This window comes from Perca fluviatilis, chromosome 8 (assembly GCF_010015445.1).
Source record: "Perca fluviatilis chromosome 8, GENO_Pfluv_1.0, whole genome shotgun sequence".
Taxonomy (NCBI): Eukaryota; Metazoa; Chordata; class Actinopteri; order Perciformes; family Percidae; genus Perca; species Perca fluviatilis.
The window spans coordinates 8,301,864-8,373,952 of NC_053119.1; the positions used below are offsets into that span (position 1 = coordinate 8,301,864).

At 38.9% G+C, this 72,089-nt stretch overlaps 1 protein-coding gene across 1 annotated transcript; it reads left to right on the forward strand.

Moving 5' to 3' along the window:
- Window positions 1-22,734: 22,734 nt before the first annotated feature.
- On the forward strand, window positions 22,735-55,696 carry kitlga (kit ligand a). Its single transcript, XM_039808940.1, has 10 exons — window positions 22,735-23,074; window positions 44,282-44,392; window positions 44,916-44,972; window positions 45,416-45,568; window positions 46,312-46,492; window positions 48,415-48,465; window positions 50,335-50,432; window positions 50,681-50,790; window positions 51,957-52,021; window positions 52,173-55,696. Exons 1-9 carry the CDS (start codon window positions 23,060-23,062, stop codon window positions 51,985-51,987), a joined length of 807 nt encoding a protein of 268 aa, XP_039664874.1. The 5' UTR covers window positions 22,735-23,059; the 3' UTR covers window positions 51,988-52,021; window positions 52,173-55,696.
- Window positions 55,697-72,089: the final 16,393 nt, after the last annotated feature.

Below are 72,089 nucleotides of genomic sequence, written 5' to 3' on the forward strand. Positions count from 1 at the left end.
GTTTGTGTGTGTGTGTGTGTGTGTGTGTGTGTGTGTGCGGGTTTTTGTGAGATCAGTGACCACATTTTTCTTTTGGTTGCAATTATTTTTTGTCTTCCTGTTTTGATTGCCAGGTTGTGGTAACTTAGCCTGTACTTTGTTAGGATCTGTCTCTGCTTTCTATCTCTGACAGTAGAACTACTTATTAATTCAATTCGTCAGTGTGTCTGAGAGGGGGAAGTTAGCCTCTGTATCAGCTGACATTGGGGACTTTTTTCAGGGCTCAGCGCTTGAGATTGGAGGGCTTTGGAGTGGAGGGAGTCTCTGGAGCTGGATATCAGGTGGTTAAAAAAATTGAGCCTTCTCTTTTGAATGTCAATTATAGTATCTACCTAATTTTGCTCTACATGCATTTGTTTTAAAATGTATCTGCAGAATTCTGCATGAAAAGGATCTTTTAGATGTTTGTCTCAACGTGTATAGCTCTGATGACTTAGTGGATACTTCGCTACCATATAGCACAATGGGCTGCATGACGCTCATCAAATTTTTATATTTTGTGCTGTGCTTAGCTTCCTTCTGACCGGTTTACATCGCAACCACTGTTTACTTTGTTGGCTTTTCTAGACCTCAAACACTTTTTGGGTTTGAAAAAATATATAATACATCCAAAAAATATTATAAAAAAAAAAAATTCTTGAACCTGCACTTTCATGTCTCTTTCTAGCTTTGCTTATTTAAAGCTAATGTACTTGCACTTACTACTTGTTGTCTCGAGTTTGAACTTCACAGTTGAAAGCACTTAATTGTAAGTCTCTTTGGATAAAAGCGTCAGCTAAATGGCATGTAATGTAATGTAATGTAATAAAATAAAACATGTTTTGCATTCTACTCTGTAGCTTTAACAGCTAAAGAGTCCGATTGGTTTTCAGGACTTGGGGGAGACGAAAACAGAGCTACAGTATAAGGAGAGTCAATATATTGGCCTTCTGATTGGATAATTATACTTCCATTTTTGGTCAAAAGATCACTCTCAGATTTGATGCTAAAAGTGAGACTGGTCTTGATGTGACAGCTGTGAAAACTGGTTTCTGGCTACTGACAACAGATTCCATACAATTAAAAAGTCGGTGAATGTCGGGAAGAAAAGTGTGGATCTGAGATGCAGACAAAGTAATGTTCACAAGGAAGTGAAGGAACTCGGTCAGACCAGGTCAGTCAGACATCTTTCGAATATGTGTTCTCAGCTTTAATGCAATTGAACATTGTTAGATATGGAAGGCCACTTTAGGTATGGCTTTATGGTTTATGTTCTGTTTTAGGGTGCATGTGTAACACATTTCTGTGCCATAATAGCACACAGAAACTTTTCCTGCCTTCCAAAACAATAATTGTTTTGGAAATAGAATGGAAAATAGAAAATCGTGCATCACCGTTGCCCTTGAATTAAAGCAACAGTAATATAAATAAAGTCTGTGAACATCCAGTGTGGCCTCAGTTGGAACGATTTTTAGCCTGAATTATGATTCCAGACCGGCCCTGGCCTATGTTAAACACAGTGTAAATAAGAGTATGAAAAAGACCAGGCAGAAGCTTTTCAATTCCAGCCATTGAACTGTAGATAATAAGTGGCCATTTATTTCTCCGTTTTCATCATTTTCAGTATCAAAAACATCCTATTTTTACACTTGCAGCTAACGCCTTAATATTTTAGTGGTGTTCCCGGACATTTCTAAGTTTCTAAGTTCTAAGTACATCTGAAGTTAACGAGTTCCCTGGTTACCAAACAGTCACAAGGATACACAGTACTGTTAGGCAGTAATAAAAAGCACTCATGCCACATAAATCAGGTGGCTTGCTGTATAACTACTTCACAATCATTTGGCCCTAGAACCATTGCGTGATAGGCCTAATGGGAACATAGCTTGCAAGGCCCTGATTTTGGGGGTTTTATGGGGGAGTTTTTTCATATCCGAATTGAGCGTCTAAGCACAGTGTGTTCCATGTGATTGTAGAGCGCCATGAGGCAAATTTGTGATTTGTAATATTGGGCTATATAAAATAAATTGAATTGACTTGACCTGACCTGACTTTTTGACATGCATAGACACCAATCAAATTACAACACTCACACACGGGACCCAACACAAATTTCAAGGGAGCTGGCAGTTCTAAACTTGCTGCAGGTGGGTGCGGGCGGTGCAAAAATAGACATTGGGTCCCGAGATTTAGGAGCGCTGCTTCTGATTAGTGCTGTAACTCGCTGTTCAAAGGTTCGCCTAACTAGGTTTTATACAAAATAATAAATGCACACGGAGCATCCAGTTAAACACCAGCCAAACACTTTATTAAAATCCTCTACTGCCTCTTTCTCGCTTGTTTCTAAAGGCCCTCCCGGCCTTTTCTACGGCAACCTGACAGATCAACAGGGACTAACATAAAATCTGATACACTGTGTTATTACAGAGCCTGGTTGAATAGCCTACTTGATACGGAGCATCCACTTAAACAACAGCCAAATGCTTTATTAACACTGCTCTACTCCTTCTTTATGTCCTGCCTTTTCTCCTACAGGGCAACCTGACAGATATGATCATCAGGGACTAACATAAAATCTGTTAAAGTGCGTTAAAAGACAAAGGAAAACATAACAAAATAAAACAATCTGAGCAAAACGCACCACAGCCTGAAGTGAAAAAAATGAATTAACACAACGTCCATTTTAATAACTAATTCTATGTAATTAAACACTAAAATGTAATTTCGCTGCTTATTAATTAAGCATTGCGTTAGTTCATGCAGGACACGGAAGTCATAGGCCTAATTGAGACAACCAATCACAGCAATTTTCACATAAGTGGTCCATTTAAATGTCGCCCTATTCCTCACTGCTTCCTGCTACTCCAGTGCAGCCTCACACCGCTGCTGCTGGCAAAGCTTACCTCCACCACCCCAGCCTCCACCTTCCCGGTTTTGGGTATCATCATAACTATGTCTTGGATTGGGCCTACTCTTGTGTACAGGGGGGGTCGTCTCAGCATTGTGCTCCCTGTCATCTTAGCATGCGGCTTGGCTGATCCAGTGAGCATCATCAGAACAGAGCCTTCATCACCAAGTATAACTGTATTTCCATTTGTTGCAATAAATGGTTAAATCTATGACGAGAGTGTTCCTGACTGAACCAACAGTTATACATATCTATATTAATACTACACAGTAAAATAACCTGTTTTCCCTACAGGATGGGAGAAGAAGTCACAAAATATATATATATAATCTGGTCAATCTATAGACAGTGTTGGTCTGAGACACACTGACAGTACTGATGTACTGCCCAGGGCAGGTAGCATACAGTGGATTTATAAGAGCTTGTTTACTAAAAAACAGCTGCCTGCTGGAAACCAGATTGATAAGAGCGCTGAGACTGTACCATAGAAAATATGGAAATGGGCTTTAAAATTCAAACAACTAGCAAAAAGTTGCTTCAAAATGCTGAAGAGCTGCAGAGTTGGTGATAATTGGCTGTGGGTTCACCATTACAACCATGCCCTTTTAACTTTACAAGTCTTTTGATTAATTGTCACAAAGAGTAGGTGGTTATACTCTGTATAAATTGTTTTACCTGTTTTAAATGGGCTAAAATAGTTTGTTTCGTTTTGATAGACAATCTTTTAACAAGTCTTGTATATATATATATATATTGCATAATGTCACAAATATGCAAACTTTTAGAGCAGCCTTATCTACTTTCCAAAGATTATATTTGGCCTGCAAGCACCAAGATGCACAAAGGACACATATTTCTTGTAAAAGCTTTATAGCAGTTGAGATTTTCCAGCACAGAGTGAGCAGAATGACCAACAAGGGATTTAATGTAAAAACTAAAATATTTATGCAGACAGTTGAACAGATGTGCTATTCTTGTATTAATACAGAGAAGACTACAGAATTACTTTGGGCACACAGTGACTATAAATCAAATCAATCCTATGTGGACATTATTTTTAAATGTAATCAGTAAGAGACGACACTGATTAACAAGCTCCACCCTTTAAATCCAAGCCAAATGTTATTGTAAAGACGTTGTTATTCATATCTGATAAAACATCCTTGTGCATATGTTACGGGTTCAAAGGTTAATACCACCGTAGCCTTGCATTGCCAGACCTACAGTATTTCCACAGCGCTGTGTCAGTGTTGTGGATGTCTGGGTACATCCCTTATCTATTCAGTGATAGAGGAACAAAACTGTGGCTTCTTTGTATTTCTTTAAACCAATCACAAGTTTCCTTGATTAACTATATGATGCAGCGACAATTCCCTTGCAAAATAGATAACAGAGATAGTGGAAGGGGAGGGACATCCTGTCCAGACTAGTTCCACAATAGTCTCGCATTGCCAGACCTTCCTCCACAGCGCTGCGAAGGAGGGTCTGGCTAGTCTACACTGCATTCCAGGATGGGGAAAAAAAACGTGCTCTGGTTTATTGGCATGTCTTTAAACCAATCACAATCGTCATGGGTGGCGCTATGCACCGGATGGAGCAACGGTGCCTCTGTGAAATAGCCTCGGGAAAGAACTTGTTTTGGTGGAAAATGTGTACATTCAAAAGTTGTTTTAGTCGTGCAACAGAAAACTTAGAGTCTAGCTAGCTGTCTGGATTTACCCTGCAGAGATCTGAGGAGCACTAACCATAGTCCTCATAAATCAACAAAAGTGGGACATCCGGTGGAATTCTCGGCGGCAACGGAGCAATCCCGAGAGTGGAATATCGTGGATATAGACTAGTACCACAATAATAAAGGATTTGGGTTCAATTCACAGTTTCCACAGGTGAAATGTTCAGAGGAATAAAGACAACAGCCACACATTTCTCCTCACAGTTGTCCTGTGGGGAGCTGGGCCTCGGAGTGACATCACCTCATTGGTGTCTGCTCTTCTCTTTCCTAATAAATTAAGGCTTTTTTTCACATCTAATGTGGAATTAATTACTTTGGGTCTCAATACTGAAATGTTCTGCTTGTCACAACAATGTACAAGTATTCAAAATTATTATTTTTTGGTTCCTTTAGCTCAATAAGAGCATGTGCAGCTTAAAGAAAATATGCGTTGGCGCATATATAAGAAAATAAGGCTCCAAATAAATTTAATTTATAATTTTATAAAGAATACATTACACAATTTAATTTAATTAACACGTGCAGCATGCTTCAGACTTCGCAGTCCAAATAGTTAATTCAGGATTTTTTAAAGTTCTGACATTTTGATGAACAATGACAAAAATATAATTTTCATATGTTCAAAGGCTTTTATTTACTTATTAACTATTATTTACATTCTGAGTTGCATCAAATTATTAGAATATCAATAGATTTAGTAAATCTAATGGCAACGATGTTCGGTAGTTTGCCGGATGTCTGTCCACAAATTGCAAGTAAGTATTCACTAAATTTGTGTTTTGAGTCAAGTGTTTGCAAAATTATTGCTGGTAAATCAAATGATTTTCGTCAGGGCTTACTTCCTGTTGCCAGTAGGTGGCGCTATGACTATAACTAATTATTGACTTGCTCATGCTCTCTGACCTGGGGCCTGTTGCACAAAACCAGGATAAGGGATTAAGCCGGGATATTCAAGTTATCCTGGATGAATTTAGCTTTGATTTGGTTGCACAAAAGCAGGTTGAATTAAACCCAGCCAAGTAACCATGGAGATTTATTCTTTGCAGCTAGCCTGCTCCAGAGCAGGCTAATAGCCAGGCTAAGATTAATCCTGGAGTCTTATGTGTTAAATCAGCTGCCGCTCTGATCCGAAATAAACATTTTTAATTTATTTATTCCGTTGTCTTGTCGTTGAATGTGTTGTGCACATGTGCACGATGCATTAGCCTACTTGTCACTATTGCTGTCACAAGTTTGTTTTAAATCCTTGTATTGCAGTTGTTTAGATGGTAAGAAATGTTTGCACTGGCACCAGAGATAAAGTGGGACAATAGACTTTTCCTCCGCTGCTCTCCCCTTGAAATTTGCCCCGTGCAACCTGGAGAGGCGGGGGGAGGCAGGGGGATCCTCCCACACCGTGCAGCGGACTCTAAAGGAGACTTTTAGCGTCAATAACAACGACAATGGCACCTGACCAAACGTCTGTATTTTACGAGATGGGAGTGAGAATGTGTTGGAATGCCACAAAGCTTCTTAATCTTTTTATTTTGGTGCTGTCACTTGTCTTCTTCGAGCTTGGGAGTGAGAAAAAAAAACATGAATAATAATAGGCTACATTGTTTTACAGATATGCTTACAGTGTGTATTGATGTCACTTAGGCTACTTCTTTTTCTAGTTTTTGTCCAGTCATGTTTGTTCCGTATGAACATTAATTGTAGAAAGATATTTACAATTAGTCATAGCTTATTGAGATTGGTGCATATGGTTGTAAAACATATTCTCGCATTATGAATAAGGGTTTGAAATTAAGCCTTGTCCTTAGGGTAAATTTCCCAAGGAACATTAATTCACTCTGCTTACTTTTGAGGCATAGTAAACAATAATACATTTTATTTATATAGTGCTTTACAGGCTACTCAAAGACACTTTACAGTAAAACCAGCACATTTAGCACATAAAAACAGATACAGCAATACAACCAACACTTAAAACAAGCATATTAAAAGCAAATAAAACAGAGTGTACAACTTGTGGAGTGACTCTTTTTAAATCCTTACGCATTCAGTCAGTCCACTATTGTCTGTCGGGCTTTTTCTCTCTGTCTGATAACAACAGCCCTATTTCCCTTTTTGGATATTATATGCTTCACCTCCTCATAACTTTCCATTAGACGCTGCTGCTTAGCGGGTGAAACATATATTTGCATATTGATTTTGTATTGCTGACATCCAGTTGGATTTAGGGTATTGCTCCCAGAGGCTTTTTTGTAAGTTTGGACATGATACACATGCATACCAGATCTCATACGTCTAGGTGAAACGCACTGCAGGGGCTACTTCTTTGAAATTTTGTAGGGGGCGCTATTGAGCTAATTTACTATAATCAAGCTTGAGACCCACGTGGATTACTTTAGGCCTGGGCTAATATCATGCAGATTTGGGGAAGATCAGACAATGTATGTTCTAGTTACAACAACTTTTTGTTTCATGATGTAACATTGAAGTTCGCTGTTCCGCTTTGACAAAAAATCACAATCTTCAAATTAATGCATTATCAAGGTCTGAAGGCTTTCCTGAACACTTTTGAGGTGGATCTGGTAAACTCCTAAGGTAGAGGACATCAAAGTGTAACGACTGTAAGTTCCGGTTGCCAGTAGGGGGCGCTACCATTATAACTCAATATTGATATGTAAATGTCTTCATGCCAGGAACCTTATAACGCCTGAGCAGTTTGGAGCAGATTGGATAATGTACAGACTAGTTACAAACCAGTTCTTGTTTGGGGAGGGAACATCAAAATACACCCTGCTACGCCAACAACGTATGACCAAAAATAAAAAGCCCTCTACAGTCTCTCTCTGACAGTCAATCAAGTGAAGAAGGAGCTAAAAACAATCAAGGCAAGAAAGGCCCCAGGCCCAGATGGAATCAGCTCCAGACTGCTTAAGGCAGAGACACACCAACCCGATAATCGTCCGTCGGACAGTCTGGCGAGGTCAGTGACTCGAGTCTGTTCGGTGTTTTCCGTGCCGTCGTCCGTCCGCAACATGTCAGGCCGACCTGACATGTTGTGTCGGAGGGCGGGCAGTCAGACTCCATGACCAATCTGATTGGTGGAGTGCTAACCCGGAAATGCTGAAAATCTTTTAAACTGACCTTTGTCGATCTGAAATGAAGACAGATTCAGCAATGCATGGCCTATTTCTCGCTTAAAATGTTTTTAGAAACACGTTTCGATGAACTAACTTCGTAAAACATGAGATCGTATTCTGAACAGAGCCGCCATCATGCCCCGTTGAAAAATCCTGGAGCAGCCAGACCCACATGACGCGTTCGTCCAATCAGCTGCCGGTTTTAATTTTTTGGGCGACAATACAGATTAGTGCCGCTTGCTGTTATGGAGACATATTACACGATCAAGTCGGCGTCGCTTCGGTGTGTTCTGAGGTACTTTTTGGACCTTGGGGAGCCGACTGATCAGTCCGACTGCCTTTTCTACCAACGGTCGGCCGTCGGGTTAGTGTGTCAGGGGCTTTAAAGATTGTGAAGATCAGCTCAGTGAGGTCATCCTACACATCTTCAACCTGAGCCTGAGTCTGGAGCAAGTTCCAGTCCTGTGGAAGACTTCAAGTGTGTTCCCAGTACCTAAAATAGCGCATCCCAGGGAGCCCAACCACTAGCCTTGACTTCACACCTGATGAAGACCTTGGAGAGGATTGTATTGCAACACCTGAGAACCCTGGTGAGCTCAGAACTGGACCCCCTACAGTTTGCTTATCAACCAGTCATGGGGATGGAGGATGCCATTGTCTATCTATTACACAGTTCACTGTCACACCTGGAGAACACTGGGAGCACTGTGAGGGTCATGTTTTTTTATTTATCCAGTGCTTTCAATACAATTCAACCATCACTGCCCTGGGGGAAGCTATTGGGAGCTGGTGTTGACCCCCACCTGTCTACATGGGCCATAAATTACCTCACTGACAGACCACAGCATGTGAGGCTCCAGGACTGTGTGTCTTATGTGGTGATGAGCAGCACAGGAGCACCACAGGGTACACGGTTCGCTCCTTTTCTCTTCACCCTGTAAACAGCGGACATCAGGCACAACACAAGCAGCTGTCACATGCAGAAGTTCTCTGATGATACTGCCATTGTTGGGCGGGTATCAGAGGAGAATGATCAGGAATACCAGGAGGTCATCTGGGACTTTGTCAACTGATGTGAGTCAAACCACCTTCACATCAACGCCAGCAAGACAAAAGGAGATGGTGGTTGACTTTCGCAGGAGGCCGCCCGGTACTACTCTGGTGAAAGGGCCAAAGCCGTCTCCACCTGCTGAGGAGGATGAGGTCCTTTGGTGTGTGCAGGACTCGGTTTAAAAACCTTTTTTGACACTGTGGTGGCGTCTGCAATCTTTTATGCAGTAGCTTGCTGTGGAGCTGGGAGCACAGAGAGGGACAGGAAAAGGCTAAACAGACTGGTGAAGAGGGCTAGCTCTGTTCTGGTCTGCCCTCTGGACACCATAGAGGAGGTGGGGGGAGAGAAGGATGTTAGCCTCACCTCTCACCCCCTACACGAGACTGTTTGTATTATTACTATTGTTATTATAACTCATTCTATTTTTTTTCTATTTCTTATAATACTTTCTGTATATTTTTTCTCCTATGTCTATTTAATGTGTATTTGTGTTATTCTGATATGTTGAAATTCTGTTGTTTTGAGCTGCTATAGCACAGGAATTTCCCCATTGTGGGATTAATAAAGTCTATCTTATCTTATCTTATCTTAATAACTCAAAAAATAAACACAAAGGTGATCACTTATTTTGATTGAGAACAGAGGGATTTCAATACATACAGTACATATACTCAACGATGCTTTTTTGACAAGTGCAGAACAATTAATGCAGGGTCACATGTATGATAAAAATGTGTTTTATTTCACTGTGTGTTTAAAGGATATGTGTTGCAACGTGCTTTCAAGTTTAAAATGTTCAGTGATTTACTGGAAATCCCTACTGTACATATTTATATAAACTCCTCACCCTCATGTGGTTTGGCATTGAAATTCTGTTATGGTGCACAATGGGGAATGGAAACAAGTTAACTGGAAAGGAAATTAGGAACATACAAAAAGAAACAGGATAGGTAGCATTGTAAAGCATGTACTGAGATGAAATAACCTTGTTTTTTTCCCATAATATAATGAGTAACTGATATCAATCTCATTTCTCTGCATCTCTCATACCATCCGCCCAAGCGTACTACAAATGTAATGCTGTTGGTTACAGAGAAAGCTTCTGTTGCAGGTAAAACCAAGTAAAGTAAAACCTGATATGTTGAACATCTGGTTTAGATGTTCAACATATCAGGTTTAACTTCAGGGATATCCTTACCGTTGTCCTTAAAAGTTCCTCGTACATGGAAAAAAAATATACACACAGGGCAAACTGGAGTTTGGACTGATGCCCAGATTCAGTTTTCCTTATGATTTTTTAACCGTCATGAACATCAGACAATTCCAACTCTGGGGTCCTAAATACAATCAAGTTAAGTAGAGAGAGTGAAGAGATAATAAATTTAAAAAAAGAGAAGAAAGAAAAATATAAACGTTTGAATATACAACATAAAAATTGTCATACATTGTACATGCATAGACCTGTCAGTTAAGAATCCACTTTGTCATGAAACATATTCAAGTTAAGTCAATTTTATTTATATAACCCAAAATAAAAATAAATCACAAATTTGTGTCAAAAGGCTTTATAATCTGTAGAGGATATGGCATCCCAGTCCTTATTTTCTTAATCAGGTTCATGTGCAATCCTACGCATGAACACATTTTTGCCAAGTCAGTTAGTTTTGTTATATCCCAAGAGAGCCTTCTGTTTTTGTGGGTATCTTCTCACTGGTATCATACCTCATTCAGAATTTAGCAATATTTGATTGAAAATGTGATGACAGTTGTGGTATTGTTTGCTTATCAATAAAAAAATAGCTTATCTATTCAGTCAAATCTGATCAAACCACACCTACACATGCAGTCCTGGTGAAGCACTTCAGCTATGTGCTAAACTGCTTTAAATAATACAATAGGATTTCTTTTTCCACCTTTAACTGTTGTTGTAGCTCAATCTGTCATGATTATTAAGGTTATAAAGAGTTACTTAAAGGTACTATATGTAACTTTTTAATGTTTCTGAAACTGTGTAATTTTCATATAGTGATCATTAATGACCTGTAACAGCAAACGAGACTAACAGTGAAAAGAACGCAGTTTTTATATAGTTATTAGTGCCTTTGCCCGGGTCCGTTATTTTCCAGCAAAGTCACAGAATGACTTTGCAGGTAAACAATGCTACAAGAGCACACAATTGGGATTGGGGCCTAGACTACAAAACTTCCCCTGAACCATGAAGACCTGCAAAGAAGTAGCCCATACGTGGTGGCAGTAGCTCTGTCAGTAGGGAGTTGGGTTGGGAGCCAGAGGGTTGATGTTTCAAGTCCCCATATGGACCAAATTATGGTGGTGGACTGGTAGCTGGAGAGGTGCCAGTTCACCTTCTGGGCACTGCCAAGGTGCTCTTGAGCAAGGCACTGAACCCCCAACTGCTCAGGGTGCCTTTTCATCACTCTGACATCTCTCCATTAGTGCATGTGTAGGTACTGAGCATGTGTGTGTAATTCAGGCCTGTGTGTAATGTGTTTAATAATAACAGCAGAGTGAAAACATTGTAATTTCCCTTGCGGGATTAATAAAAAAGGATTAATAAAAAGTAGAAATTATTATTATTATTATTATTATTATTATTATTATTATTACACATTAGAGGAATACATTAGTGGCAAAACTCCAGGACCGTGTTTACAAAGAGGAAGGAGACAGAATGAGGCAGTTAATTGCAAACAACACATCATGTGAAAACAGCTATGAGCGAAAGTGAGATAATATTTATGGAATATTTAAGGCCCTGTGAAAGGGTTATGATAATGCATATTTCTCCTCAAGAATCATAGAAAAGGTTTTCATAACAGGTGCGAACATAAAAACCTGCAGCGCCCTCTTAAATCTGAACGTAAAAGTTGGTTTAGTATTCCCTACTCAAAAGGTACCATATTTCTTCCAGAACCCATTATGAATGTAATGTACCTTGATCACAGTTATTGCTCTTCCAATTCAAAAAACATGTATGTGACTTGTACATCTGTTGATCATCAATGATGGCATACAGTTTTATACCTTATACAATACCAGATGGATATATGTTTGGAGCAATTGGTGTCAAGTTTAATATTCCACCAGATCCTGTTATTATCAGTAACTGCTTTTTACAATTGAAGTAGTTTCACAATACCTTGATAATGCCTCCTTACCGGTTTACAAGCCAAATAAAAACACAGCAAAGCAGCAACAGTAATCCGTTTTAAAGTTAGATTATTGAGTAAAGTGATATGGGCCAATAAAAACTGTTCTGTTATTTTACTGGTTAGCCCACAAGCTGCTGTGGCGCCTGCATGTGGAGAAGAAAGGAGGGCAGACATGATATTTACAAATGTCAAAAAGATCCTGAAGGGACTGGTGTTGGAAATTAGCCTTACCTTCACGTGTACATTACACCGGACACTCTTTCTGCAACTGTCTGTGTTTCTTTGTACTTGTCCCTTACAAATAAACAAATATATACAATCTAATCTACAGTACAGTATTGTGCTATCAACGCAAAAATCAATGTTACTTGTTTGTAGCCTCCTCTCTGTTTTGGTTGTGTTCTTGGGATATTGGACATTCAGGCTGCTATAACTGATATCTTTGGAAACCTTGAAATGTGCATTCGAAATTTAAATTAAGTTTTGTGGTTTGGAACAAAGTTTCTCCACAAAATTGAAGCACAAAAGTTCATTCTTGATGCTGAGAGCAGCGGCGTGGTGTGTGGCTCAGGAGGTAGAGCCGGTTGTCCACTGATTGCAGGGATAGCGGTTTGATCCCCGGAGTGTCCTTGGGCTAGACATTGCATGCCATTAGTGTGGGTGAGTCAGAAGCAGAAATTGTAAAGCATTTTTGAAAGTGCTATATGAATAATAATATAGAATAATTATATAATATATAATACTATATGTATGTATTGCAGTCCATGTGACAGCATCTCAGAAAGTTAATTTAGTAAACTGAGCTGGCTCAGGTGACCAGCCATTGATACATGGTATTCACATTTGATTTGTAACTGGATACATAACAATAATAATAATAAGTTTATTTAGTATTGCAATTTTTACAGAAAAAAGTCACAAAGTGCTTCACAAAAGCAAAATTTAAAAAAAAATAAAATAAAGACTACAGGAAAAAGAAAGAAGCAATAAAAACAATAACAAAACTAAAAAAAGAAAAAGAAAAAAATGACAAACATGAGATTAAGGCCAGTGAGTCTTTTTAAAGGCGTCAACAGAGGCTGCAGATCAGAGGACTAGAGGAAGAAAGTTTCACAGTGTCGGTGCCACGACCTCAAACGCACGGTCACCTTTGGTTTTTAGTCGAGTGCGAGGGACAAGAAGCTTGGGGCCAGTAAACCCTTAGTCTCGCATTGCCAGACCTTCCTCCACAGCACTGCGGAGGAGGGTCTGGCTAGTCCACACAGCATTCTGGGATGGGAGAAAAACATGCTCTGGTTTATTGGCATTTCTTTAAACCAACCACAATCGTCTTGGGCGGTGCTAAGAGCTGCAGGGAGCCCCGGTGTCGCTGCAAAATAGCCTCGGAAAGGAACTTATTTTGGTGGAACGTGTACGACCCAAGTTTAAAATTACAACACAAAGAAAGTGGAACAGTTTACATGGAGTAGTTCAGAGATGTACACAGGTGTGAGAACAAGAACCTTAAAATGAACTTGATGGGAAGCCATTGAAAAGGACATAACGTCGGTGTAACCGTTGTTTTTCAGTAAATGAAAAAAGGCTCATTTGAAAACATTTCATTGAGCCATTTTTCTCATACAAAATCAGAAAAAAATCACCTTGTCACTGTTTAAATATTTGTAAAAACCCACAGACAGACGTGACCAAAGTGACCAATAGCATTGATTTTTATGGGGGAAAAAATAGAATAATGAAATATGGGGATACAAGGTTTCTGCAGTTACGATAAGATGAGTTGTAAACGGTTCACGGCTGACTTGCTGAGGCAGGTGTAAAGAGAATTGCAGTAGTAGCTGGGAAAATATATAAAAGCATAAATGATTATCTCTAGCTCAGGTTGTGATGTAAAAGACCTGAGTTTAGCAATGTTTCTTAATTGGAAGAAACATATGTTGATCAAAGTACAGCGCCTGATCAAACATAAACAGAGATTTGTGATACTAGACTGCACAGTTGAAGAAAAGGACCCAATACGCAGAGCAACCTTAGAATCTATGCTATCTGAAGCAATGATCAGGACCTTTCTTTCTCTGTGTTGAGCTGTAAAAAAAAAAAAATTGTTCTCCATGCAGTCCATAATGGCAGTCAGATAATTGCATTGCAATCAAGCCTTCTACTGCACTTCTGAAATAAAAGATGCCAAAGGTTGAACATATGTCTGGCTCCCTGAAAACTTCTCCTTGAGTTTTACTCATATGGAACCAGGAACACAAGGACATTATACTCAAGTACAGTGAGAATATAATGAGAAGACTGGCAACACAGGTCATCTCTGGAGGAAACTCAATGAAGGCAACTAGAGGGTAGATGAGGTACGACAAGCTCTCAAGCTTCAAAACACACACAAGATGGATTCATTTATTTATTTATATAGAACCGTAAAAACCGAGTTTGCAAAGTTCTTTGACAGACAAGCAGGGCAGAAGAGGTCAATAAAATAACAGACAGCTAAACTGTGGGGGCAAACCTTAGCAAGACAAAACCCTAACCCAATAAAAACAAGACGCCAAAGACGCAAAACATAGTAATGAGAAGACAAAATAAGATTATAAATATATGCAATAAAATAGAATGAAGATTACTAGCAATAAAAGATAAACAGATCAAAAGAAACAGTAAAAGAGTCAATAAAAAGAGATTAAAAAGAGAATATAAAGAGAATAAAAAGAGAAGACAAGTGGCTCCTTGTCTCCTATCTCCTCCTTTGTGACCCAGAAATCGATCCCAGCACGTTATCTTGAAGGAGGTCTCAAAAATTCCTCACATGGAAAGAGGAGGCTTGCTGGTGTATCCTTTGCGGAAAACCTTTCGTCACCTGTGACATACAAAAGAAGCATGACGGACAGCTGGTGTATATATAAACCTTTAGGTTTATCAAAAAGATGCTGCAAATATCAAAGTGACAAAGTATCACAAAAGACTATGGTGATTTGTGGCTAAATCCATTCACTACATGAGACTAATTTCTGTAAAAGGAAGAATGCGTCTAACTTGACAAAGCATTTCATGCAAGAATTCTGTAGTCATTATACCTCAGAATCAGATAAAGGTAAAATGAAGAAATAACAAACCGTGAACATTAAAATGCATGGTATGCCTTTTTTGTCTTTATTTCATTTATCACAAAATATATTTAAATTGATGAGTATGAAACTGTCTAAACCTGCAGAAAATAAAAGTGTTTTGCTGGTGCTGTTTTTTTCAATTATATAATATGATTATTTTTTTTTTATTTACATTTCATGTGATTTAGCTGACGCTTTTATCCAAAGCGACTTACAATTGCTATATATGTCAGAGGTCGCACGCCTCTGGAGCAACTAGGGGTTACGTGTCTTGCTCAGGGACCAGGTCTCCTACACCAAAGGCATGTGTCTTATCCACTGCGCCATCACCACCACCAAAATGAATCGGAACCAGGACTCAATACCAAAATCAGAAAGTATAATAAGTATAACAATACCCAACCCTATTCAACACCTCTCTGGCACCTACCTGGCAGGGTTTCCCCCAGAAAAGGTATTTAGCCCGGTGGGGGCCCAGCTGGGGCCGGTCACAGACTTATGGCAGCATTAATGTAGAGCCCAATAGTTTCTGTGATAATTGAGAATTAAAAAAAGTAATTGTACTGTGAGTGTAGTTTAAAAAACATCTTAAAAATAATTCCCAGTGGCTCAGGCCTGGTCAGCGGCAACGAAGACCAAGTGGGTCACCAGGCTTGCAAAACTATGGAAGAGGATTAGGGCCACATGTGAAAAAATTTACTTGAGTTCTGAGTTTAAAGTCAGAATAATGAGAAAAAAGTCTTTAAATTCAGAACTCAAATATAATTTTTCAGATGTGGCCCTAATCTTCTTCCATACTTCCTCACCACTACACTGGGGGAAACCCTGCCCGGGAATATTTATTGCAAATGTCTCATTTTGCTGTGTATTTGTTACTTTAACTGTATCCTCACCATGTAATCCAGTTGGTCTTGCTTTACAAAGGCACTGAAGATCAATGGCTGAAGTCATTAACCTCAGGTTTTTGAAACCATAGAAATTCAAAAAATGCACCTTCTTGTCACAAATGCCTCTTTATCTTCCCTCGGGGTAAGGACGGCAAACAGGTTTTTCGGTTTGACAGTAATTGTAGCCCTGGGACGGCCACTTTTGCTTAAATAGATGATTGCCACACAACCTTTGGAATATTCATGACTACTTTAGTTTAAATCACTGTAATTCAAGATAATCCAATCACACAAACAATAGTGTGTTGATTCAGGCACAGTAGCAGTTCATTTGACCACTTACGTTAATAACCTATTTTCAGTTTGGGGGAGTCAGCCTTGCACTAGTCTCACTTCAAAAAGCTATGTGGAGTAGCCAGACCCTCCTCTGCTCCGCAGCGTGTGGATGGTCTGGCTACTCCACATAGCTTTTTGAAACCATAAAAAAAAAATGCACCGTGATTTCTTTTTTTTCAAATACTTTGTCTGAAGCAGCATGGAGTGTAGCTGTGTGCATGTGTGTAACATGTTGCTGTCAAGGATTATCCTAATTGGCAATTTTTGGTCAAAAATGTCAAATAAATGTCATGTTGTTTTATATACATTTTACATAGCTGTGTTTGGTGCTCTAAATGCAGTGCCAGGAAAGACTTGAAAGACCTAATACCCTACAAAAGCTGAGATAAAGATCCTTAAAAAAACACCACTTGGGGTGTGACAGAGATAAGATGGCAGTGATTGTGGCCTCTAATTTGCGCACAAAAGTTACTTTACAATGTAGTCTTCTGAACCGCCGTGAGCAAGCGCTCAATCTCAATGATTAGCCTATAATTTGTGGATGTAATCAAATGATTTTGAAAACCTGAATTTGAGGTCCTGTTGCAGCCCTGCCCTTCTCTCAAGGTAGTGTGGTTTATTCTTATGCAGTTAATCCTGCCGCTTGTCTAGTATTGGCCACAGTAACAGCTCCACTTCCTGTTGACAAGAGAATGTAGGTTAAAATCTGGTATATTTATTGACATTTAATTGTAAGGTATCAATCCTGGTATACTTTTTTAACCTTATTTCCCCACATACTTGGTAGAATGTAAGTAATGCACAACATTTTGTATATGATCAAATGTCTGACTTGAGAGAAAAATTAAAACATTGCAGCTTGCAGCTAGGCATCAGCCCTCAAAGACTTGACCCACTGTCGGTGGTCTTGTCTTGAATCACAGCCTTAATTTACTTGTGCAAACAATTGGTCACAGTCAGAGCTAAGTCTCCGTGTAATTGGTTCAGACATTTAGTGGGCGCAAACCATATGTAAACCAGGAATACAGCAAATATTCCCAAAGATAATTGGATCATAGTGCAGTCTAATTCCTACTAGGCAGCAAGTCTGTGGTCTCTTACCGTATAGACTGTGCATCTCTTCTTGGCTTTTTAATACTAAGTCTGACGAAATACAAAATACTTTGGGTGAACCTTAAACAACCAATATTGGTGGTGTGGGGTATACTTGTGACACAAGGTGTAGTGGAGTTGCGGTGCGCTATTGACTGTGTATCAGCCACGTCGGGTAAATTGACGAATTGGTTCAACAGCTTGAATCGTATGGCTCTGCACACCGCATATACACAGCGGTGAACGGTTGTCTCGGTGACACCAAATGTCTCTGCCACAACCAACCTGACCAACCTGTACAATTCTACCTCTCTCCATTTAGCCAAATAACTAACTTCCAAACTCTTTGATTTAGCAAGCCAGTTTGCAATCTACAACCAATGCGTAAAGTCAGTTTGTGTCGAAACTACGCTTTGCGTAGTCTGGTTTATTCGCTCTAAACCAGTTGATGGAAACGTTTCTAATTCGCATTTTATTTTTTTGTATTTTTTTGCGACATTTTAAGTTTGCTTAAAATTCGCTTGACGTGAGATGGGAGATGAGAGATGGAAACATGACTAGTGAGGCAGAAAAAAGAAGTAAACTCTGTATAAATGACTGAACTTCAATGTAGGAGAGATGTGATTTCTTTTTTTTTTCTTCAAATACTTTGTCTGAAGCAGCATAGAATGTAGCTGTGTGCATGTGTGTAACATGTTGCTGTCAAGGATTATCCAAATTTTTGGTCAAAAATGTCAAATAAATGTCATGTTGTTTTATATACATTTTACATAGCTGTGTTTGGTGCTCTAAATGCAGTGCCAGGAAAGACTTGAAAGACCTAATACCCTACAAAACAGATAAAGATCTTTAAAAAAAAACACCACTTGGAGTGTGACAGAGATAAGATGGCAGGGATTGTGGCCTCTAATTTGCCCTACAGCGCACAAAAGTTACTTTACAATGTAGTCTTCTGAACCGCCGTGACCAAGCGCTCAATCTCACTGATTAGCCTACAATTTGTGGATGTAATCAAATGTGCTGAAAACCTTGAAAGTCTTTTTTTAAACAAGTTACAAAATATTTTAGTGCAGTCAGCCTTTTTATTTAGATTGGGTTTTTTACATTAATTTTAAAATAAGAAAATAAGAATTTCAGGAATCAGTTATAGCCAAAAAATGACATGAGTTTTACGGTGTGAAACCAAACACAGAACTTTCCAGTGTGTCACGTTAGAGAGCCTTACTCTGCAGTCGTATAGTAGTTTTGGGGTCATTGTGTTCTGACGCTTGCTATTATAACAATGCTGTTTTAAATGTGTGTTCAAGCATTTATTCAAGTCCTATATTTCTGTGAATGTACTTTGAGAGCAGAAAAAATGGAGTCAAATTTATTGTATATGTTCACACTTACTTGGCCATTAAAGCTGATTCTGACTGTATACTCCCAAATTCATTACATTTATGGTTTACTCACAGTGCTCTCATCGTCTATCAGAGAGAGGCAGCAGTTATAAACATAAAAAAATAAAGAAATCTGACATAATAACTGTATGCTACCTGCCCTGCAACCAATTGCAACCCACCACCCACCACTCAGCATGGCTCTATGTATATATTTCTTATTATCTGTATTTATATTTTTCCATCTGTATTTATATCTTTTCCATTCCAAGTACTTACTTTTTCAATATTATTTATATTATGGTCACACTTAAATATAAATATAATTTATATTATGGTTAATTACTTTCGCTGTTATGTAATTACATATTTTTCAATCTAATTTCACGTCAATTACTTACTTACATTACAGTATTTTTTTTGCACTATGGCCACCTCACTTTACTTAAATACTTTTTATATAATGCCACTTTACATTCATTCAGTGTTTTTTTTTTGCTCATTGTCTGTTGTTTGCCTGTTTTTTTGTTCGGTTGTTTGTTGGTTTGTTTTTATTGTGGAAAAACTGCTGCTGTAATAAGTGAATTTCCCCATTGTGGGATAAATAAAGTATTATCTAATCTAATCTGCAAAGAAAGTGGAAAATAAGCAGTAAAAGAGGCATTTATTATTCTCTGGAGTTGTCAGGAGACAAAAACCAGGTGCGTCGGACTGGGGGGAAAAAGAGGACTGAGTACCCAGGGCCCTCATATGAGGAGGGCCCAAAAAGATCCTAGAATGAATAGTTGTGGATGCGGGGAGGGGCACATAGAAAATTCCTTTCTACAGGGCCCAGAAGTTTGTGCTACGCCCCTGACAAAAACAGAGCTAAAAGGAAAGAAATATCAGTTCATCACGGGGTAAGAAACACAATTGCATGATAAAGTTGCTCTGTGTCTGCTTGATGTGTAATCAATTAGCACTCATTTGCTAACAAATTCATATATGTATACAAATCCAGTACAAATTCAATGACAAATTGCTAATCAGCTTTACAAGACGAAAGCTAATAAGCCAGGGCATCATGTTTAGCTGCTTGAGTTTTTTTCTGGCCCCTAGTGACCAAAAATCAATTAATGCAGCTATAATGTGGATACAGTGGCCAGATTCTCCAGACATTCCACAGGGGACTTGCACTGTAAGTACAGGAAATCCTGCCTCTTTTAAGTCTGGATTACATTAATTGATAAATATCCATGGAGGAGTTGTATTTTACAGACAGATTTGCAAAATAAGCACATTATGCATCTCAGACAGCAGCTCTATGTGAGAGGTAGGTGGGGTGTGTTTCTCATTTTAAGGTGGTAGTCATTTAGTAGTCAACTATGTCCTAATGTTGCAGTTAGCCCAAAGGTGTTATGTCGATTCTTCACCAACATGACAAAAGCCTTCAAAGCAGGACATGAAATGCAGACCATCTGCACTCAACCAGCCCACACACGTCTCATTCTTGTCCATGCAAGCAACTGGTGACAGGACTTAGCTCTAAATGCTCTAGGCTTAAGGATACTGACCACAACACCAAAACCAATTCAGTTTACTCTAAAGGACAACATTCTGCAGATTGCTATCATTAGAGAATTTTCCTCAGGCACGGTAAACAGCTTTTTGACGGGGTTCGGTTTCTGCCTAACCTTAGAATTTTTTTCCACTGAACCAAACCCTACGCTTGCACTACGCTGGTCGACATAATGACGCCGCCATTGATTACGGGAAGGTGTTTACGTAGGTGGCCCGTTCAATGCAGTAGGCTGTGAGAAAGTGAAAATGGAACTCATGAGCAGAAAAAGTTGTTGTTTGGCAGTACGTTCAGTCAAAAGAAGGCCATTCAAGTCCAGCTACATGTTCAATTTGCAATGCTGATTTGTCTCGTGGTGGCACGGACCCTTGTGCATGAAGGACTCTACAGACAGCAGCCAAAATGCAGCAACTTCAGGTACGGCAAAGGAAGGACAGTCACAGCTAAAAACTGGTGTTAACCATTTGTTTACTTCATTAATGTGTTTACTGTGTTAATGGACTGAGGATGGGAGTAGGATTCGGTATTCGGTTTCAGATTTGGCAGAATCGTAACCAGTGGATTCGGTATTCGGCCGAACCCCAAAAATCTAGATTCGGTGCATCCCTAATAATGACATGGTCTCTAAATTGAGTAGAAGCCAACATTTATCCATTTTTCCAGGCTGACACCAATCATTAGATAAGATGATACTCCATTATAATGTGTGGTCAGGGTGTCAATCTATGCTTTTCTGAATATATCTCTGTTTGTATTTGTTTTGGCTAAGATTTTTTGAAACATTAGGTAAATTTTCATCCACCTGTTATCTTGAACAATTTCTATTAAAATGCATTAAAAACAAGTGAAGTTGGCAGATTAACACGTTATTCTTAAATCATGCCTATGAGTTGAAATGAAAAGTTCAACAAATAAAACATTCGTTGTTCTTGTAAAAATGTAATTTGTAGGAGACCGTATAGATAAAACAAAACAAATAAGGAGGGATTTTCTTTTTTAAAAGAAGAATCTGAGGCAAAACAACATTGGACCTTTGATAGCCATCAAATGGCCCCAGGAAGGGAGATGCTTTTGATGAAGAGTCATTCAGGTTTCATGGAACTGAAAGTTCCCTTTGTCCTTTTAATTGTCCCAAGGCGCAATATAAAAAAGAAGATAGCATGCTCATTGTAACACTGCACATGGAAATACGCTAAAATGTTATAAATTCTTAATGGTTTGACTCCGAAAGAGGCTAATGTCACATGCTACACAAGAATGTTACCTCGGGTTAAAATGTTTGAACCAATAACAACAGGAGACACCCAACAGGAAATACCAATAGATACAATGAGGTCACTGTACAATCAGCATTATGGAATGATAAATAACACAAAAACCTATACAAATCCCACCATTATATCATTATAGTGAGCACCACATACACAGTGTTTTCTTATTTTGTTTTAAATATGCGACAAGATAATCTAACCTGAAATTTCCACTTAGTAGCTTTCAGAGCTTTCAACTCTCATAGTCTCCATTCATGTGTTAAGAAAAAAAAGCGTGACATTTTGGAGATTCATCCAAAAAATACAAAATAGATCAAACATACTTTATTAAACTTTTTGTGTTATACGGTTAAATGTAACGTGACATAAAACTGCACAAACTGAACGATGCCAGTGATGCCATACAACTCATTGAAGGTTTTGACGTTTTCATTTTTCACTATATTAGTTTATTGTGAAAACACTAATAGATGCTGTGCCTCACACTTTGACTCATTCCGTTAGTCACTCATAGATTTACAGTTCAGTTACACACACACACACACACACACACACACACACACACACACACACACACACACACACACGATGGGAGGGCACAATTTCACAGAGCAAATGTTATTCATGTTAAACCATTTTGCGGTTTGCTATATTGCAACTTTGCAAAGATAACTTCTTAAAATGCAATATTTGCGTTTCATTTTACACTTTGAAATCTAACAATCATACATGCAGAATGTGCTAAAAACGATGAAATTATATTTCATAATTTTGTATAAATATTCTTCATGCATCTGTGTGTGTGTGTGTGTGTGTGTTTCTGCGTGTGTGCGAGAGTCAAAGAAGTCAACAAAGAGATAATTTCAAGTTAAAAACAAAAACGGAAGTAAATGTCAAACTTTGAGGGTCTTTTCTGGATTAAATTAGTAGTATAAAACCACTACTTAGCCAACCACAGTCACTACTGATCAGCCAGCACAGAGGAGTTATACACTGCTTTTCATATCTGATCCGAATCTGTTTATATTGGCAGTAGTGGTTTTGGAGTGAACCCTTTCACATCGCGGCTCGTCAGAGGGCGGCTCTTCATTATAAAGGCTTTAATTCCCTCCCTCTGCGCGCTGTCCCGCTCCGCCGCTGCGAGCCCTCAGTGCTGGACTATGTTGTATAGATGGGCTAGATGCCACACGTCTTTAGTTTACAGGTTGTAACGGCTGCAAGTTTGATTTCACATTTTTTACGCCGTGTTTCTTCTTCTTTTTCTTCTCCCTTTCTTCTTCTTCTTCTCATCTGCTTGGATACTGCTGACTTAGGCATTGGATATGTGCACACAGGATGATGACAACCCCTTTCCTCCCCGTAGAAGTAAAATAAAATAGGCTTTCGCACACACTGGATTTACTCTTGTCGTTCCATATGAAGAAGCCAAAAGTAAGTGATTGTTTCTGTTTGCTTTATTTATTTATTTTTTTTACTTATGGAAATAAACGATTGGCGCTACGGCGTGACGAAGGGCAGACACGTTGCTGCTGTTTTCGAGTCGAAAACGAACGGTCACAATTAACCTTTTAGATTGATGTCTGAACATTCTTATCAGGCGTTGAATATAGGCTACTGTGATTGAGACACTGGCGGTGTTGTAATAATTAACAGGATACAAGTGCCGGCAGGATAAAAGCCGAGCCACTTGTGGCGGCAAGGTGTAAAACCCCTGTTTTTACGCATTTTCCTAAATACTCCATCGGTCCACAGTCTACACAGCGTGTCCGCGTCTTCCTTATTTTGTTGGAGGAGTGGCGCTCCCAATGCCTCCCCGATCAATAAGTTTATATTTAACGGCGCCAGTCTGGCACTTGAGAGTATCCACTTCTGAGAACGGTTTGGACCTTGCGTAACTGCCACTCAAATGCAATTATTTTAAGAATAAAAACGAATCAATTCGTTTATAAAATAATTCATGCAATGATTTATGCAATAATTCGTAAAATAATTGCATTTGTAATCTGGGAGGTATTGCAGCAAGATAGACAAACTAAACACACCTGTTTTTAACCTGCAGAACATTAAGGACATGCTCTCCAAATCGACTAGCCATCAAATTCACAGGCAGGCTGGCAATCATTACTGGTTAAAGTAATATGATAATCCGGTACACTGTGAGGTCAGCGTGTCAGTCTATGCTTTTCTAATTATATATAGCGATTTGTATTGGGGGGACTGGGGGACGTTTTCATCCAGAGATTTGAACTACGTTTTCATCGGTTCAGACAGTTTACTTTTTCAGCGAGAGCAGCCGCTGTCTGTCTGTCTGTCTGTCTGTTTGTCTGTCTGTCTGTCTGTTTTCAGGCTGCAGGGCCAGCTGGCTCTGTGACTGCAAGCGCTGACACCATCTGTGACATCTGACGTCCTGACCCACAAGCTCAATTTGACGATTAAAGGCTTCTTTTACACCACACGTGTACCACCACACGTAGTAGTATAATTTAGCAAAGGGAATCAAAGAAATCAACAGCAGCTGTCATTTTTTTTTTTTTTTATCACTGTGGTGTATAGTATGTAGACTATAGACTACATGAAAGGTTTGATCCTCCATTCATACCAGCAGATGATCACCTTAAGGCAACCAACTACTATTAAACAGAAACATATATTTAATATGTGTATGTGTGTGTGTGTGTGTGTGTGTGTGTGTGTGTGTGTGTGTGTGTGTGTGTGTGTGTGTGTGTGTGTGTGTGTGTGTGTGTGTGTGTGTCAGTTGCATGCATTAGAAGGTGTGCAAACTAAATTCAGGCAGGTTTAACCTGCTTTAAGTCCTCCAGGCTGTTCGACTGAACTCAGTGTATATGAGGTTTTTGACTATTCTCTGCCTCACATTGAATGGCAATTTAAGCCAGCCACTTATGTTAATATAACAACATAACATTAATACTGATTTAACAGGGTGTGTATGTGTGTGCATGCATCTGGAAACAAAAGTCTTTGAAGTTTCCTGGAAGAAGGGTGGGCATTTCTGCATCCCTGCCGCTGTTAATCATATTCCGAGCAGAGTTTCCTTTATGCTTTTTTAATGAAGTTACACAGTAAGTTGTGCCTGGCAGCATCAACCAACAACTTTTATCTTTTATTTACGCTCCTTGCAACTGCTCCTGTTGCTTTCCACTGTCACGCAATCGCATGTGGAACATATGTAGCGAATGAGCTCTCTTTTTAGTTCTCTCATAAATCTGTAGTGTAAAATTTCTGGTATACTGATGACGGTACTATCTGTGTGTGTGTGTGTGTGTGTGTGTGTGTGTGTGTGTGTGTGTGTGTGTGTGTGTGTGTGTGTGTGTGTGTGTGTGTGTGTGTGTGTGTGTGTGTGTGTGGGTGTCGCGGTGTGTGTGTGCGTGTGCGGGTGTGGGTGTCTAGACATTTTATACCAGTAGGGAGCGCTGCACAGGCCTTGGGCTGTGGGAGGTTTACATCACATGTCTGCCCTAGATCTGTGAAAGTCATTACGCGTTATTTACTGCTGATCTCTGTGATGATCTACAGCTCGTGGGTTGTTGACTTGCTGTGCTGTTTTCTTAGGAGAAGTGAAACACGGCAGGTGAAGAGAAGCTGAAAGGTTTGAGTATCAGACTGATTTACACACATGCATTGTCGAGCCACGGGGGGCTTGCTTTTAACACAGGCTGTAAATCCACAGGCAAACTGCTCACATAATGTAGTCTCAGTTTCCTTCTGCTTTATCGTTGAGGCCTTATACCTGCTTAGTATCAGCGTGCAACATGAATCCCCTGAGTGGACTAGATAATTTTTTATTATAGGAAATCTTCACTCTTTCAGATTTTGAAAGGTGCAGGTATGTGCAGACCAGAAGGCAAAGCATGGAAGGAGCACTCTGCATTAGAGCTGCAATGATTATTCCATTAGTTGTCAACTATCAAATTAATCGGCAAGTATTTTTTATAATGGATTAATCGGTTTGAGTCATTTTTTTATGAACTAAAAGTAAAAATTCTCTTATTTCAGTTTCTTAAATGTGAATATTTTCTGGTTTCTTCGCATCTCTGTGACAGTAAACTGAATATCTTTGAGTTCTGGACAAAACGAGACATTTGAGGACATCGCCTTGGGCTTTGGGAAACGCTGATTGACATTTTTTTTATTACCATGTTCTGACATTTTATAGACATTACAACTAATCGATTAAACATGAAAATAATCCACAGTGAAAATAATGGTTAGTTGCAGCCCTGCTCTGCATCATTAGCTTGATTATGCCACATACAGAAGCATACAGGAGGTAGGCGTTGTGGTAACGAGGGTGTTAATGTGTAAGAATTACACTCTCCAGTAATCACAGCCAAATTAATCGGTTAAACTGAATTAGATTATATAAATCACATGTAATAGACTTAAAACTGATAAGCAAGTCTCAGGTTAATGATTTGTTTTAATAGATTAATTATGACATCCTGTCAACAGCAGGAAATGAAAGACAAAACGTTAACCACGGCATGTGGAATGTGGTGCAATGTAAGCTCAGCGGCAGGGCGAGGGTGCTGTCCCTGCTGCTGAATGAAATACTGACTTCCTCTAAAGTTTCTCTTCTCATTTAAAAGCCACATTATACATTGTTTGCTGCACTTTGCGTTCCATGGTTAATCATTTCTGTCGCATCTGTGAACCTTAGCTGTCAACAGTTGATCTGTGACACCTTATTGGAGCCAGTAAATTTCCCTGTGATGCCGACAGTTATTAACACTCTGTCTTTGTCGGCATCAGCTGCTCACATCAGTGATTAATGCTCATTAGTCAATGCTGCATATCAAATAGACTAGTTGTAATCACAGATGATGTCTGGCTGCATGCTGTATTGTTATCTGCTTTGTTAAATGAGAGTTAGACCCATCACTGCCACATTATTGTGTGTCAGCTTAACTGCTTGAGTTGTAATGGATACATTATAACTTTGGTTCTCTGAGTGAAGAGACTTTCTCTCCGCCACAGTACAATAGAGAACTGATGTTTGGTCACAGAAGCGGGACTCTGGCATCATTTACACCATCCAGGTTCAAACAGGAGTAACTCAATACTTGGAACAAACAGAGCCATTTCTTTTGGACACCGCAAATTACCAGAGCCACATCTGTGCAGCAGTGTGTTTTATGCAATTAAAAAGAAAAAGATGATATATAAGTATGCACTTTTCAAAGCCTCAGATACCGATGAAAGAGCATTTGTCAGGGATGTTCACAGGGTTGGTTAAGCAGATGCAAAAAAAAAACACTTTGTTAGGTGGTCTCTGGTGATGTAAACATTGTTTCTCAGAACCAACTTAATCTAATTTTCTTTTTTAAATCATAGAAAATACTGTACATTCTAGGAAACTCATGTTTTCCCAATGTGTATTATTGTGTTAAGTGCCCTTATTTTTGCTCTAAAGCTTTGTGCAGTCGCAACCTTAAACATTGGCTTCTTTTCCCCCAGAAATGAGAAGCATGCTAAATCCATAAAAAGTTACATAGCGAACATGGTTTGAGTTACAGGATTGTCTTCTGTCATGCAGCCCCCGCATTTGATGTCTTATTTCTGCAGCAGCTAGATGTGCAGACCAGAGACAGGCCTGTCTGCTGTCACTCGACTACGTGCACAGTCTAAACATAACCCTCCTTAAAGGAGGTCTTTCGGTGCATGTATTTAGCATTATCATAAAGCCAGCCAGGAGACAGAAAACACACTCGAGGAACTCTTGAGAATTTTAAATAAATGTTTTTAGATCTCCGATCCATTAACACTACACACTGAGGTCTGTCATTTTGAAATCCTCGCATGGCTTTTCAACCTGACGTGCAAACTTGAAATGACCGGTTGGATCAGTTCAAGGATTTATTAGATATTGGTTCGGGCTTGTCTCTGTAATAAAGGCGCAGCGAGTGGGTGTCATGTGAATGCAAACGTTAGTCCAGTGTTTTCACATCGCACCACTGATTAAAAGGCATGACCAACATTAATTTATTCACACAAAAACAAAAAGCCATTTGCCGGTTCCAGCTTCTCAAATGCGATTTTCTGGTTTTTCTCTGTTTTGTTTAATTGTAAATGAAATAGCCTTGGGTTTTTAGCGCGTCTGTCTGATGGTCACTGTGGGTCTGGGAAATTGTAATGGCCATTTTCCACTATTTTCTGACATTTTATAGACGCACTCATGAATCAATTAGTTGTAATAATATTAATAAAATAATGCTTGTTCGTTGCCACCCCAGCCACAGTCTCTCCATAATTCTGACTTAAAATGTCAAACCCTGTGAACAGCTGCAATGGCATACAGGTGGAATAAATACAGAAGCTACTTCGAAAACAACGCGTTCATGGAGCTTTTTTCTTTTCTTTTTTTTATCTCTTGCTTGATCTATGTATGTTGCATTTTTCTTATTTTCAGTTTATTTTAATAAACAGCAAGTGAATCCCTTGAAGGGAATGTAATTTTCTCACAAGAATGCAGCCACTAATCTTAGAAACCTGGCAACCACTTCAGCGGGTGCATCAAGGGTTCATTTAAATATTCTCCTCTGCAGTATTCTCGTGTGGCACGAAACAGAATATGAAAATGTTGTACTTTGTGGTTTCTGGTTTGGAAAAGGGAGATAAGGACATAGTGCAAACCAATTTTGGACCCACAACTCTACCTTAAATACACCTTTCTTTCACCTCTTTGTCATATAATCATTCCTGAGAATATTTTCAAAACCTCAAGCCACATTTCGAGCGGTTTTAAAAAGTTGTTAAAGGGTTCATTGCTCTGCTATGGGAAATTCCTGTGAATCCACTGGATAAACTGAAAACATAATGGCAGTCAAGCAAAGTCAACCAAGTCTGTTTTTGTTGGTCCATGTAAAGGGATTCACGTAGTAATAAGAGTATTTTCAGGGAGCTGTGGATTTAACCCTCAGACCCTTTCTGTTGTAAGTTACTAGAAATGGTAAATAAGTAGAAATGTAAACTCTACTAATGTAAGACATTTTGGCGACAGTGGATTGCAACGTCTGGATGTAATGTTTCATTACAACCTAAGACCGGAAAATTCTGAATGTAATGTTTACTTACAATAGGATTTATCATGTTTAAAATATAAATATATGATATAGAAGGGTGATTTTTCAGTTGATTTGGTTTCACCTGCTGTCACAGAATAAATTAAGACACATCGTCTGGTGGAGTTGATGACGTCTGAAGCAAATTGTAAATGGCTGATTACTCTATCCTTTCTAAAAAGAAACATCAGATTTAATAAGCACATTCATCATGTTGTGGTTTTACTTTCTGTGTGTGTTCTAGCTCTTTTGAATGCCAGGTCTGTGTGATTGGCATGCTGTTTTGAACTCACATAATTAACGGAAGCTCAAGGTCCATTGCATTCGGGATCTCTGGATATTTATACAAGCATGAAGTCATCTTCAGCACTGAGTTGTCCAAGTGTACATCTGACTCAGAGCAGTTGCCGCTGGAGGGCATTTAGATGGGTTTGATTTGTGTTATGTTCATACAAATCTTCATCTGTTTGCTAAGAAATTGCAGTTTCCACATGATCAGTTCTTCCTCGAGCTAGGATGAAAGGCCAACAAGGACAATTGATACAGAAGTTACAAACTGTTAGTCATCTCTGCTGTTCACATGGTTGCACGTGGCTTTTGTCATAACCACATTTTTGACAGTTTTAGCAGGGCTGATCCTGTGAATTTGACGTTATTTCCTTAACAGTGGCAATCGTCAGCTCATCTTCTGTTTTCTTATAAGACTGGACTTAAACCTTGATGCTAACATTAAAAAGAACTTGGGATTTCAATCTGAAACTGTCAGATGAAAGTAAAAAAAGAGTTTAAAGTTGAGGGAAAATTCAATGCCAGCTCTCTGAACTGAACAGCTTTCAATCCTCTCCTTTGCTACGGGCACTATTTTGTCTGTACCAAAAGGTATTTTGTAAGTGCATCTTACAGTCTGAAGGAAGATATGTTTGTTATTTTTTATGTGGGTGCAGGGTTCTCAGCCTTTCGCCAAAGCTCCAACGGCTGTCTGTCCATGATGCGGGCTGCGTTGCCCTCTATCAGTATTAAATTGAGACAGTTTCATAACCTCTGTAACCCGTCTCTTAGTCACGTTAAATAGTAGTCCACTTCGGTGTTTTGGTACAGATGGTTCTAACACCTGATGCGAGCCATGCGGTAGGACGCATGAAAACCTCATGCGCCAGCTTTATCGGCATTGCTCTGACTCCCTGAACAAGCTGTAGAGGTGGCGGCGTCCCGCTCCGTCGCTCTGCTGATCCCCGTTCACTTAACAGCGTTAGTTAAACTGTATTTCACACTATGATAGCTATGACGGTTAAATTTGCAATTAAGTCACACATGCATGCCGTTACACTACTACTGTATATTCAACATCACTGACAATTTATTGATCAATAGAATGTATGTCAAAATAGAAACCATTACAATTCATAACATTTTGTATTCATAACACTATTACGTATTATTGTACAAATTAGCTGCAACAATTATAGCAGATACCTAATGTAAGTCACTCCTACATTTTTCAACTTAGGAGCAAAATGTGCTCCTTGGGGAAAAACGTGACTGTTATGTCCTGTTCATACCAATTAAATAAACTGGACTTTGTGGTCAAGTGTAGTCGGATGCAAAAGCGCCCTTACTGCATTATAATCCATTATATTTTTATATTTTTAATTGCCACCGGGCTCCTAAATTTAGTGTTTTCCTTGACATAAATAAAAGATGCTTTCAAAATAAAGTTGTGCCTAAAAATGTATCTGATTGATGCTGGAAATGAAGTCTTTGATGCTCAAAATGTCCTGTGGGAGGACCCCCAGACCCCCGCTTAATAAAGGCCCATTCTGACCCGGGAAAAACCCTGGGTTGGGCACATTCTTTTCCTTCTTCCTTAAGCCCAATCACAGTCATAGTTGCATTCATTAACAAACTTATCTGTGCTTCCTGACAGCTAACATTGATAAGGACCGTTGCAGCAACATTGTTTTGCGCTTTGTGTGATAAAAGCAGACAGCATAATACGCTTTGGTTTTTGAATAACTGGTCCACAATGAGCTGGTTCACATCAGCCATTACTTAGCACAGTCATAAATATCTGGGGATCAATCACAAGATCAAAACTCTGTTGTTGTTTTTTTTTACAATTTGTTGATTCATAAGTAAAACAAATGCAGTATGGATTTAGCTGAGCTGTGGGTGAAAAGTTGTGAAGGTAAAAAGTTAGCAGGAAATCAGGTTTTTATTTTTTTAAACCACGGTTGCACAACTCAACTTTCTTCCTTGTTGTCCATGCCAAATTCCCCTCCTGCAGTTAGTGCACATCAACAAGATCCGTCCTCGCAGTCATTTGTTGACATAGTAAGCGATGTGGCTATATAAAAGGAACTGTAAGGGGATCAGAAAATATTGCATTTCCTTTCCAAAGAAAACAACAGAGAGCATACAGTCATCAAATGCATTATCTTCATCCTCTTTTTGGGAAGACAGAACTGCAATCAAAGCATCATTAGTTCAGGTCAACACGTCCTCTAAAGCGACAATTTATTTGGGTAATTTATAGCTGGGATCACTCATGAGTTTCATGCTAATGAAAGACATTTCACAGTGAAAGAGAGATTGCCCGACCAGTAAGTTGAATTATAACGATGGCCATAATTCTTCAATCACACATTTGGACTCTCGGGAAAAATGTCTCAGACACAGCAATCTGATTAAGCCGCTGCGCCATCTCAAAAACAAATGTCAGAAGAAATTCCTTTCAGTTAATGTGAAGTAACAAGATCCTACCAAGCCAAAGGACACTTACTGGTTCCAAGTTTGAAATAGGAATCTCGTGTGTCCCTGCAAATAGATTATTTTTCCTCTCTGTTCTCATTGTTCCCATAGCCACCTTTTTATTTGTTTTTTCCGCTAACCATGTAAAGCTCACTGACACTTTTCACATGTTATTTGGTTACACACAAATCTTTGAAACCCATTGTTTAACACAACGGGGTGTCCTCTCTAATTTCCACGAAAATTTTTTTTTTTTAAAAATTTAAAAATTTTTTTTTTTTTTTTTTTTTTTTTTTCTAAATATGCTCAACAAAAAAAAAAAAAAAACAAACCTTTCTCCCTCTTTTAATTATTAAACCCCCTAAAAAAAAAATAAAAAATATTTTTTTTTTTTTTTTTTTTTTCTTTCCCCCCCCCCCCCCCCCTTTTTTTTTCTTTCCCCCCCCCCCCCCCCCCCCCCCCCCCCCCCGCCATTATTTTTTTTTTTTTTTCGAAGTAGGGCTGCACAATATATCATTTTTTTATCGTCATCGCAATATCAACTGGCGCAATATACATATTGCGAAAGGTTGCAACATATCGCAATAGACACTATGAGATTTTTTTATGTTAGTTGAAAGAAAATATCAGTAGACAACTGCACTTTAAAGTGTAACTATCATTCTTTTTTTAGTGGTGCCTGTTATTGTCAATTTAATGTTCAATTTGTTCACTAAAAGAATGTTAGAAATGATTTCCCTTCATCTGTTTTAAATTCAACATGCAATTTGTTGGATTTTAGAAGAATACTGAAAGCAAAAGAGGCAGATCTGAGTACATTTTAATATCTTTTCATTTATCACAAGTAATATCGTTATCGCGATTTAATCAACAACGTTATTGCTTATTGCATAGTTTCCTCTTATCGTGCAGCCCTACCGTGCAGCTGTTAGTAACACGTCTCCAGACCTGCATAGCTTCACTCATAGGTCAGAGACACCACTGGAGGCCATCTTTCGGTGTGACCTTGTTTTATGTTTTCATAAGTTGCCAATAAACAGGCCCATCACATTGCTTTGGAAATTAATATCTTTATTTTAAATTTGTCAGTCAGGGAGGCATTCAGTAATGTCTTACTATCTGTTTTATTATACTTGTGGTTTGTCATTATATTTCTTCACGTTTTGCTCATCTGTCCTTCAAGCATTTAAAGCCCAGTTCAGACAAAAGACGAGACAAGTTGAAACTCGCAACTACTTGCAATGTGCCTGTCTGCAGCATTCTAAAACCTGCCAGTCTGCACCAATGTCACGAGACGGTGTATCATTTCCAACTGTCTGTTCTAACTTCCGACTTTCAGTTTTTTTTTTTTTTAGATGGATAAATCATTAGTTGAGTCTAAATATGAATATGGATAGTGATAGTGAGATATGCTACAGTTGCATTTCTAGTAGTGATGAAACCGCGAAAACAATTTCTCCGATTGACTGCTTTTTTCTCTCCCTCTCTGCAGTCAGTCTCCAGCTCGCTTGACCACATACTGTGCTAGCGGGCTGTCGTTGAGCCTCTGTCTAAAACTCTGCCATTTCGACCAGTTGACAGTTTGCAACATAGGAATAAAATAGATTAGGGATCATTTTATTATTATAGTTTGTAGCTGACTTTACAAGCAGACAGATGACGTCCCTTACGTTCTAAAACCAGCCTCTGGCGACTCAACAAGCTGAGTCGCAGGCAACGCCATCAGCTGGCTTGAGTCGAGCTGAGACGGGCCGGTTTAGTTCGCTGCAACTTTACCATACAACGTTCTAAAACGGTTTCGTCTTTTCGCAAATCTTTGGTCTGAACTGGGCTTTAACTCTTTGCAAGTGCAATGCAAAATGCGATGCTGATGTACCAATCAGGTTTAGCCACATACTAACCTTATTAAGTGGATCAGGTATTAACCAGAGCCACATTAAATGTGACTGAGGTCCTTCCTGATGGCCTGTGACAGTGTGGTGTGGGAGATGAACAGGATTTTTCTCACGTCAGAAAACAGCATGAACCAATAGAAAATGTTGGCACTGTGTACTGTGTATATAAAAAAACGTCATAAACATTGTAAACATTTCAATGATCTGGGGGGAAGCGTGTGGCTGGGAATAAAGTGGGAATATTAAACACAGAATGTTCATCTTCCACTAGGCTGCACAATGTAAAGTAATGTTGTAAACTATACTGAATTAAAATAATTTTGTCTGGGCGCCGGGGTAGCTCACCTGGTAGAGCACACGGCCATATGCAGTGGCTCAGTCCTTGCCGTAGCAGCCGCTGGTTCGGTTCCGACCTTTGCTACATGTCACTTTTCTAAATAACGCCTAAATTGCTACGAAAATATCTTTAAACAATAATTACAAAACAAACAAACCTGAGAACAAACCTTTTAAATGGAGCATGATTTTAAAAAAACAAGAAAAACCTAAACAGGTTAATAACTCTGAAACATATGGATCAACACTAAAACCTCCTGAAAAACACAACCCGGTAACATTTTCTTTGGCACGCCTTCATCAACTGCCATGTTTTAATCCTCATTATGAAACATGGGAACTAATATTGCATGGCAAAATTCTAAACAATGATCTAGACAAAAGATTAGGATAAAATAACCATCTCTGACAAAACAGGCTGCATGTTGCTATGGTGGACTAATGTCATGCAAGGCCCTGTGTTCCGCTTTTATGAGATTATGTGGTTAAGAGGGCCACGAGGCCGGCGGTCTGGAGAGCCTGTTCAGCTAATGATACCTCAGGTTCAAAGTGGTGGTGGAAAATGAGACGGGGGGGTAATCATCCTCCGCGTCAATATGATGAGGGCGAGCAGGCCTCGAAAACCGTAATGCACCTGACAATGACGGACAAGAGGGCTTTAGTTTCAAGGGTTGCCCCTGACTATTCAACTCTTTCAGTTTGATATCAGCTGGTTCTGCTGTTGGCTAAAAAATAAATGGTAGATTTGCTTCACCAAAGACGCAGCGACAGCATTGTTTTCTGTGTTCCAGATAGCATGGGAAATCATTTCTTTCCCTGTCAGTGCAGCGGAGACTTCAGTCTCGTAAGGTTACTCAGAGTGAAGTTGAAGTTATCTTGCTTTTCTCACTGAAGCCGTGTTGTTTATTGATATGTTTGGCCCAAGCTGTGTTGGGAGGCCATGAGCATATTTGGAACTTGTAGAAACAAGATCTGTTTGTTTTTGCATGGGTATTATTTTACTGAGGTTTTTCCCATCTATTTCCTTGTTGAAATAAGGCAGCTCACAATAAGACAGGAATTTTGGCTCCACTTTGCATCTTGGTTTTTATCAAATTACTGCATCATAAAACATTATAAGAATGTTGTAAGCATCATGTAAATATGGTTAAACCTGAAGAACTGCATTTATTACCACGGTTGGGAAAGTTCACTTTCTACATGAACTAGTTCAAAGTTCAGTTCACAAATTTTAAAATGAACTAGTTCAGTTCATAGTTCATACTTCAAAAAATTTTGAACTAATTTCACAGTTCCAAAAATGAACTAGTTCATAGTTCTTTTTTTCCCATATGTTGCCGCGAGCTATTATTTTTAAATAATTATTGCCACAGCCCATATAGAACCACAGACGGCAATTATTTTATCAGTTTTAACACTGAAACTATGCGTCAGATTTCATCTTTGTATCCAATCAGTTCAATGTGCTGTTTCAGGTTTGCTGTGGATGTGACTGAAGTGCGGATTTTCTTTTTGAAAGCCGGCGGGCAAAGTTTGCACAGAAATGTAAGATTTTTTGCATCCTCACCGACCTTTTTTTCCGTTTAAATGATCATACGAAGCCTCCTTGTTGCTTCGTTGCCTCCATGCTGCTTTTTGTTTTGATGACGCATGCAATGGTGCGACACTGGTGGCTGGTGTTGCCAGATTGGGTGTTTTTTCCGCTACATATTAAGGCCTGTTTACGCTGTGTTTTAGCCGGGTTTTGCCTGGAAGGCTCTATAGAAATCTGGCACCCTATTGAATCAAGTTAAACTGAGAGAGAGTGCCTTTCACTGACACCAGAATGAACGGGTTCACAGTAACGTTCATCAGGCAGTAATAGGCTACAATACGTTCAGTTCACGTTCACCCAAAATATGAACGAGTTCATGAACTATCTAGTTCAATGAACGCTTTCAGGCACAACACTGTTTATTGCAATAATAACTTTTAGTTACAGGCTACATTTGTATGTGTGACTAACAACGTTGATATTTTTGTAAGACTAGCTCCACTTTTATATACTGCAAGAATTAAGAGATTAGATAAATCAAAGTAAAGAAGTTGAAGTAGAAGACTACATTTCAGTCTAAAAAGATTCCTCTAAGCACTGTAACTTATTTTAGTAAAACCAAACTGAAGTGGCTGCACCTCCAATTAAATATCTTAGTCTACAGTAGTCGTATCTAAGTAATGTGCAGCCAATAATCATATACATGCAGTTTTGGGAATGTCCACATCATGGTTGTCAACATTTTCTTGAATGTCAAGATTGAACACCCAAATGCATTGGACGGACCCAATAACTCTGACATGGCCGGGATTAAGTTTAGCATCAGTGGAAAATATATTGAATACAATATACTGTATGTTGCAGCACCATAACCATTACAAGTATAGCTGCACTTAATTTAATTTATTGGAATATTCTTACAGCTACACGATTGCATTTTGATGGATATAATAGCAATTGAAAGCATATTATTGCACCCCTCATATGTTGAATTTCCATACGGTTTGTATAAAAGTGGTAGAGCTCATGATGTGAAGTGTTTTCAATATGAAGAAGAAGAATAGAAGAATGCCTTTATTTATCCCGCGAGGGGAAATTCACAATTTTCACTCTGTTAGTACAGTTGCAAACACATTAAACACAGGCCTGAATTACACACATGCTCAGGACCTATACATGATATACACACTAATGGAGAGATGTCAGAGTGAGGGGGCTGCTCCTTGGAGGAGCGCCCCGAGCAGTTGGGGGTTCAGAGCTCACTGTGCTTCTAGTGTTTACTGCCTGGAAATATTCAAATATAATTCAATCACAAAACACTTATAATGTCTATATCTTGATTTAGACCGTTTTTCAATTGCACACTGAGTTAGCACAGGCGAAAGCCTCTGTGAATACGCCTGCACCATGGACTGTAAATTTGGAAAATGTGGAAAGGCCTTAAAGCTGCATTCTATCTCATTTCCATCACGGGGCGACTACCCCGGTTGCAAAATATAAGTCTGTGAAGTTTATGGAAAAATAACCCTACTTCTCGCTCGATTTTCTACCTCAGTGAACATTTTCATAAGGACTTTATTGTCTCAATCGCTAGTTTAAAGTCTTCTTGATCAAGTGTAAAGGTGTGTTCAGACTGAATCTGAAGTACAATTTTTGCCCCTCATCATTTAACAAAGTTTTTTGTAGTCCCTGTTTATTGGCAACAAACAGCCAGTGCACCAATAGTGCAGACTTTGTGGCTAGCTGAACCACTGGCAATACAATGTGTGCATGGAGTCTATGTGCATGCGTGTGACAGCTTTAAGACAGATTTCAAAACCTACCAGCAAGTCCACCTTTGTTGGCTTTTCCTCCAGTCTTCTCTCATTTTCACTCATTCACAAGGCTTTGGAATGCATGCAAATTTTTCATAAGCATGTTGTAGCTGTTTCTGGGGCGGTTACATATTTGCCTTAGTTCTCTTTGCCATGAGCGTACTTCACATTCCCTTGTGTATTTCAATTGACCAATGAATCAAACTGCCAGTTCAAGCAGTTCAAACCAATCAGTGTCAGCATGATGGTATCAGAGCATCAGAACATGGTGTTTTACATGTAAGTTATACAAAGTCCAATATGAGCTGTCTAGACAGATCAATACTGTGACAGCCAAAGGTTTGCAAGGAAGTGCTGAGACACCAGAAGGGTTTTATGTGAAATCTTTAGTGGTAGGTCTTCTCTTAAACCTTAAACGGGATAGACAATTTCTACAGGAGTATAATGAATGAAAATGCATACTGTTAAATCCACTTAACAGGTTATATAGTTTTATGGATTTCCATTCATTTTTATGGATCAGAATTACTGATTAGATTGCCGTGTTTGCGATCCAGAACTGTGAATCCTGCCATTTTTAGCGATAGCCTTTTCAATCACAAAATTTTACATCCATAGCTGAATTTTTGAATTAAACAATATAGTAAAACATAAAATTATATATATATTTTTTTTTTTACATCAGACCTTTTAATAATATTATATGATTGAAAACTAGAGAGCCCTTGCAAAGTGCAAAACTGCACCAATGCATTAAGTAGAGACTGGTCAAAAGGCAGAAATGTCAGATTTGGACCAGCATCAAAATCTAATCAGTTGCTTCGTTCCCCAAGGCACATTTGCACACCAAAGTTTATGAAAATGTGTTCATGTTTCATTTCAGAAAGCCACTTCACAACTTGTCAGCACCAAAAGCTCCAGTGAAATCTGAACTTCCGACTTTCCGTCAGAACTTGCGGTTCATCTAACATTAGTAGCTTTCAGCTGGCTTGTTTCATGGGCTGTGAACGTGTCTCATAAAGACCTAGAGAATGTCAGCCGATATCGCTGTCATCACTCACGCATCACATCCTGCTGTGTATACTGCTGTGCTTACTTGGCCCTACTTGCTCTCACAAAAAAAAAGCCACAGGGATGACCATACGTTTTAAAAGAATAATAAAAGCAAATGGCAGGGAATACCAACTTTGAGCTCTGCTAGCGATTCACAGCTGCTCTGCTCTCAGCATGACTTACACATGTTGCGGAAAAGATGTTATCCATTTACTGGTTTTATTCTTCATATTCTCAACACATTTTGAGAGAAACATAATTGGTTTTCTGTATCTGTGTGTGGTTTTGTTTAACATTTAACATTTTTAACAAAGAAAACAACGATGTGGGACCAACATGTGTGATGTTATAGGAAGCACACACTGTAAGTGAATCTAGTTTAGGAGTGGCAGTGCTCATAACATACACCAGGCTTCTGTGCGACAGCTCTTCCCTGTTGGTTTTTGGCTGTGTTTCAAGAAGACGCACTGCACTGGATTGTGTATTTATTTTGACACTGATTTAATTGATCGATTCATTTTTTTCAGCCCATCTGCAAAGGATATCATGTAATTTGCTGTGTGATGTTTGTTTGACATGAAAGCATTAGCCACCGCCTACCTACTGAATTATTCTTTCTTTGCTACACGTATTTCATTACTTTGTGGTAATTAAGTTCTACCATGGACTGTAACATTTTTTGTGGAAAAGATGCCTTGGTTACCTTGTTTCAAGCCATTCTAGCGTGGTATAGAAAGCCTGCAGGAAGACTCAGCTCGATTTCTGCCAGTTCTCATTAATATTAAACGAGCTAAGCTGCTTGACTATGATTGGCTAACAGCTAGCCAATGAGAGCCTGGCTATCAGCATCCTTTACCCAGCGCAACTGGGCGAGCTCATGAATAGTAATGAGCTCAGGCAACATCACATCAGACTGACCAGCTTTTGTAATTATTTGTACCTCTTATTTCTTTTCAGTGGCTAGAGCTGACAGAGGAGGTACCAGTTTATTTTCATATTCACAAAACTCATATGGACCTAACATATTTTAAAAAATGCAAGTAAAAACAGTTTTGTGTGGCAGGGCACCTTTAAACAAACTTTGCAGGGGTAAAACAGGGTAGTGCCGGAGAAAGTGTTGAGTGAAATTTGCATTCATTGAAACCTGTTAGCCTATGGTGAAAGTGTCATGAAGAGCTTTAGCGCTTTGGTGCAACTTGAAGTGAAATTTTAAAAGACTATCAGGGGCACTTTACTAAAATATAAACCTGCACCTTCCCCTGAAAACTAAAACAAGTATTTTTTTTTTCCTGCTGAACTGAGAAAAAGAATTCGAGGGCTGACCTCGATAGAGAGAAATTCTTAGTCAACTAACAATCGACTTTAGTCAATTAGTTGATTTAATCATCAGATCTGTAAAACTGAGTTTCTCTACAAAGAATCATGCAAAAGCACCACTTTAATTCTTGTGTTTACCAGAGATGCACGCATACGTTTCTTGGAAAGAAGTCACTCAGCATAAAGAAGCATAAAGAAATGACTAATCGACTAAAAAAATCTTGGTTGACTAAGACCAAAACGACCGAAACAATGTCCTCTCTGTTGCTTCCTGTAGTCCACAATCAGCTCCTTTGTTATGCTCACGTTGAGATGGAGGTTTTTGTCTTGGCACAAAGATGTCAGGGCTCTGACCTCTCTGTATGCCATCTCATCCCCGTTGGTGATCATTAGGCCTATAACGGTCATGTCATCAGCGAACTTGATGATGGTGTTGGAGCTGTGTGTGGCCACGCAGTCGTGTGTGAACAGGGAGTACAGGAGGGGGCTGAGCACATAGCCCTGGGGGATGCCGGTGTTGAGGGTCAGGGTGGAGGATGTGGAGAAGCCAATCCCCACTGCCTAGGGTCTGCCTGTCAGGAAGCTCAGGAACCAATCAAAGAGGGAGGTGTTGAATCCCATAGTTTTCAATCCCCATAGACCCCATGTTAAAATGCCCAACTTTACAGTAGAATTAAACATGTTTACAGCCTGGTACAAAAAAACAGTTTTAGTTTCTTTAGGTAAGTACACACTTTATGACAACTGTGTGTGTGTGTGTGTGTGTGTGTGTGTGTGTGTGTGTGTGTGTGTGTGTGTGTGTGTGTGTGTGTGTGTGTGTGTGTGTGTGTGTGTGTCATTTTCCGCTGTTGTGTAGCTAGCTCAAAGGTTGTTTTTTCCATTTAGCGAAGGGATTTTGAGAATGGAAACACCGAGAGGGTCAGGTTTATCCTGTTAATGCACTTCGGTTTATTGAGACTTCGCTTTTAGTGACCTGTGGGCTGCCGTCACAGGAGATGAGCATAGAATGTAGGTTTAATCGGCCTGCCTCAGCTCCATCCATAACATGTATTAGTGGACGTCAGGCACTGCCAAGATGGCGACGACCGAGGCTACCAGTACATGCCCACTTTGAGCTTAACTTGGCTCTTCAGAAACCTATGGGTGACATCACGGAGACTATGTCCATATTTTATTCAGTCTATGGTAAACACACTTGTTTTTTCATATAGTCAGTGAAACACTTTTAAGGTATACATATATATAGAGAGTAGTTGCAGGGGTTCCATATTACCCAGGAAACGTCAGTGAGTTGGGATATCACTTGAGATTTCTTGTGACTGATCATGTCTGGAAGTTCTTCAATAACATCTTCAAACTCAAAATTCCTCTTATGTTGTTGATTTTGTCTGATTTTAATTCTTTAGAAATAGAGAAAGTAGTGGAATCTATTAAGATTTGTTTAACAATTTGGGGGTCAAGTTTTGCTTTGCTGAACAACTTGAAACATGACTACTTGCAAAATCCTTGACCTTATGTACTGAAGTTGTATCTCGGGCATCTCTGATTTCATTCACTGTATCCTGTACAAATGTGGTTCATGACATGCAGAGGTTAAGGCATAACTGATGAATTAGAAGATGTCCCACATATGTCTTTTGCTTATCTGTCCTAAAGCATTACGTCCCTGATGATTACTTTTGGTGAGCAGTAGAAGCTTGGTGGAATTGAATTACATCCCATCTGTGCTTTACATGCTGCTTTTCCTTTGGCCTTTCCTGCTGTTGATGGATCATTGTTTCATTCTCTTCCTGTTGTGGCTCTGTTTGACAAATATATACTAACAGGAGGAACGTGGGTGGCGGACTCTGCCTTGAAGATTTCAAAATGACCAATCTGAATGGCTAAACTGGCAGGGAACATGTAGACGCCAAAAGTATGAATGTAACTGTGAATGAGAAGCAACGAGCTGCTGCAAAAGAGCAAGTATTGTTATCAAACCCTGCTTAAACAAACTACAGAACAACATCCTTTTGTACAGGTTGAAGTGACTGAAGATTAGACATAGCTCAGTCACTATTATATTTTTATCCCTCTCACTGAGTCCCATTTGTGCAACGCTCTAAAGCTTTTCACCAAAGGGTGGTTGGCTTTCAAGGTTGCTGAATTGTTTTTGGGTTAGGCTGTGGCTGGCCCTAATCTCTATTTAAGAGACCTGCCATTGCATAATATGGTCGGATTGGCACAGAGAAGAGGTAGGAGGTCAGCCAAATGAATGGCAAGTGTTAATGCACGGTAAGCCGATGCACTTCCCTTATGCAGTAAAATACCTCATCTTAAAGTTGCAGTATCCTTGTTCCCCAGTTCCCCTGTCCAGGACGCTCGGACATACCCTCCGCACTGAGTGTCGGTGGACAGCTGCGGACTTGTACCGATCAAGCAGCCATGATGTTTGTGCATCGACGTCGACTACTACTTTCCTCGAACTGCTTTTGCGACCGGCACAAGTCTTTATCTGTACGAGCCCATCTTTACCGCATCCACCCAAGAGATTGTCAGCTGTGTCTGCCTGGCATACTTTGTGTAGGATGGCAGATTTAACCTGCCAGTCCTCAGCAATAAAGCGGCATGTGTCGCATAGCTCTCCACTGTGAGGAACGTCCAGCGGAGAGCAACAAACTCAGCAGAAAAAATAATGGAAAAGAAGAATTCTTATTGTCAGTTAGCGGTCAAACCGTTAATCATCAACATTCCTTTTCAGTGTTTCTTACTAAAATGTGTTGTGTGTATCCTTTCCATCTAACAAAAGTGTCTTTTCTTTCCCATACAACATTTGCGAAGCTGATTTTTAAAACTATTTTTTAATCTGTAAATTTTTTACATCTGTTTGTCGCTAGCAATAATCTTCACTTGTTTTTGTTGGCGCATTACTACGTTTGCTTTATCATCACCAATTGTCGATCAGCCAAAAAAGGTATACTGCTTTTTTCAGACACGATACCTATACCGCCTTTACTAAGACATCAATTTGAGTTGTAAACAAATCACTACATCTTCTGTCCCTGGGCAATGCTGGTGAGGGAACAAATTGTATCCGATTATTAAACCCTGCACATCTTGACATCCAGATCATGATTTTATCTGACATCTGACATCTGCCTGTCTTGAACGGTTGCATCTGAACTTCACTCAATGTAAATATGTATGATGGTTTTGGATCACTTACCTGCATGTTACAACATCGAACATCACTGGCAGTTATTTTGAAGTTTATTTTTCTCACAGCCGAAAGGTTGACTGAGTTGGCTGAGAGCCAGCTGCATTGCAGTAACTGAAAAACAGCTTGCTGGTGGTCTGAAAAACGCTGGTCTGACCAATTAAAACAGAATGAAAGTTTGTCAGTTTCAAATAGTTTCTGTCATGTGTATAAAAGGAGCCTCTATTTACATCGAGAGAATGTTGCCTGGTGGAAGACTATCACATTTTACAGTAGTTGAGAAGAAAATTATCATTTGTATGAAAAAGGAAATTAGTTTGCATAGTCAAGACATTCATTCATTACCTATTTTGTATGGTTTACATACTGAAAGTAACGCTGTTGATTTGAAATGTAAAGTTTTTGATATGCGTTTTTATTCATTCAATTTCACATTCATTCATACATTTAGGACTACTTTACCCAAACAAACATAACACAAATTAGAACCAAGTCAAAAACGCTCTGTTACCCAGCTCAGAATTATTGTTTAAATAATGGATGTTAATGCTTAACCAACAACTGTTTACCGTGGAGCATTATGCACTTAAAGAGAGCACAAGCATGTATTTAAAACCAGTAGAATTTTCGTGGCCATCTTGGGTAAAATCAGTAATGGTTTTGCATTGTTTTCGAGCAAGTAATGATTGTGCATACTTGGCTGATGCTATTAGACCCAGGTCCAATCAGACTACACACAGGAGGGTTGGTCCAAAACAAAGACAATACTGATAATTCCCTCACCTTCGTTTGCAATACTGGTGTAATATGACACTGTGTGTCCTTGGTAAATACTGTGATGTGTCGTCATCAGAAGTCAACATAGTACTTAACATTTTGTATTGCCAGCTACACAAGTTGCTGTAAAATCACTGTAAATCACAGCGTATCATTGATTATTGCTGACTTGCGGAACAGAAAAGGCTGCTTTGTGCATATAATATCAGCCTGTAAATGTGGTTATTGGTTCGGGAAGGGTTATAGCTGTTAGGTATGGCCTGTTGGTGAGTCACCTGCAAAATCTGAAAATGTTTACAAGCTCTTAATAATCAATGTTTTTTTGCTCCGAAAAAGATGATATTCTGACCAAGAATATATATATTGAAACATATTGATATCCAACTCTTTCATGATGTTTAAAAGTGTTTCTCTTTCCAACCAGATGTGGGATTTTCTTTTGGGCATGCATCTCTACCCCAGCCTTGCAAACTGTTGGCTAGTTGATTTGTGTACAACAACCATAGCAACAAACAGAGCTGACCGTAAGCCGTAAAATGCAAAACTGCGTTAAAAACCCTGATTGAGACACATATTCTGAATGCGTTGTATACATGTCCAAAACATGCTTCTAAAACCCGAATAACACTGACATATCCAACATGTCTTAATCTGAAAATGCCTTCATTTGTAAAAAGGCCTCTTTTTTGGAAAATCCAAACGGAATATGCTGTTTACATGAGCCGTATGAAATTTGGAATATTGTCATATTCAGAAAATATGGAATATTAGTGTGCATGTAAACATACTCATTGATGTGTGCAGAGAAACCAGTGTACCATATGTTGTTTTTGTTACAATGTATGACATTTAGAAGATGTGACAAATTTTTTGATCTTTTGATCTGCAGATTTGGATACTGGTCTGTGTCCATTTACTGCTGTTCATCACGTTTGGGGTACATTCAAGTAAATTTGACGTCAACCCAGTTACAGATGACATCTCTAGACTTTCTATTCTGGTAAGAACAATACCGTCATTCAAACATTTCAAGCTTTAGCACCACTCTAATTATGGATATCACATTCATGCTGGACTTTGTCTTTATGATGAGTAACTATCATACCTCAAAATCAGGTCAGAATCATGGCTGCCACTACTGAGACAATTCTTTATCTGGAAGGATATATAATGTTATCACTCATAGTTTTTTCCAGTTGCATGGTGCCACCTGCTTTATGAGCAAAGGTTATATGAACAAATGTTAAAAACAAGTGAGGAAGCAAAAAAACCCATCTTAAAACAAGACAAAATCATCTTAATGACAGGACAAAAAAACATGATACACCAAGAGAGAAGGAAGCAAACTTGCTATGCGTTTATCTCACCAAATTAAAGTGTCCTGGACTGGCAAAGAATTAAGTGACTTTTTGTCATCATGCTACACAATCAACTTGCAGGTATATGATCTGACTTTATTAACTAGTGCTGTATTGCTGCTTTAAAATTTGAATGTTTTTATGCGTTTTCTTTTCTTTTCACAGAGACAAAATATTCCTAAAGATTACAAAATTCCTGTACACTACATTCCAAAAGAAGAGGTAAGATATTGTGTTATCCGCCCACAGTACCTCTTGTGGAATAATAAATTGGGAAGATAATTACCAAAATCTAATTACTAGATTTATGTAAAATTAAGCATATTTATGCCACACCACCTTTTTGCCATTTGCACACAAGCAGATGTCCTGACCATTACATGTGTATTCATGCTCCCAAGAGCAAGAAAGCTTTTTTTAGCTATACACCTTCATGCTAAACTTTGGCTGACCTTAGAACTATTGTACAGTGTAAATATTGTGTCATCTCCCAAATGCAACTGTGAAAGTAACATCTGACTAGGGAAGATTATTAGACTATGGTGGATATGCAGTCTATTGAGAGCTTTCTTGTTGGCGTTTTGGTAAATCTGATTAGCACACTATGTATTAAATGACCATACAGTACTTGCTATTGCTCATTAAATGCCTTGTTTTTCTTCTAGGGAGGGATGTGTTGGGTAAAATTAAACGTCTTCTACTTGGAGGAGAGTTTGAAAGATTTAGCACATAAGTTTGGAAATATTTCATCCAACAGAAAAGATATTAGCATATTCAACCAAATGCTCGAAGAACTGCGGCTCAACATGGGGTCTGTGGTAAGTTCATATTGTGGTTGTACCATAGACCTACTAAATGTGTCCAGTAAGAGATGGAAAACAGAAATAACATGTCCATTGTTGCTGCTTACTATAGGTTTGAAATCTTTGAAACTACAGTTTTGCAATGATCTAAATATTTAAAGCTGAAATCCATAAATTGTTGTCCTTTAAAGCAGCAAGAGGTAATTTAAATTATGTTCAAACCACAAAAAAGATGGCTATCCAGATTTGTACTTGTAATGCCTTCATGTATGCTAATGTTATAGCTTAGGGGACACGTTATACATGTAGCCATGTAGCTAACAAACCGTGTACAATTTTTGTTTTTTTTGTTTTTTGTATTTAACCTTTATTTAACCAGGTTAGTCTCATTGATATATAAAATCTCTTTTTCAAGAGAGACCTGGCCAAGATAGCAGAACAAGTTAGTTACATATAAAAACAATGTACAATGTAAAAAAAGTTCCCCTACAGACTATGGTGTTATGAGGCTAAGCATGGCTGACCAACGCTTACATTTAAACCTTTATTAGCATGTTTCTTTTGCAAGATGAGGTTCATTCATCCAACTAGCTGCCCATTACTTCCATTATTTACTCAATAAAAGAAATGCCATTGCTTTTGTTATGGATTTCAGCTTAAAAGGCAAGGTAATCCTCTCAACTATACCCTTGAAATGAACAGCTTAAAGACATATAAACATAAATCTCTTTGAACTGTGTGTCCTTTTGTCTTTGCAGGAGCCGATCATGTATGACTTTGAGTGCCACTACAGGAATGACAGGTGGCAGACAGCGCGGTACTTTGACTTTGTCAAAGACTTCCTTATAGCTGCACAGAATAAAGAAGATTCAGATGACTGTGATCCTCCTCCCTGTCCTACAACACCACACACAGTAACAACAAAAGAATATTTAACAGGTTAGTGTTTATGATATGTATTCTGCTTGTTAACAGAGTTAGTAGTTTTGCAACTGAAGATGCCGCTGGCACTTATATGACAACGACAAAAACCTACATTTTGAGGTGTGAGATCAATGAACTACAGCAGCTTTGTGTTTCTCTTTGTATGCATCTGGTTATAAGAATAATCATTTTCATTGTACTATTAGGAAAAGTCACTATCATCTATTTCTACAATTTGGCCATTTGATGCATCATAACACATATTTAGGCATAAACCAATCCAGTTACATTTTTTAATGACAAGATCCTTTTGGGAATCTTTATTGGTGAAAATAATACATCATGAAAATAGTGTTTAGTTGCAGCCCTACTGTGCCTTGCTGCTATGTTTATGGATTGATGGATTTTGGTGCAGAGTTGTTGGTGACTGCAGCCCAAGATATTTTCACTGAGGGCTTTACTTTGCATATTGCAATACATGTTTTCCAACTTTAATATAAAACATGCCAGTTGCCATTCAAAGATGTTGGCTCCTCTGTACATTTGATCATTATTGGTTAACATTCTCATCAAATTAGGTCAGGTAAGTTGATTACCAAAAACATTGTGAAACATTGTAATTTCCCCTTGTGGGATTAATAAAGTATACATTATTATTATTATTATTATTATTATTATTATTATTATTATTATTATTATAAAACTCATATTTGACAGTGGGTTTCAGTGAGTTTCAGTTTCACAGTTCAGATGGTTTTTGAATGAAGCTGGCCCATGGATCTGTCAGGAGAAAGATAAAATCACCGGAATGGCTGACAAGAAGACATTCTGCGTGTGATTTGTGAGGGTTTTTTTTAAATTATTTCTTAACCTTAGATAATCCTTATCTGTCCTAATTTGCTCAACGTTTTGTCACATCGATACCAGCAGAAGCTCAAGATTTACTGTGGAGCTGCAAGAGCTTTCAGTCAAGCTTTCAAAGGGTCACAAAATCACACATTGTCACGTACTTCTAGTTGTGTCTATCAGTTACCTCACTGTCAACAGGTTTCTTCAGAAAACAAAAGTAGTTCCAATGAAATGTGTTTACATCAATGTCTGGGAGTTATCCAGATTAACCAGAGCATTGTTCCTGGTGAGACACATGACAGATATGGATATCTCCAAAACCTCAACACATGAATCCAAACAATCCCATACCGCCAGTGCTAAGTGAGAAAATGTGTTTTTTTATGATTTGGGTTAACCAACTCTTTTACCGCTTTTAAGTGTTTTATTGTTGAAAACATTAGTGGCAGTGGACGATGTAGGTCACACTTCCCACAGACATTTTCCGAGCCCATCGACAGATTCCAACCAGCAACATTCCATTTACAAGTTCTGCTTGTAAAACCACCGCCACCCTCTTTGGACTATTGTGAACAGCCTCTTTTTTTTTTTTTTTTTTTTTTTTTTTTTTTAGGACAGCTCTCCTGTGGCCGTTTCGAGAAGCTTTTACTCCACAAACCATTATTTCTTCACAAGAACTTTGCGAGATAAAAACTCCAAACGGTCTCAGTGCTTAGACGGCCCATTGAGACACGGCTGAGTCACAGGACTGAGGGAAGGTGTCCCCAGGTAGTGCATGTGAAAAGGAAGAAAAGGGCCGAAACCTGATTGTGTACGTGTTGATTACAGAGCAATCTTCCAATCTTCCCAAGCGCTTGGCTTTTCTATGCCAGAGTGGTTGGATTAGATCTTGTATGTGTGTATGAGGAGGAGGGAGGTGGGGTACGAAAAATACCCGGCATCGAGTTGACTTTTTAGCACCTGACAATGAAATGTTTTACAGTATTCATACGGCACTAACTCTCCACCTTTTTTTTGCTTGTCTCCTCCTGTAACCCCAAACTCACCAACTCATCTCTTCTCCTTTTTGTCTTTTTTTTTTCACCCAGATTCGCCACTGTCCAGCAGTAAAGGCCCAGAGTGTGCAGGCTGCACTACACGTAAGTTTGCAATTCTCAGTAGTTCTGTGAAATCAAGTGCCAGGTCTGTGATCGGGTTTGCAAAACCAGCCCAGCTGGTGTGTCAAAGCAGCACCGGCTATAGTATTTTTGACACTTTTTTTTTTTTTTTTTTGGACACGAAGTCAACCCATTTTCAAATGTTTTCTTTCCTGTATGCCTTTTATCTGTGTGCTCCTCTGTCAATGATAACTGGCACTATACATTTGAATTTGTCTCAGTGGACTGTAGAACAGAATTGCCCTTTGGGGATAAGTAAAGCTATATGTCTGTCTGTATGTGTACTTTCCCTGGAGCTACTGTCACTTGATGGATTCATTCATTCATTCATGGATTGATGACAATCTGCAGGGCAAATTCCTCATCTCGTTTTATGTCTTGTGTTTTATCTTGTTGGGGCTTTTCTCTACCTGCCTTGTTGAGACTATTACTGTAAAATGTGCTGCATATCCCAGGAATGCCTTTAAGAGTTAGGTTCTAATGTGCATGTGTGTGTGTTCTGATAGGGCAACCTATAGCTCACCAGATAAGAGTATACGCCCCATGTAGGAGTCCTTGGCAGCGGCAAGGGTCATCCCATCCCTCTACCCCCTTTCCTGTCTGTCTACACTATTAATAAAAAAAGGCCAAAAATCATCTTTAAAAAAAAATAAATGAACTAATAAAGATTTTGTGGTCATAGGTGGTCTATTTGATACGCGATATATCAGGGATGCCTGGAGGGAATTTAAGATTAGATTAGATTAGATTCAACTTTATTGTCATTGTCACAAGTACAGAGCAACGAAATGTAGTGTCTAACCAGAAGTGCTTAAGCAGTGATTAAATAACATTTAAAATAACATATGCTACAGTATATACAGAGTGCAAGGTATGAATGATATATACAGTAAATATATAGATATGTGTCTATATGAGTGGCTATTACTACAGGTATGTACATTAGTATGAATTGCATTACATATGGCCAAAACATTTTTGCCCATAATTTCACACAAAAGGATAAAAGGATACAATTAGGACATGATGACATTTTATATTTATGATCAACTTCACTGTGATAGTGGTCTGCAAAAAAACACTTTCCTGGCCATAACTTCGTATTGACCGTATTTCACATTTGGTCGGATACTGATTTGGTTACACTTATCTTAGGTGCCCACCTTAAAACTGTAATGGTTGTATAGATCTTTTGTGCTGCCAGGTTGATGATGTGTGTGTGATGCATCCACGTTTCTTTGCAGCAACATCCATATTTGAAGTGGCTACAACTTTGTGTTCTTATCAGAATCAGCTTACACAATTATACTGCGTGCTCAATGAAATGTTAATTAATGTACTTAACTTGTACCATACTGTAAATTGCTTGTAATAACACAACAGTAACACTGAAGTGAGTTTCCTCTTGGCTCAGCCTAGCACTTCGTCTCGGGAAATGGATGTTTTTTTTCTCATTGATGTTAGAACCATGTATATGCAGAGTTTGACACAAGAATGTTGTCTTCACATTGTTTTGCTGAAGTTTTTCTCTGCTTAAGGTAAATCTTCACAACTATTTTGGAAGCCAATCATGGTCCAACATGAGTGTGATGGTCTTTAATGTCCAGTGTCAGCTAATAAACAATTCACATATCACACTAAACAAAAAGGTTATAATTATTGAAATAAAGATGAACAATGAAAGGAACACTAGAATGAGGGTAAAACAATCCCTGAATCACCACCCTAACATTTTTGGGACGTAACAAATAATTCAAAATAATTTCAAATTTTCTTGCTAATTTCAATTTTGTTACTAAAAGTATTAAGAGTCAGAGAGGAGAAAGTGATGTTCTGTCTTTTTTGTCCAAGGTTCTGAAACGAGCGCCCTGACTGAAATGGTGGAGCGAAGCCTTCTCTCTTTACTTTTCATTCCACTCCTAGCTCTCGTATTCCTGCTCGTGTGGAAGGTGAGTTGACCCCTGACTCTAAGCATTTCCTGAGGCGCTCTGGAGCTATGACTGTTTCTTAGTGCCCTATTTTATGGTCATGAGATACCGCTTTGTTCCATGAATTTTTATGACGGCCAGGCAAAGACCGTTCAACTTTCTGCTGATGCTCTGCAGACGTTTTAGCGCTGAGTTGTGTTGATTTCAGTTGGAATTAAGTTCCAAACTGAGAACTATTGGGTTAAAAATGATTTCCTACCCCGAAACAGGTCCGATCACGGAGGAATGAAGAGGATCTTCAGCAGAATCCTGGTGAAGGTGGATGCTTCACAGGAACAGAAGCGACTGCAGCTCCACTAGATGCTGAAATATCAGAAAAGTGTGTTTTTTTTCCTCTTTGACATTCATTTACCATCAATGCAAAATGTGAACAGGAAACTATTCCCATTTATGTAACTCACTGCCTGTTCACACTGCAAATTAATTAGTGGCTTCGTACCAAATGGCTGCAGACAGTGGGAGAGGCTCTGCTTTTATTAAGTCGTCCTGTAGATTAAAGTTTGGATTTTTATGTGTGATTTTTCACATATTTTAGTAATTTCTCTGACGGGCTTAGAGAAATAGATGCTTTAGAAGAAGAAGTATATGCTCAGAATATATTAAACAGTCATAATGTATACATGCATCACTATGGCTTTGACTGTTTTAGAAATATAATGTCATAGAAATAAAATGAGAGTAGAACGGACATTCCCATTTAAATTACCATAGCAGTATGGTCAGAGTGGCGGCCATTTTTACGTGCACCATTGCCATTGCAAAGAACTGTGACCGTTTTAGCGGGCTAACTCAGTCATTTCTATGGTCAGTGCATAGTGCTGAGTCCCATTTTCTGTTGAACTAGTCAAATGATCACAGAAAATAGTTCAACATCCATTCTACTCTCATTCTTTTGTCTATGGTTTTTGTAGACTTCTCCATAACCGCTGGAATAGAAGTGAACTTTTTATTCCATTCATTTTGGAAAACAAATTCCTTGCCAAGCTAAACGTAACTTTTATTTTACATTAATTAACAAGCAAAACAGCAAGGCAAGGCAATTTATTTATATAGCACAGTTCATACACAAAGGCAGTTTGAAGTGCTTTACATAAGCATAAACATACAAGACTAATAGAACTTAAAATTCAACAATCATAAAAACAAAACAATGCAAAAACAAACAGTAAATGTCAAAAAAGCATAGAGGTGTAGGAATGATTATCTGTAAATGACCTCAGGAAAAGATATTTCAAACAGAAAAATCTTGATTTAAAATAACACAGGGTTGGGGCAGATCGTAAATGTTCTGGAAGTTTATTCCTTAACTGCATGTGCGTCAAAACGACATAATAAATAATAGAGCATAGAAATGTGATTGACTCGCCTTACCCTGAGAGATTAAACCAGGCAACACGGTCCACATATTAGCCAGTCTTCGCTGATAAATCAGCCATGTAGGAAGCAAAGTTTACTGTCTAATATTTTCTTCCTGTCCAATTACAGAAACATGTTGAACGTCATTGAAATAGTGTAACACTTCTACCCTTCCATGTTCTTCGGCCTAATTGGTGAGCTTTTTTTGACTTTTTTCATATCGCATTAAATGAGAGCAACAAAAACAACACCTGCTTTTTAACGTATTGTAAATGAAGAACATCTTGTTTGAATCCTTTCCTGACACTGAGCTCTGAAACCTCTCCCCACACGTTTCTCTCACAGGGTTCTTCTATTTCCTCCTGCTGGTCTCCAAAGGTGATGAAAAACAAACATGAAACCGAAAGGTAAAAGGCGCTTGTTGACTGCTCGTGTGATTAACGAGAGGGCAGATTCACAATTGCCACGACCGAGATTCTTCCCGATAAACCACTCCTGCCACAGTATGGATGAGCTTGTGTTACTGCGTAGACCCCATGCTTTTGAAAAAGACAGTGAGATTTTAGCAGAGATAAACCGCCCTTACCACACCCCTTCAGGATTCTCTGGCGCCTGCTAATCGTCCATCAACACCTGCTGCACTTTGAACTCTTGGAGTAAAACATCCCCTTTCGCAAGTTGCTACAGTCCGCCTGTGTTTTTGGGCCCACCAGTTCAACATCAGACAGCAATGCAGCTGTGACTGACACTAGTTATCTCTTGTATGAACTGAGGCACAAATTTCTACCTCTGGTGACCCTCATGTTAACCACATCTTCAACAGTTTCCTTGTAGTCCAGAAAGAATTTAATGTTAAGCATTGTAGTTCCAAGGTGTAGTCCCATTGTTTGGTTAAGGCATGAACCCATGCACCTCTACTAAAGGGTCACTTTTAAAGAACAATCTATATTGTAACACATTGTAATCCTAACAAACACAGAACAGGTTACATATCCTCATATGTTGTTGTTGCTGTTCTTGTTGTTGTTGTCAGTATATATGACTCGGGTGATATAGGTTGTAAGAATGGATTACATGGAGAGCAAAACACATATATACAAAATATGCTGCTTACTTTTAGACCATTAAAACCTGCAATGACATTCTGCTAACAAGTATCAGGGATGACTTCTGTGGATCCAGGATTTTTTTTAAACAAGGTGAATTCAAAAAGTTGTTTGACGCATGTAAGACAATAATGGGCCTCCCATAGTAAATGTTAGCTCTACAATGCCTTTATTATTAATTTTTTTTTTTTTACTCATGTCACCTTTTACGCTCGCAAAGCAAAAACTGTTACGGGGGAGATTTTTGACGTCCATTCCTCTATAAAAGGAAAAGAAGCTACATTTCTAACACGTTTGTAAAAAGAGAACGAATTAATAAGATTGAATATACAAATGCTATATAATATAACATTTTAAATAAAGCTATCAATTAAGATTGAATATACAAATGCTATATATAATATAACATTTTTAATCAAGTTATCAATTCTTTACTGTTCACTCAATGACCAAATATATTTATAGTACTGACTTTGCCTTTGGTATCAGTGTTGTGCTTGTATAATAAAAAAAAAAAACAATCTGGCAAAGTTAGTTAGTGCATTAATCAAGATTCAAATGCTAATGAAATGCTTAAGAGTGATACCACTGTTTATGAAATTTACAGACATGCACCTTAGTTATTCTCACAATCCTCAAAGCTCGCCACATAGGAATGCCATGCAGACCTAAATATCAATTTTGCCTTAAAGTTGCACCATAATACACTGTCAAAGGAAAAGTCATCTCCTTCACATACTGAACTGTCGCACAATGGTAGAACTGTCAAGAAGTCCTTTTTTTTTTTTAATAGAAGCGTGGTGAGTTTTAGAGTTATTTCTCTCCGGTGGCAAAGATCCATGTAAAGGGAAATCTTTTCCTGTTAGTCAAATCCAAACAGTTTGTGTGAGATTGTTCAATCCACATGTATGTAGCTATAGCATTTGCAGAAGTCCTGAGCCCCTTCCCACCCCCACCTGCCTCCTTTCTTTTATGCACTCTCAGATCTGATAAAATAGGAGCTGGAGGGGCTCCGTGTCTCAGAGATAACAGATCATATCACAGCTGTCAGGAGAAAGGCAACGGGTTTAAAATATTTAAACAAGTTGACTCCCACAAAGCTTTGCCTAACGCAAAGTAAAGTAGGTTTTTGATGGATACTAGGTATTGAAATGACGTAGATTATTGATGACAATCAGAAACGAGGTAGGAGTGTGAACAGGGCACCTTGGCTGTGGTCTTTCCTATCAGGCCGCCCTTCTGCGAATAGCTGACAATGACAGTGTGGCAGGACACAAACATCTGTTTCTATATCTGTTTCGAGTATTTCTATCATGTTTGTGGTCTTACATTGTACCATGTCCATTCTTGGTTTTGTGCCTTGTTTAATTTGTGTGATTGACTATGTGTGTAAATGTCAAAAACCTGTATATGTTTCTGTGTGGTAATAGAAAGCAGAAAGATAAGTACAGTGCAGATTAGAATACATAACCCAACACATATGATCCCCAATATCTCTCTCTTTTCTTCTTTTTTGAAATGAACTCATGACAGTTTAGATGGCTTGACCTTTGCCCAGTTGATTCGGAAATCAGTGCTTCAGTATGTAAAAACTCTTATCGGCAGAAAAGCCCGCAGTGGCTGTGACATTTCTGTCCATTCATTACATTTTAGCCTTTGTAACCTTTAGGAAACAGTTCAACTGGTAACTATGCTTGTTTCATGTGTATTTGGGACTATATGCTGAGAATTTTCTTATAGGAGGAGTATATTGTGCAAAATATGTGTTTGAAAAAAAGGTATGCCACATTGGTGTTCATATAGTTCAGACCTTTCAGCATCAATAGGTGTAATTCTTTGGTGTGGTACAGTATTGTTTATGTTTAACTGCAAGATAATTTTATTTATTCAAAAATGCATTTTTGAACAATACTTTATTAACAACATATATAATATGTGCCATATTCTCTATGGCAGTTTAGAACTAATTCTGTTATAAAAAAAAAATACCACATGGGTGTTTATATAATCCACATCAACAGTACTTTTTTACTTTTACCAGGAATATCTGAAATTAGTGGTGTGGGGAAAGTAAGTACTGTTATTTAAGAGTGTTCAGCCAATTGTTTTCATTCAAAAAATGCATTTTTGAACAATATTGGAGCATATTATCTATGGCAGTCTAGACCTGAGACTCGTACTTTAATCTTCTTTAGGTTTCTCTCCTCAGCATGAAGACTATTACCTGCAGTCCCCAGTATTCTGACAGAAACACAGGCTATTCTAGCCACAACCAAACTAACAAACAAGGTATACTCTGTCAAAAGTCGCTTTTTATACATAGTCTATGAATATCATGAGCTGCAACAGGTCTAAGCTGTGAACATAAAATAAATAACATGGTCTCCCATTTTCCTGTCTATGCGAGAGCTACAAAGTCTGTATGTCTAATACATGGAAGCCAGAAACCAAGCAATTTCATTTATTAATCGAGAGAATGACTGCCCTTAAATACTGTTCCTATGTGGTTTTTTTGTGTGGTTTGAGAGTGAACAAAGAGTGCATCCTGAACAGTGCTTTCGGGCTAAAGGGATCCAATCCATCTCACTCACTTCAGTGGGTGATTCAAATGGCTCTAGGCAGGAAATAAGACTGGGTGCCAAAAAGCAAATATAATTATTGCCCGGTTGGTATTCTGGGTAAAAACTCTACTGTTTTCTGTATTTTTGTATAAATGTAAAGAAACATATATGAGATATGAATAAAGTACACATATTCATTCAATTGTTATTTTTTGGTTTGTTTGTTGTTCAGGATTTATAATCAAGCTTCTGTGCTGTGTGATCCTATCAGCACGGAATTAAACTCAGGGGGGAGGGGGAGGACATTCATTTTTCAAACATTTTCTTTTGTGCAAAATACCTAAGCTGAAAACTTGTGACTGTAATTACCCACCCACCCCTGGGGAAGAAATTGACACATTTAGTTAATAGTCATGCATAGTATGTTTGCCACGTTAATCCTAACTTGGATGTGTTTGTTAGTTTCTAAATTACATTATTAAGGAGATGTAAAAGTAATAAAAAATCTAATTTTCTGTTGTTCACAGAATAATTTTGTTTCTATTATAAAATCCTATAATGACAGTTCTGAGATTCCAGAAAAATGTGTCCAAGAAAAGCTTGTGGTCTTCAACAATGTGCTTTTGTGCTTGAAAAAGCTGCCTAGAATAATGTGTTTTGTGACGTGTGAGGTTCATAAGATAACATATGTCCTCTCCTACAAACTGGTAAATCACATGGCTTGCCCTGAAGGTTTCAACTATCCCAAATGTGTTTTAAGCTCTTTCATGACTATGTCTTAATAAATGGAACGCTTGGCCTTCAGTCTTCTTTCTACGCCCAGTTCACAAGACCAGTATCTTAATATACTACCTTGCACTACCTTGAGTATGTCATTGCTTTTATGCAACATTTAGCACATACAGCATGAAAAAAACTTAAACATTAATATGATTACTGCTACTACTACTTGGAATGAAGTTGAATGTTTCAACCATACAGTATATCCAGTAACGTTAATTTAAGCCATTACTGTTAGCTAACTATTTCAACTTTTAGCTTTTTTAACTATTTCGCCATTACTTTAGCTAATCATTCGAACTGTTTAGTCATTACTTTCAACTAGTTATTTCTATCATGTATTCATTTCTTTTATTTAAACTTCTGTGTTCACTCGCTAACTAGTTTTCAGACACTTCTACATAACTGCAACATGTAGGCTACTGTTCAAATGTTACAGTTGACTTAATGTTAATATGTGGCTATATTCTTCCAATCAAATCATAATGTCTATTTTTTCCAATTAGTGAGCTACTCCACAATCTTTCCATGTACCCACTGGCAAAAGCAGTAGTATCCCCTGGGCTACACGTACCACTGGTTGTTACATAAATTACATAAATATTGCCATAATCAAATTCGCCTGCTAGTTTTTCTAAATCTTGGTAGAACAAATATTTACAATAGACATTTTTATTTCGCGTATATATATATATATATATATATATATATATATATGGTAATATCACCCAGCACTATCGTCAATATTCTATTAGAGATAGAGAATTTGTTGCCGCAATGAAATAGTTATTAAAATCTGGAGCTATAAAGATATTTCTCAGAACATGTTTCAACCAAATTTAACCTCACAAAGCAGTTAGGAAAAACATAGCTTGTGTTTTAATAAAACTTTCTAAATACCTCTGAACTATTCACCAAATCCATTTAGGAGTTAATTTTGCTAGAGGTCATTAGTTTGTGAGGTTAATCTTTGTGAGGCTACCCTGCTAGTGTTGCTAAAAGTGAAATATTGTTAGACCTAATCCTGTTCTTAGAAAAGCTAAAAGGGAAAAACAACCCTGCTTACTTTAATGATAGGTCAGTTTACACCCCCCAAGCGGAAAAACAGTACACTAAATTCAGCAGATTTTCATTCTGGATCACTGCTGAAAACTGTGAAAACAAATCTGCAGATTCTGTTTGTGCCTGTTCATAAGTGCTTCTCTTTTAATGTGCAGCATTATGGAAATGTTTTAATGGGTTGGTATTTCAAGGACTGTAGAAAGAAAAGAGTCAAAAGTGTCAATTTCTCTTGTACATCATTGACCAAATGTGGTGTACCACTAGGCTCAATTCTTGAGCCTATGTATTTCATGGAATTAAGCCTTAGTTTTGAACATCACAAATCCTGTAGTTCAGTTTTCTTCCTGAATTTAAGGATACAAAGAGAATTGCATCTGTTCTAACTTGCCCCAATGCATTCCTCTGCATACCTGCTAATACAGTACAATCAATGGGTTTTCAATTGGGTTGTTATGGAGCAATTACATGGGAGAACAGAGAATGGTATTATCACTGGTCCAAAAAGTAGTTTTTCCTTGTTTAAATACGTTCTTTCAATCAATATTCACAAAATAATATATAATCATATGCACACCTATAAGACAAATGTCTAGGAGAATTTATTGCGGCTGCGTATAGACTTTAATGCCATTATATTGTAGCATTTTTCAAACTATTTTGACATATAGTGCTGCAAGTTTTTTTTATACTACCACTGGAGGCGCAAATGGCAGAATTTTCGAATTTGACATATTGGCTATAATACATTTTGACATTGTACAGAGACCATTCCTTTTTATCATCTTAATCCTAAGAGTCATGTGTTCATTTTACTTGACCAGTGGTTTGGGATTTCTATAGAATTGGTTTATCAATTGCTTTGTGGACGCTAAGGATATACATCACTGACCAATGTCATGATTTCATCTTTGCTATCAGGAAACAACAGGAAGGCTGTGAAATGTCCATTGTTTATAGACATTTTACAATGAATGTGTAATTGTGTCATTGTAAATAGGCATAATAAAGCATGACTGAAGTGTGACATAAACAAGTCGACTGACCTCAGCCAGTGGCGTGTATATGGATGACATGTGGTTCAGCTGTTTCCCAGGGTCACACAGGTCTCCTGAATCATGTCGCGCTAGTTTAATAAATCTTACAGAACAAATGATTGGTTCAAAGGGCACTCCCATGACCATGAGTGATTCGACTGCCCTTTAATAATTACGTCCTGGCAGCGACCGCAGCTCCATGACTTTGGTTTTTCCCCTAGTGCTATAAGAGGAAGCTGAGTACAAATTCTAGGGTCAGGAGGTCAGGATTGCGACGAAACAGAAAGAGGAAGCATGGCAAAAAAATGAAAACAACTTCAGCCTTGAGTGGTAACATTTAAAATACAGCAGATTATAGCACCAGAATATGTTAGAGAAAAGATAGAGTTGGTATCTATGGCAACAGGTGTGACAGAGCAGTTGTAGAAACACGAATCTAGGCAGTGTTGAAAAAATGAAACATGCATGTTCAGCAAGATCATTCCCTTGATATAAATAAATACATCTATCCCACAGCATGGGATCTGGGAATATAGTTTCTACCTCACAGCCAGGAGCTTCCGCTTTCCCATCCTTCCCCTCAGATGGCTCCCAGCTGCACAAACTGATGAAGAAAAATCATTTAGCAACCAGACCTTTTTTTGTTTTTGTGACTGTAAGCCAGCTGAACTTGGACCACAGTGTGCTAGCTCTTTGTGTGAGCGCATTTGATGGATCTGTCCCTTATGTACCCATGAATGTGACTTGGATATGTGTTCAAAAAAGGGGTTTGTTTTTTTATTTTTTGAAAAATTTGTTTGTGCTTTGTCTCAGCTGAAGACAAATGTGCCTCAAGGTTCTCCACCAGTTCTGGTTTAGATAACAATTCTGAAAAATAATTAAGAACAAACGACTGTATCTGAACAGCAGTTCAAGTGGAGTCACTTTGGAAAGGGATTTAACTGTGGGTCGTATCCAGAAATAACAATGCGTGCAACTGTAGAGTGGTAGCTAACAGCTTCCCTCCTTCACCGCCAACATTACGAGCAAATGGATAGTAAAACAATGAGACAATTGACCACTGCACAGATAGTGCCTGAAGTATTTGTTTTTCCAGAATATTCATGTATAACGCAGAAAAGGTCTACTGAAGAAAATAGATAGTATTTGTATTTAAGAACTACAGCAAATTTGGGAGAATGTGGCCAAATATATCTGTCAATATCTGTTGTCATCAAAATCATGCGTATGTCCTGTAGAAATCTCGGTTTGATGTGAAGGTAGCTTACAGAGATACAGCATTTCAAGAAAACCCTAATTTCTTAATCAGCCTCTTACTGTGGCTACCGAGAGCCCACACACATTTCTGCCAAAGTTAGAGCAGTTTGGGTTATTTCACATGAGAAAACTGTATTTGTGTTTTTCTTCAAGATTTTCTCACTGGTTTGAGGTAGGCAGAGCTCAGCTGGAAAAATATGATGTCATTTACTTCCATGCAATTATCAGGATTTGGCAGCATTTGAATCAAAATCAGATGACAGTTGGTGGGTTGTTTGGTCACTTTCAATCAAATTTGATCAAACCACACCGAAAAAGTCTTGATGAAGCAGATTAGCAGAGAATGTTGCTTATTTAGTCATGAATTCTGGTCATAGAGAAGATACTGCAAATTTGATTAGACTTTTATATTTGTCATTTCCACTCAACAGACCAAACGTTATCTGGCTTAGCATTACTTGAGCTCTAAATCCTTTAAATTTAAAAAGCAAGTATTTCAGGGTTAGTGCTTCTTCAATGGTTTAAGAGAATATGAGAAAGAATGATTATTTGGACGTACTGCTGTCATGTATTAATTGAAACACTTTGTAACTCCCAGCCCCTTCATAAACTTGTGCCAGCATGTTTCATAGCTACTTTGAATATTGGGCCTCTGTTGAGCATATTTTTATATTTTTTTCACATTTTTGTCCTTGTGAATCACGCTAGCGAAAAGGTGTCCAGCCAATCGAGAACACCGGTCGCCTGGCCTGAATTGTCAAAAAGTGGGCTAAATAACATTTCAAAGCTATAGGCAAAATGACCTTGACCTCTCACCTCAAGATATATGTAATGTAAATGAGTTCTATGACTAATCACATGCAGTTTGGGGAAAAAAACATGCAGTTTTTCTCATGCAGTACAAAGTTTTTTTTGACTATTCTAAAATGGTGCATTTGTATTTCTGCATGCTGTGGTCCCCAAACAGTCTTGGAATTGCATAAATTGGGTATGACTGGAAAGCTGAGACTCCTGTGGAGTCAGTGAGACTAACTGTATTCATGTGTGATAATGGAAGTCCGCATAGTAGCAATTCATTGTAGGAAATCCATTTTCTTGAAACTTGACCTCACTGTTTGCAATGACTTCCAGGATCACAACCTCATGGAACTTTACAACCACCAACGAGAGAACATGGCGTTCAGAGGATGTATGGCTTTCCTAGGTTTGAGAAAAGCCATAGCCATGAGCATTAGAATGTCCATCATAAGAGTAACCAAAAGAGGGTTACGGTAAATGTGAGATGTTGTGAAAGTGTGGGTATTTATGTGGACTGCTGTTAGATTCCCAGACTGAATTATCAGTCCAAGTCTTCATGTGCACAAGCCTGTGTGTGTGTGTGTGTGTGTGTGTGTGTGTGTGTGTGTGTGTGTGTGTGTGTGTGTGTGTGTGTGTGTGTGTGTGTGTGTGTGTGTGTGTGTGTGTGTGTGTGTGGGCTTGTTTAACTACATCCATGGGGTCCAAAAACCGGGATTCCAGTATACTTGTGGGGTCCCGACAGCTTTGTGGGGTCAAAATGCTGGACCCCACAAGTTTAAAAGGCAGTTTGAGGGTTAAGACTTGGTTTTAGGATTAGAGTTAGAATTAGGTTATGGTTAGGGTGAGGGTAAGGGTTAAGGTTAGGCATTTAGTTGTGACGGTTAAGGTTAGGGTAAGGGGGCTAGGGAATACATTATGTCAATGATGGGTCCCCACAAAGATAGTGCCACAAACCTGTGTGTGTGTGTGTGTCTGTTGTGTTGTGTTGTGTTGTGTTGTGTTGTGTGTGTGTGTGTGTGTGTTGGAGGCAGGGCAGGAAACAACAGTCAATAAAGGCAAAGGCAGTGAAATAGTTTCATCAAGGCAAAGTTGTGAATGCTCTGCTCCCTGCTCTACTGTGTTGGCACATACATTAACAACAACGACAACAACAAAAACGTATTATTATCTACTCTCTTGAGTGCATGACAAAGCTCTATATCGTCATAAACTGTCTATTTGTGAGTGTCCCCTCCCACTCTGTCTGTGAGTGCGTGTGTGGGAATCAGAACAGGACCCTAGTCACAGGTCAGGGGCTCTAAGGTTACTAATAGCCCACACCAATAGACTTGTGATCCACGTCTTGCCCTTTATGGCGCTCTTCCCTGCGGCCGGAGGAGAATGCCTTTCCCCCCAGGTGGGGAGCGCGGGCCTGGCCAGCCCCGTCCCGAGAGGACGTAACAGGAGGCTTATCGGAGCGCCGGGCTGTGCTGTAATACTCCTGTGAAAGGTCTTTCAGGCCGCCTCCCAATATTGATTTTTCTGGGCATGAGGGAAATCGAGAAGGCCCCCCTCAGAAGCACTGGAGCTGGGGAGGAGGAGAAGGAGACAGAGCCAGGTAGAGATAGAAGTTTATTTGGGGGCGGGGGGGAACGATAGACAGTGAGAGACACAGCGACGAGTGACTTGCACACCCAGCTATTGGCCATACAGGGTTAAGGTTTTATTCCTGTCTGTTTACATAAACAAAGAACTTGCATAACTGGGTCACCACAGACTATTTTCAGATAACAGGCTACATTCAGGTCACAGAAAACACAAGTGCAATTAGTTTTATGACTTACAGCAGGCTATTAATATAAACAAGTTAATCTTGTTTCTGCTGGTGTGGTCTGAATTCATCACTTAGATTTTCCTCCACATCGTACTTTCACATTTTTAGCTGTTTATACCAGTGATACTCAACTTACGGCTGGTGATAGGGTCCCACCGACCATTTTATAATTTAAAATTAAAATAAATAGACTCACATTGGGATTTTTTGTACTTTGAATGTTAATAAGGTGCCAGAGTGCATACAAAATATCAAAATAGAAAACAAAGTGCCAGCGGAGGATTCCCCAGAACCCCCGAATGTCCTCAAATCCTAGTAACGTCCCTGCATAAACCTGGCCGGTGTGGGGCTGCTGCGATTATGCCAAAGATGAGTGAGGACAGCAAACGTCGAAAGGCAATTCAGTGAAAAATGGATGGATGAATTTTCCTTTATTTTGCTACCTCATGCCAATCCTAAACCACTGAGTTTAATTTCCCAAACGACTGTATGCAAAGTTGTTAATATCAGGCGCCATCATGACTCAAAACATGCTAGCTTCAGTCAGTGTTTCCTTTAGGATTTTTTTTAGTAGTGGGGGCAGGTTCGCAGGTGAAGAATACAAACAACGAAAATTAAGTTAACTTAATTTAAATTTGCAAGACCAGGCTTAAATGAACTGACAACAAAAGTTATACGACTTACAGTTCTCAAGGACGTACACACACGATCTCAACTGGCTAGTTATCCTTGTGTGTCCGCGCTATTCTCCCACATGCACTCTAACAATGCAGCCCTATTTCTGATACCGTAGGGGGCAGAAATGTTGCCGTGGGGGGCCGCCACAGTCAAATCAACATAGAGGAAACACTGTTCAGTGCAGTGTTCTTGCCTTATTGTGCCTGCAGCACTTTCTGCAACCACTCTTGCAGCCACAAGAGATCTGCTCATCATCTGGGATCTCCTGTGGTCTATCCGCCAGCATCAGTAGTGCATCTGTCAGTTCAGCCAGCAACTTTCATGTTGACCATGCTGCCTTTTTTTCCCGCAGCTCGCTATTGCCGTTTGTGGGTGCGGTTAACATTTCCATGACATCCCGAATAAAACATGTTTTTCTTAAAGTGCCCATATTATGAAAAAATCACTTTTTCTGGGATTTGGGGTGTTATTTTGTGTCTCTGGTGCTTCCACACACATACAAACTTTGAAAAAAATCCATCAATGCTGTTTTGAGTGAGATACGGTTTCTGAATGTGTCCTGCCTTCAGTCTCCGGGTGAGCTATTCAAAATCAGCCCGGATTGTGACATCACAATCCGAAACGAGCTGGCTAACCGGAACCGTTAGCTCGTAGCGTTAGCATGCTAACGCTAATGCTAACGCTAGCATGCTACCTCATTCTCAATAGCAAAGCACTGCTACAACACACACAAGTTCACCATAATCTACAAAAGAACTACTTACATGTGCGCCCTCCCAGCTAATCCTGCCTTGTAACTGACCGAAGTTGGAGAAACAGCCTTTCTTTTACTGTCTATGGAGTTAGCTAGCTGACATGATCTACATCTGAGCTACTGAGCATGTGCGAGTGCAATCAAAGATAGTACAGAAAAAGAAGAAGAAAAGAGGTCTCACTCTGTAGCTAAAAGAGAAACCAGGTGAAAAGAGGTTCTGCAGCAGTGAGAGAGAGCTGTGCAGTACAACAAAAATATGGTGTTTTTTTTTAATTAAACCATGTAAACCTATTCCAGTACAACCTTAAAAAACAGTTATGAACCTGAAAATGAGCATAATATGGGCGCTTTAAAACAAGGTTGATAGCAAAGTAACATCTAGCTTCTACAGGGGCATAAACTTTTTTCACAATCTCGTAGCTCATGGTAAGTCTAAAATGTATGGCTTTGACATCATGGCTAATAATCAGAAGCCTTATGATTTATTAAGTCATCTTTGTCCGTATCCAAAAGAGGTCCAAGCGTGACATACTGCACAGCTGAGAAGAGATATGTGGGATGAATACCAGGTGGGAATATTCATCAAATGTCTTGTCATCTGCTGGCTTCATCATCTGGACCCCATCATAACTACACAGGTAACATCAGGGGCTTTAGTCAGAGCTGGGTATAGGCTCTTCAGGCAGGTCAGAAGGTCTCTCTTGCTCCCAAGTTGTAATCTGCCTCCATCTGAGAGCACTGGGGGCCATGCTCGGTTCTCATGCTTGGTTCTCATGCTCAAAGGGGTCTTCTAGGTTTCCATTTCTCGTTTAACAGCTAATGTAGAGTCAACATCACTTTTTATTGATGTCAGCTGCTGCTTTTCCTTTACTTGCCGTCTTTGTTGAGCCAACAGTTTAAATTGGATTCAATTTGATTTGGTGATCAATAGGCTTTGTTCTCTCCACAAGATTTGTGAATGCTTGGAGCTGTTTTTTGGCCAATCTTCCATGCCTTCTTAACAGTCTCCACTGCTGATGGACAAGCAGGTCTTCGCTCTTCTCTTCGAATGGGTTGCCCAGTTCCTCCACGACATTGACGAGTGAGCAGATATCTTTTCTAAATGCTATCTGCACACTTGCTGGTTGTGGTGGAGCACCTCATCTTGTCTTCCCATAAGCTGGTGTGCATATTCAAAGTCCTCAATCAGCGATTGTGTTGGCCACAGCCACACAATTGATGGTTTAAGGTGGTACACACTGACCCACATCACCACACTCGCGTTGAGTTATTTTAAGTTGCAGTCACATAATGTAACATAAAAGACCTTAGTTTGTTTGGTTTGAAATTACTTTATTAGATCTGACAGCAGGCAAGGGGTCAGGGTTTTCTTCTGCAAGTTTTAGTTATGTCAATGTTGTCCTCCCCTCTGTGTGTTGATTGGTGTGGTCAGTTTGTATATAAGTATCTCTCACGTCTCATTTGAGGGGTCTGTTGATTGAGTTAACATTTTCATTTTGATTCAGATTTTTCAGTAGAGTCATGTTTTGTTGACCTTTTTTAACAACCCTATAACTCTTTACCTTTGTTGAATCTTTGTTTTGGGGAAGATAAACCTAACTTTTCAAACTTTCAAGGGTAACTACCATTTTTTTCATCCTGGACCCTATTTTCTTATGGTTTTGAGACTGATGGGAACAACAATCTTTGAAATTGGTCCAGTATTAAGCAAGATCGCTGCAGTCGACAGCGGCAAATCAAGCTACAATGTAAGTTAACAGGGCAATTGTCCAGCTTGTATTTACCTTCGCATAAGTGCTCGTTTTGCCACTGACAGGCTCAGATTAGATTATTGTAAGTGTCTGACAACATTATCAGAAGGATTTCTAAGGAGGTTGACCTTTCTGTTAAAGAGTAAAGAGTTTTTAAACATAAAAACATCCACGAAATTGCATTCACTAAACCCACCAGACAGTAATTTTAGCATCGTAAAATACACTTCATTCAAAGTCGACAGAAACGAAATAAAAATATGAAAAGCTGTTTTGGGTTGTCTTTCCACTTTTCCAACGATCACAACTCTAGTTTTGTTTGAAATAAACACATAGTTTACCGATTTACATGTGAAAATATGTTGGCTAGATACACGCTAAAAATATAGCTTTTTAAATGGAGTCTGGTGGGTTTAGCGCTAGCGACCTCAGAGCTGTTTCTGGTTAAACAGAAAGGTCACAAAGAGGTTTTAAATGTCTATCTGTGAAGGGATCCTTTCCATAATGTTGACAGACACTAAGACTATTAATTGGAGCCTGTCAGTGGCAAAACCAGCACTTTTGTGAAGGTAAATATAAGCTGCGTCCAATGTCAAAGATTGTTGTTCCTATCAGTCACTTAGACACAAAACATAGGAAAATAGGTCCAGGTTGAAAAAAAGAAAACCGGTAGTTACCCTTTAAACCTGTGTTCCTTGACTGCTTGGTCCACAGCAGTGCTTCAACCTCAGGGCCAGCTACCATCAGCCGCCGGAAGGCTCTAGGGTTGTCTAAGACCTACCACCAAACTAATGAATTCTACTTAAACAACTAGTGCTACTCTTTCTGGTACTATAGTACTTGTACTAGTATTAATACTTCTACTCCTACTTTATCAATGAGATGTCAACATTCTGCATGATGATAGGTACGCTATGTCTGTACTTCTGTACTTTTCTAAATAAATAAAAAACAATGTTCATTCTATCCACCATCTGACAAAGTACTAAGTTTTTACTGATTCACAGCACTATGTAATGAAATAAAATATAATTAATGACTGATTACTTTGTAAAAGCCCATAGGATTGCGAGTGACCATGCTGGTAGCTTTGGCAGTTTTTTTTTTTTTTTTTTTAAACGGCCACCAGCAGTTGGTCAAACTTTCCCATCCCTTCGGACTCACATGCAATAACCGACATAATCTAGATCATAGTAACCCTGAGAACCAAATCAATCTAATACACATTTCTGTGGACTTTCTTTGGGGTGCAAGTTTGTGAGCGCCCAATATCCACTTTTGTTCCCAACATATCGATCAACACATTTGCGGAATTTTGAGCTTTCATCACAAAATGAACAATTGTTAATTGTAAAACTAGTAAGTGGATTTGGAGGTGAGATTATTTATTCACACTTACTGATCCCATGGTTAATAATGTACTTCAAAGCTCAAGGCAACTTACCATCCATAAGTAGAATTGTATTGTTATATTATGATCGTATATTCATAACCTTTTCAGTCCTACATGAATAAAATAAAAAATCTGATGTATTTCCTAACAGTGGAAAAAAGTTCCCAACACTGTACATCCATTACATCATTTAATGTGTGATTTTAATTACATTTGTCATCTTGTGATATACATTGATATTGGAAAAACCTTCTTAATAATATTATATAATAGTAATTTGAAACATATAGCCCAGCACTAGCACAAACAATACTGTGTAAACATCATAGGTGTCACCAAATACAAAAATTAACCCAAAACAGCATTGGGATTACAAATGTAACCAGAGTGAAAGAAATGGTTATAGGCAGAGAGAGGGGAAGACTGAACAAAATACTGAGACAGACAGTGATAGAGGGAGATGGCTCACCTGTGTGGGAGGAGGCGACCGGGGGGAGGAGGGGGGAGGACTGTGGATGAATCGAGGGGAGGAGGGGGGAGGAGTGTGGATGAATCGCCTAGACAAGGGGGCCTTGAGAGCTCTTGTTCAGTGTCACCTCGGTGCAGAGTGAGAGTGCGCGACTATTCCAGCCCCCGTCATCTGATCTAAGGTCACCCATCCACAGTGTGACTCAGTGGCTCCTGAATGCTGCTTTCAGGCCTGTTCAGCTTGAGGATGAATCACTTAACTCCAGTCTTTTATTTCTGGAGAGGATCCCATTTCTATGCAACTGTGTTTCCGCACCAAAGGGAACATTGGTCAGCGTCTCGCCCCCACACGAGGGCTGCCGCAGGTTTAATCAGACCATCTGGTGAGCTGTTATTTTAATCAGAGTGGGATCAATGAACCACACAGAAGCTTCCATAACGTTGCACAATATGCTTTGCACCAGCTATATTCTTGTGTTTCCCCCCCCCTGTATATGGAATTACAGAAACATACAGTATATGTATGTGTGCACACTTACATGAAAATGAGCATATTTAGGCACATTTAACTGTAAGTTACCCAGAAGTTATGGCCGATTCTGTGTCCTTAAAAAGTAACATGGAATAACCCCAAATGCAAGAACGCCTGTTTGTAACCTTTCCAAATTTTTGAAGTATTAAATACTTCTGCCAAAACCAAATGTCTCCCCCAAGACACTTTATTTGCAAATGCATCGACAAAAGGAGTTGGATGGGTGTTGCCATATTATCTCTCATTCTGCCTTTTGACTGATTTCAAAGCGGTAACATGATAATACTGAAAGCTAGCTGACAAAAAAATGCAAACAAAAGCTACCTCCCTCTTTTACTATTATGACATGAAAGACACCTGTTCTTTCTCAGATGTGGCACAAAAAATATGTAATGAATACCATAGATAAGCACATCATCTGGCAGATTGACTTGGAGATGCTAACGTCTAGGACGTAATGTACAGTATATCCAGGCTCTATGAACACACAAGACTAGCTTTCTGCTAGGTCCACTTAAACATAAATACGTTAGTTGACTTCATTTAATTTTACAAGCCTGAGTACATTAAAACTTTGAGGTAGAAGTTGACTAAAACTCATAAGGTGATTTCAGCAAGAAACATCACAAAACCTAAACTTCTGTTACATGCGTGCAATGTGGTAGCTAAAGAATTATTGTGTTTAGGAAACAATCTGTTTTGATTAATTTGCCAACTATGGGGCTGTGTTTTGTTCACAAATTTCACTCTCTGATTTTTGTATCTGATATGCTCTTCTGTAGTAGGCTATTTACACCGGTCTGCCACACCTAAATGACTTTCTCAAAAACTAAGTTAAAGTAATACAAGTTTGTAGAAATGATATGTTGAAACCTGTCACATAGACCTGATTACTTCCACTTAAGTCAGATGTAGTTGGTTAGTTTAACAAAAAGCATCCCTTCAGTAAAAGGTTGTTTGTGGAACAACAACCAGCCTTTAACTTTAACCTTCTACTTACCCTGACCATACCTATCTACAATGCATGCATAACCCCAACCTCAACGAAAAATAGTGTTGGGGACATTCCTTCGGCTTAGTGATCTAAGGCACTCGCTCTCTTAATTTTAACATTTAGTGGTTTACCCACAACAACCTGCAAACAAACAAGAATATTGATAGGCTATTGGATGGTTCTGTACAAATTCTGGATTATGTTCAGTGACGCTTTTAAAACTGTCAACAACAGTATGCTCAAGGTTAGTGAAAGCTTGTGGTTATGGCAAATACGCTATGGTTCAGGCATTTATTAGGGTTAGGCAACTATAGTAAACCCTTGGTTAAGGCCAATGCTAGAAACATTGTAGTTAGACATAAAAATATTTCAGACAGACATGTCAACTTTGAAATGTGTATTATAACAGCAGAATATAGTGTTTTGGCATCTGACCTCATCACTCCCTACAGATATGTTTAGATGAGATATTAGGGAGTGTGATGATAAAATAGCTTCCCCCGGTGAAGGACAGCAGCGGACTGGACAAGACAGAGGGCATAATGTTGCTGCTTGAACTAGCTTGCATGCATCCAGAGATGGGGACTCAAGTTTGAGACTCGAACTTAAGTCGCACACACAGTGACTTCAGACTTGACTCAGACTTAAAATGCAGGACTCGTGAACGATCTTTATTTTTAGGAAACGTCTGATGAGCTGAATGTTATTCCCCTCCCTGTGTGACCTATATCCTACCTATGTAACACTTAATACCTAATGTATCAGCTGTGCGGGGCCACACGTGAGAGAGGACAACAAACAACTTGACCGCACAGGCAGCTGCTGTGCCATTCATCAGAAGCTTTGGCTTTAAAAACTCCATACAACAAGGCCCAAACAAAAGAAGTGCTGAATGCAAATATGTGGTATCAAGAAAAAGGATTCTGACTCAACCACATCTCACTTCATCAGGCACCTGAAAAAGCACCCTGATGGGTTAGCAAACATGTTTAGCTCAGCATTGGCCATCTAATGTTAGCTTGCTTCTTGCTTTAACTACTAACTACAGATGTTATTAAAAGATGAATGAGCGTTTGTTTGCCAAAAATTTTTTCCCATCACGTAATCATTTGTGTCCCGCTGGCTGCCACCAGTTTAAGTATTAACATCAGCTGCAAAGAGGTTACAGGTTTGTTGTTGATCATGTAACGTTAAAGTTTTATTTAGTTAATGTTACACTGTTTGAGAGTCTGGGCGATGTGTTGACTTACACTAATATAATCTTATCACATCATGTCATTAGTTGTAGACAGGGCTTCATTTGAGCTGGAACACGGCGGAACATGTTCCAGCACCTCCGAAGTTGGATCCGGAACCTTTTTTATTGGATCCGGCACCTCCTCTAAGTAAAGCATTCTTGGTGTTTTCTGTTGTATTGCAATAGCCTGTTTAACCTGACTTTATACCAAACAACTAATCCAAGATGGTACTGTATGCTAAGCGATAAAGGAGTCATAAAATATATTACATGCTTTGAATTCCTTATATATAGCTATGCCATGTTCTAAGCAGCCTGAATGAAATGCAGCAGGTGATTCGAGAGAGACTCGAGACTTGACTTGGACTCTAGCTCAGAGACTCGAGACTTGACTTAGACTCTAGCTCGGAGACTCGAGACTTGACTTAGACTCTAGCTCGGAGACTCGAGACTTGACTTAGACTCTAGCTCAGAGACTCGAGACTTGACTTAGACTCTAGCTCGGAGACTCGAGACTTGACTTAGACTCTAGCTCAGAGACTTGACTTGGACTCTAGCTCAGAGACTTGAGACTTGACTAGGACGCTAGCTTATAGACTCAAGACTTGACTTAGACTCTAGCTCAGAGACTTGACTTGGACTCTAGCTCAGAGACTTGAGAGAATCTCTGCATGCATCGCACCATTTATTACACGTCTGAGACGGGACAAAAACTCCAGTCTTCTCCATGAAAGTCAGACATGCTACATGCCCACCCACCACCCGACCCCCACACTATCAACCTTCTAACTCGCTACGTATAGGGCACAAATGGTGACGTAAATCGTGAGATGCACAGCTGTCCAATATGAACGTAATTCCTTGTATACTCCAAATGCTCGCAATGGGAGGTGAGTCCCCATTGTGTAGTTTGTGTGAACAGATTTTTGTCCCCACTTATATGTGTTTGACCAATCATGATACATAACTGTACCCAAACCCATCCCCTACAAACCCCATTTGCCCTGGAATATACATATGTATATGTTGATTTGTAAAATAAAAAAGATAGAAAAAAAACCAACATGATTTCTACAGGGACTGATTCCACAGTTATGTACTCATGATTCTCCATTTAGAGAGGAGCTTTGGGAAAATCGGTATTCATGTCAGAGTAGCAAGGCGGGAATCTTTGCTTCCTAATAAAAATACATGCGTGCTTGTCTAACATGATAATCCTCTGGAGCTTTGAAACAATGTTCTAAGAAAAGATTAATTAAAAGTGGCTACTGGGGAAAATCCATCACTGCATTCCACAGATACTTGTACAAGGAGTCAAACAGCAAAACAAGGTGGTAGGCGGTAGGGTCACAGTCAATATTCTGCTGCATTGCGGCCTGAACAGGTTACCATTGTGTGACGAATCACGAATTCTGTGTCTGCATCACCTGGTCAGTGCCGACCCACTGAACTGAGGCTTAAATGTCTCTTTTTATTCTTTTCGGTTTGCTCATTGTATGTTTTGGCATTGGTAGTTGCAGCTTATTAATGATGTTTTTGCAGCAATGTTTACCGTCTTAACAAACTTAACATGCTGTGGAATAAATGTGATGATGTGGAGGGGGGAGGGGAAGGGGGATATTTTTGTTTATGCAAGCTTTTAAAACTCACACAGGTGAATATTGATTTCAAAGATTAGTTTTGGATTTTAAATGTTGCTTCATGCACCAGCTAAAGGAAATTCTATTGCAGTCAGACTTCACTGGTTGTTGCCAATGCCAGAATGGATTTAGTCTTAGTCTTATGTCTAAAGATCAGCTGCTGCCCGTGTTCAATCGGAACACCATCACGTAAAGGGAACACTGTGTGACAAACTGTGACAAACAGAAACAGAAAACAAGAGGAAAGAGATAACAGTTTGATGGCTTTAGCTGGATTTAAATGAGCATGTCTTTTACAATCTGGCAATCAATAATAACATTTCCTTTACCAGCCTTTTAACCTATTAATAATGAAATATTGATAACATTCAGTGTCAAAAGTTCAGCTTTTTGATACTGGAATG

Excerpts from the sequence above, each read along its gene's own strand:
- kitlga (XM_039808940.1), top strand. Across the intron at positions 44,393-44,915 it reads TCTCTAGACTTTCTATTCTG|AGACAAAATATTCCTAAAGA; the intron begins GTAAGAACAATA and ends TTCTTTTCACAG. Across the intron at positions 50,791-51,956 it reads GATGCTGAAATATCAGAAAA|AAACATGTTGAACGTCATTG; the intron begins GTGTGTTTTTTT and ends GTCCAATTACAG.